Here is a 72,089-nt window from a genome sequence, read left to right on the forward strand (position 1 = left end):
AATGCCTGACCTTGTGCAAGTCAAGTATAATCTGTGTAGTTCTTAATCACCATTTCTACTATAATAGAGATGCCAATTTCGACAGCAGGGTGAAAAATAAGATAATGTCCCTGGCATGCAGCAGGTACTTAATAGTTATTACCATTTATCTTTATTGCTCTTGTCAACACGGCCATAAACAGTATTCTAAAAATAGTGCTTACAGTAGCTTGCAAAGTGGATTACTCACTAATGTGAATCTCTCAGATGATCTTGCCTGAAATTTAAGGACTTGGAAAAGTATGGAAGGTGTTGCAATAACAAGGTAATGATACGATTCCTTCCATCTATTTCTGAAGGAACTGAGTGCATCGGTGGACAGGGGAGCTATTCACAGTCTGGAACACCTGTGCTTGCGTTTAACCTTGGCACACCAAGTTGCAGGCCAAAAACCATTGTGCTCTCTCTCCTGTGGGTCTCCTTCTAGTTAAAAATAAGAGAAGAGAACCTCCCTGGCCGCAATACTATTTCTTATGCTTTCCTTGAGCTGTAAATAACAAATCAAAAAATACCAAAAAGCTTTTAATGTCTTCTCTTCTATTTTTTTTTTTTTAGTTTTGCTAAGATAAGAATAATAATTCTAAGAAGTGCTAGCTTCACATAAGATAAAAATTAATGAAAGCTTTTGCGTGACACCTGCATTCCTTTGGGGTGTAAAAGTCTGTGTGTTCTCCAATAAAGTGCATCATCCTGAAAGTGTGGGTGATGATCCAGTGTAGATTGATAAAATCATTTCTCCATCAAGCTTTTTCCTGTTGTCTGTTCGACTAATCCTGACGTATTTCCATAAAAGTTGAAGATTAAGTGTTTAAAAGAGAAATCATATTGTATCATCACATCTATGCTGTCATAAATCTCAGTGGAAGGATCATAACCAAATGTCACTTTGCCTGCCCATTAACCTTGAGAACTTCTCACAGACCATCCGTTTCTTTCAGCACAGTTTGTTAACAATAACTCTAAGCTAGTGGCAGTTAATTTCTGGGATTAGCTGTTGTTGTTGTTGTTTTTAAATGAAGAATGAGGAATGCTAATAGAGATAATTTTCAAATGGAAGATGGCGAGAGAACGAGTAAATGTGCTCCCAATAAATTACCCGCCTCGCATTTCCTGTTTAAATAAACTATGTATGTAATTTTATAAATATATCACTATGCGTAATCTATTAAAAGTCAGCCAGAACTGAATCAAAGACATGACCGAATTAACCGCTGGCTCAGGAACATAAAGTATATGATCTGTGTTAGCTCTTAGGATAATGTTTCAAAGTGTTTATTTGTGTATCATCTCTCTTTAGTAGAAAAAAAAATCCCTATTCTGTATATGTTTGGGTTGGCTTACTACTCTATGATTATGAAATGAATTTATGACTTGGAAAAAACAGTAAGTCCAAAGTCTTATTTTTATGCAATACTCATTTTATTGTATTCTTTCAGGAACTGAAATGACCAAGCCAATACTATCACATTCTAACTATTTAAGAATGTTTGGGCTGAACAATTATGGCAAGAGCTGGCTGTATGGCACAGTGGGTTATGTTGGCACTTGCCAGCATTGCGTATCAAAGTGCCAAATTCCAGTCCCAGCTTCCCATTAATTTACCTGATATAAAGTTCATGATTCAGATTGTCTTGTTTCAGGCCAAGATATTGTCATTATTTGAGGAATAGAAGAATTGGTGAACTATCTTCTTCACTCTCTCTTCATCCATTCTCCCTGTCATTTTATCTTGCATATTAAAAAAAATAAAAATGGGGGCCTGGAGCAATAGTGTAGTGGTTAAGGTCCTCACCTTGAACATGCTAAATCCCCTGTGAGCACCGGTTCTGATCCCAGTAGGTCCACTTCCCATCCAGCTCCCTGTTTGTGGCCTGGGAAAGCAGTCAAGCACGGCCCAAAGCTTTGGGACCCTGCACCGGTGTGTGAGACCTGGAAGAGGTTCCAGGTTCCTGGATTCGAATCAGTGTAGCACCGGCCGTTGTAGTCACTTGGGGAGTGAATCATCAGACGGAAGATCTTCCTGTCTCTCCTCCTCTGTACATATCTGCCTATCCAATAAAAATAAATAATTCTTTTAAATATTATCTAAAACAAAAGAAAATCATGGCAAGTAATGATAATGGGTAAAGCATATTGACAGTACATTTATGGTTATAGCCATGTATGCACACTATGGTCACTTATAGATTGAATGATAGCAGACTCTTGTACTCTTATGCATGTTACAATTTTATATTTTAGTCTTCATTTCATAAACATTTGCAAATGTTGCTTTGGTGAAAGGAATACTGGACCAAAAGATAATTTATTAGAATTGTTTTATATATACTAGGTGACATTATATACTTATGCAGATAAAAATGGATTTAGCTGAAAAATAAGGTTCACTGTTCTTGAATTCTGGTAATGATTTTAAAACTCAAAGTCTGGGGCCCGGCGCGGTGGCGCAAGTGGTTAAGGTCCTCACCTTGCACGCCCGGGATCCCATATGGGCGCCAGTTCTAATCCCGGCAGCCCTGCTTCCCTTCCAGCTCCCTGCCTGTGTGTGGCCCAGGAAAGCAGTCAAGGACGGCCCAAAGCTTTGGGACCCTGCACCCGCGTGGGAGACCCGGAAGAGGCTCCTGGCTTCGGATCGGCATAGTACCTATGGGTCGTTGCGCTCACTTGGGGAGTGAATCGTTGGATGAAAGATCTTCCTCTCTGTCTCTCCTCTCTGTATATCCGCCTTTCCAATAAAAAATAATAAAAATAAATCTTTAAAAAAAAAAACCCCAAAGTCTGAATGGGTATTATATAGTTAGAAGTTTACGAACAAGAATGAATGCATGTTTATAAGGCACAACTCCAAAAGCTCTTCCCAATTACTACAGTGCATATTTTCCAAAAAGCTTAAGTACACCATGATATATACTTTTTAGTAAATTTTACATCTAAAATGTATGCTTCAGTGTAAATTTGTATAAATCTATGCTTCATATTTTACTGGATCTTCACAAAATCACCATGACATACACTTTTTGAAAATTTTTTTATTTGTATTTTCCATGAGATGGTTTGTAGCCACAGAGATCATTGTTCTCTCTAAAATTTGATTTATGAGAAACAGAATAAAACTATTTTTACTAAAAGTGAAAAATGATCAATTTAGTGTTTTTTCACTACAAAGGATATCTGACAGAATCGAAACAGATTCAAAACAGGTGCCACACTTGCAGCCTTCACGCCTGTGCGGTTTGTGTACTTTTAGGTTCATGAGGATAAACCTATAGGATTATATTTTCACATACTTAAAACTTGTGTGATGATATTCGGCCACAAAATTAAATTAAAAAGAATCGGTTGTTTTAGGCTTGTTTTTGTTAAACAAGTACGAGAAAGGGAAGACTAACTTACTAACACACGTAAGATCCAAAGAGGTTGATTTAATCAAATCCACTTTCACTTTTAAAAGAGTCATTTATGATTAAAGGTTAGGGAAATGAGCAAAAGACCATGGATTTTTCATCACTGTCCTCGCCCAATGGTTAGGGTCATCTTTCACTAACCTGTGACGGCTAAGGAAATGATCTGTTAGCTCTCATTTGTTCTGTTCAACGTCTCTAGTGAATGTTTGAAGACATTAACAAATGAAAAATCTACATTATTAACTCTCATGAATTAGTACTGAGTAGTGTAAGTTATTCGCATTTAACTTAAATGTTTGACAAAAGTTAAAATGTACAAAGCTTCAAAGAAGATAATATTCTTTAAGTTCAATGGTTTTCTACTTTTTGATCCTATTGCAATGCACCATCAATGTCAATATATTGAATAGAGTTCAAAACTTCCATTTTGAATGTTTAATGTTAAAAATATTGCCATAACTTATTTCAAAATTATGAACAACTCTCACCATTTTCAAAGAAAACATTTTAGTTTAGATTATAACAATTAGTCTTAATACCCTACTTGAATTTCAAGAAATGTAAACAATAAATAAAAACCAAATTTCAATGTATATTTCTCAATGTTGTTTCATCAAACAATTTAACAAAAAATTATAATTAAGTCAAAGATAACATTTTAACTACTTATTATAATAGTGTCACGAACATTTTTATAACTCAAAAATGTGATTTTGGGAGGAATTTCTTGGGGGCAATGAAATTGATAGTACAAATAAAAAGATAAATAATCTAAATATCCGTCTTTTTTTCAGCTTATTCCCATTTTGTCCCACTATTCTACTTAAAGGCACAGCATTTTGTCTGAAGGAAGTCCAAAATTTCCAACTGTTTTCAAATTATTATAATTTTACTATCTAATATTTTATCCACTCGTGGAAAATACTCTATCAGCTACTCTGTATATTTGCAATCTTTTGTCCTCACAATAATTCCAGTGATGAATTACCAAGGGGAAATGCAAGGGACGAGCTGAAGTCTCTCTTGGGATCTTTAGCTGCTGCTTGGCAGTACTCAGAACGTCTGTACACAGCAAGTCGTGGCTCCTTATCCCGAAGCCTCTGCAAGCCCGGACAGCAGAATAACTCAGAGACCGTCTCCACTGGCTCCCATTCAAAATAAGTTTCAGATGACATTGTTTCAGGGTGCTTGTTTGTGTTTACATTCAATCCTATTGATGCATTTAAGCTGTTAGAACCAACATCCTTGTTGTGATCCTCAGCAAGCTTAAGGTAAACTACGGAAGAGAGCAAGTCCTGTTCAAGCACACTACAAGTTGAAGGAGGTTACATATTCAGTGATATCAATTCAGAAATAATGTAAGCTCCAGCCAGTATCAATCAAAAATAGGAAATTACTTATCACATTATTTAAATGTAAACTTAACTGAATTTCTTCTCTAAAGCCTTCATTTAATCGTTCTTCTTGGCATGGTGAAAAAAAGAAAAACTGCAATAATATATTATAATCATTCGTGGAAAAAAGTGAGGGGCCTGGCGTGGTAGCGCAGTGGTTAAGGTCCTCACCTTGCAAGCCCAGGATCCCATATGGACACCAGTTCTAATCCCGGCAGCCCCGCTTCCCTTCCAGCTCCCTGCCTGTGGCCCAGGAAAGCAGTCCAGGACGACCCAAAGCTTTGGGACCCTGCACCCGCGTGGGAGACCCGGAAGAGGCTCCTGGCTTCGGATTGGCATAGCATCGTCCATTGCGCTCACTTGGGGAGTGAATCATTGGACGGAAGATCTTCTTCTCTGTCTCTCCTCTCTGTATATCCACCTTTCTAATAAAAAAATAATAAAAATAAATCTAAAAAAAAAGTGAGGAGCTTACTTATGTTTATAATGCTTCTACCTAGTGCTTTTGAAAAGAAATAAAACACAAAGCAAAATGGTGTTAAACCCAGCCACAACCAAATGTAACTAGAAATGAATGGTGCTAAATGCACTGATTAAATGAAAGTGGAGATGTATTGAAGGGTATCTAAACAAAGATTAAGTTTTAGGTGTTTCATGCATGTGGCATTTATAAAGGAAAAATATGAGACAGAGAACAGGCAAAAACTCAGTTGGTTCAAGAAATTTAGGAAATGAGTCACATGGAAAAAATCAGAGATCCCTCGGGCTAAGCACTGAGCTATCCCGCCTTCAATCAATATTTGTCACTTATCACCTGCTGTTCGCTGCTGTGGATTGAAAATGTGGTAGGAAATAAAATGGATTTTGAATATACAGACAAAGCAACCTACAAACCAAAAATCACAGTAACATGGGTACTGTCTTCTATTTTTAGGAATAAATCAGTACATTATCTATAATCAATAAATTGTATTCAAGATAAAAATGTGTTTGGAATTATAAATAGGGTAAGGGAATGTTAAGGAGCTCAGGGTTTTTCTAATCAAAAAAGTTGGTTAAATAGGAAATGAAAAAATCAGATTGATCATATTTGGCTTTTAGGAGAATTATTCTAACAGCCATTTATAAGATGACTCAGAAGAGAAAGTGGGACTTTAACTCAGTGAGTGGAGTTTATGTGGATTTTTGAAGATTTCAACCAGAAGGAACTAATGAATTGACAAGTTTTGGGGAAAACAGTATAGATAAAATTGATATCAGTTTTGGCTATGGCATCAAAATAATCCTGTTTAGGGAAAGCTGATTATGTAACATTGTTTTGTTTCTATTGCTTCAGCTCATGGAAACAGAATTGGTCCTCCTTAGTCAGGAACAGTCATCTAGAAAATACAGAGACTATAAACTATGCAAATTTGGAACAACCAGAATTTTAAATGACAGTATGATTCAGAGGAAACTCTTGACTCATGATAGATGCTCATGGTCTTTCTATAACTCACATCTTTACAATTGACTTCATGATCTGAGAGATTACATGGGATTAAACCTCTGAATTCAAGAATTGATCACAGCACCAACACCTAAAGCATCTTCTTGGACTGAAGGTCTTTATTTCACATAATTTTGCTTACATAATGCGAACAATTTTAACCTCACTTCATACATACTGATTTAAGATTCGAGAGATATTTGCTCCCTACACTCCCTTCCACACATCCTCCCACTATCTCCTCCTTGTACATTAGTTCCACAATAACATAGCTTGTTTTATAATCACAGGTTAAACCTTTAACTAGCTAGAGAAATCAAGCTTCTTTTCTTATTGTAGCACTTTTTCCTTCTTTCTTTCTTTCTTTCTTTCTTTCTTTCTTTCTTTCTTTCTTTCTTTCTTTCTTTCTTTCTGTCATTCTTTCTTTCTTTCCTTTTGTTCTTCCTTCCTTTCTTTCTCCTCCTCCTCCTCCTTCTTCTTTCACTTCTTTGATGATACAGACCCTGGGATTTCCCTGACCCCCTCCACAAACTCCCTTTCCCACACACACTGATTCCCCATATTTTTACAATAGTATCGTTCTTCATAAACAGTCATGAGTCCATTGTACTTCCGCTTAGCAGGCTCTTTTCCTTAGGGAAAGTTTCTAATCTGTGTCGCCCACAAATCTACAGTTCGATTTTGCCTATCATGGTCGGTACTTGGTTCTTTGTATGTAGTCACTTGTGCAATTCCCTCCAGTAAGTTTCAGGTCTGAGCTCCTGTGTTAGGCTGCTACTATGGTCTCCAAGACCCCAGCTCCTAGCTTACCATTCTCCACCTCTTGTGATCCTGTACTGTGGTTGCACCGTTGTCTGTTCAACCTCTCTCTCACTTCCAGTTTGAGTAGTTCCCACGATTAGGGAGACACCAGGTGTCCCAAACAACTAGGTTATTTGGTGTTGATCTTAGTGGAACCTTCTGGTCTTTAGTTATGAAGGCAACCCAGACCTATTTTGACCTGTAGGGTGACAAAGTCAATATTATTTTCCTTGTGGGGCCAATGCAGCACACTGAATGGGAAGTGAGTCCATTCCCAGCTGAGGACATGTGTATAGCCTTTACAACACTGTACACAGTGGCACCTGGTGTGTCACTGATGGAGATCTGGATCTGCTGGCTGTTATGTCTGGGATCTATCCAGACCTATTTTCAGTGGAATCTGTTGTTTTCCATGTTGGTGCAGCATATTGAGCCAGAAATGAGTTCATTCCAGCCTCAGTGCATGCACAATCTCATATTTTAGCCCTTGCCTCCCTACACAAATTGATGCCCAATGCAGCTTTGGTTAGGGCTGTGAGATCCACCATGTTCATGCACTGACTGTTTGGGATCAACTGCTCTGTCTCTGCTCCTGATTGAATCCAATGAATCAGCAGGATGGGTAGTTCTTTGCTTGGGTTCACCTGCTGAACTCCCAGTGAACTCGCCTTTCCACCCGGTTAGCAGAGTTCCGGTAATCTGTGGAGTTCAGATCACTGCTTGCTAACTGCCGCTTCACATCTGTTCACTACAACATCACACCATTTTCTCCACTGCTTCCATGTGTGTTAGTAGTCTCTGGTTGTCTCTCTGCCATTGGTCTGTCTTCTCCTATTTTTTGGAATGTGTCATCTCTGCTGCACCTGGTTAATGAGTATCTGTTTAAACGTGTTCTTATCCTATTCTACCATCTTGATTGTCCACTATAACACTTTAAATTGTTTGTATTTACCTTTTGATAACACGTGTCTACTATATTTTAAAATTCACCATTTGTTGGTAGTCTACTAAATAGCTAAGAAGATTTGCTTTAATTGTCTGCTATGTACCACAAATCAATAGAATGATCAATCTTTTCATAAAATCGGATTGCTAGTGTTTTCCCTTGTTTAAGATCATAATAGCTAAAACTAGGACAGCGGCTGGGGTGGAATGGGGTATGGGACAGACTGGACTACTGCTACACATACTGGCAAACCAGGGTAAGGGGTGGGCCTGGGGGGGCGGTTATTGCGGGTCGCTCCAACTAGACTGCAGCTCCCACTGGTTTATGCAAGGGCCGAGTATGTGCTGGGCAGAACCAGTGTGGACTGCAACACCCATTGGTTCCAGTGGAAGTCGGGAGTGAAAACAGAATCAACCCAGCAATTGCAACCACCAGCTGATCGGGGCAATGGACTGTGAGGGCTCTGTACTTGCTAATACATACAAGAATCTGGTTTGAGAACACCTCAGACAAAGTTTCTTTGGAGATCTCCCCAATCAAAATGCTGGACTCAGAACCCTAACCAAGAAAAGAGAGAAGGCAGAACAGGTCAACCAACCATTTCAGCTATATGTTGGCAGCGAAATACGGGGCAAATAGAGACTCTATGATGGACTATGTCAATCAGTGGATTCTTCAAAGACCTAATAGTGCTTGGAGTGGCAAGATTGGCAGTGATTCATAACTGTTGAAATATCAAAACTATTTGAGCAAGAACCTCAGAGCATACCGTACATCCGGGACCTGGGGAGGGTGGGAAATTGGGTGGGCCTTCTTCCTTAATACCCCCATTTAAACATGAAGGAAACAATATGGAAACAATAAATAGTCTTACCCCCCCCCCAAAGAAAAGATCATAATAGCTGTCTGGGCCCAGCAGCATAAAATAGTCAGTTGTGTTTTCATGTTCTTATGCTTAACGGCCTAGCAAGATTAAAGTTAATTTGCAAAAAGTAAATCCTTGAGTAATGTTAATCTTTGCATACCAAACATTCAGTATTGTGTCATTTATAAATCTAATTAAAATATGTGAAATATTTATTTTCATAAATGCTGTTTTGTTTTCGAGGTGAGGGAATTATTATTATTATTTCTTAGCAGATAAAGAAATAAAATGTGGTTCCTTTTCTCCAAAAATTCTGATCATATTATTAGATACAGTCTAACAATATTATCTTCACTGCCTACTTAATAAAACATAACAATAATGAATACTGCATTACATGGTGAGAGTGATTTCCAAATGTGTCATATACTAACCCATTCAAATACTGCCAGCAGACTATAGAATTAGCAACAACTTGTTCCTTTTCTTTGTTTCAAGTAAGTGAGGCATTGAGAGAAAACATCTCACAGAGATCCTCCATTTAAAAAAACACAAACCCTGGAGTCAAATGATTATTGTCACTACAGAATATGTGTGTTCTTATTATTTCTTTTTATCGGAGGGTAGGTTTGCAAAGAGGGAAAGTTCTTCTGTTTGTTCACTCACTGTACAAATGACAACAGTGGCAAGATTGGATTGGTTCCTGATCAGGAACCAGGAGCTCATTCTGGTCTCCCACAAGGTCATGGGGTCTCAAGGCTTTCCCCAGCTGTATCTTGCCCTGATTTCATAAGCCACAAGCAAGGAGCTGGATGGCTAGTGGAGTACCCAGGACACCAGTCTGTACCATATGGTTTGCGATTAGAAAATTAGCCAATTGAACCACCCTGCCATTCCCTAGAACATGTCTTGCTACTAACACATATTCTTGCCATTTTGTATACATGTTGCCACTCATTTAACCTATTTTTAACATTTAGGTTGGTCCAAAAATGTGAAGTAAGAAAATCATACCACGTTGACCATTCTGGTAACATTTTTATCAAAACCTTTGTTATATGTTGAAGATGAAATTGTACAAGATATTGTTCCACATTTGGGGTCATACAAAGCAATGTATCTTTATTCAAACTGTTCTCCAGGAAAGTTGCATGAACCATTCTCTCCTTCACTGCATCTGAGAGGTTTTTCTCTTCATGAACAATAACATTATGTACTTTCATCTTTTAGCAATGCTTAACTCTATGCTTTCTTTCAGGCCAATAGAATCTCCCCTTTCAATTATTTTCAAAAGAAAAAGTTTATCTTCAGCCATTTATCATCTACAGGTATGGAATTATGAATAGGAACACCTTCCTGAGTTACTTGAAAGATATTTAGTGGGGATTTTCAAAGAGCAGGTTCTTTAAAAGGAAAGAAAGTTCAAAATTATCTTTTTCTATTTTTGGTAATTTTAAGTATAGGACTGAGGAAGGGGAAGAGATACCTGTTGTTTGACAGAATAGGCGGACCCAAAAGAAAACAAGCTAATGATGTAAAAATGGTAAAATTCTGTGTTATGGAGAATAACAATAATTTACAAGAAGTGATGATCGTCATGTGGGTTAAGGAGGACACTATCAAGAGCAGAGAACATAAATACAAAAGCATTTAAACAGTGAATTTTCAGAAAGAAGAAAGCCATTTTTAGTCTCATTTTCTCATTACTCTTTTCTGCAACCTTGTTCCTACCACTAATAAACATTTCAAAATGTTGGTTTATTAGACGTAATTTTACATATGCCAAAAACACATTATCTGCTATAACATAGTGTAAAGCTGACTACAGAAATGCCAGTTAGCTTCAAATACAAGTTAGCTGTTCAGGAAAGGTTCCACACTGACCGTGTATTCTACCATTTCAGCATATAGTAACGTGACTTTCCCTCTGCCTGAGAAATTCTGAGAATTAGTAGATTTCTCCCTTCTCTTGACAGTCAGTCAATTTCCACGAATCTTTCTCTAAGAGCACATGAAGTGAAAACCTTTTTGGTTTTTTTTTTTAATCTCTTTACCAAAGAGAATCAGGTTTGCTACTGATTTAATAATGCTGGATATTTCAGGAAACTAGGAATTCTGAGAAATCTTGCAGGAAAATTTATATTATAAACAAACTCTAATCTTCATACATCCACAGTATGCGCTGGCTTTTGATTAGATATGTGTAATCAGGCCCAGCCTCACGTAGAAGAAGGATTGCAAGAATAGATCCTTCATATGCTTTAAAAACACAAATAAATGGTTATGACCCAGTATTATAGCATCAAGTCTGCTGCTGATGAATAGCAGGAAAACACCGCTCAGGAGAATGCCCACACCTTGTTTTTGATGAAATAGAATGGACATTTTTTGAGGAGGTCACAAAGTGTGGGAAAGAACTGAAATGGATTGCTGTTCTACTATCTACATGATTTCAGTAAACTGGGTTGATGAAAGGGAGTCCATGAGGTTAGAGAGAATTACACAGTAAATGCCAGATTAACACTGGGACTTCACATACTGGGAATTTCCTATATTGTGAAAACTACAAACAGAAAACACTTCTGTAAGAGTATATTTGAACTATATATATGTATACATATATATGCATATGCACACACATGCATGCATATAAATATATACATATTTAGAATTACAGAATGCTTAAACTATTTGATAACAGATTGAAACTTTTGTTTGGAAGGAAGAAAGAGAGAAACAACACACACACACACACAGACTCTATCTTCCATCTAGTTTTTACTCACCAAATTCTAGTAACTCTCAGGGCTGGACCATGTGGAAGATAGAAGCGAAGCAAAGAAGTTCAACCAGGCTTACCATGCGAGTGACCTGGATAGAAATGTTTACACCATGATCAACTTCCTCCTGGGGAGCAATAGCAGAAAACTTAATTAGATGATGCAGGGGCAGAACTCATGCCCAGATCCCCAACACGGGCATGTTGGCCATTCAAGCAGTGGACTAACTGATTGCACTACACTGCCATATGCAACATTTTTAAAATGGTGAAGTATCTAAAAGAAATTAATCACTGTTTTGGATTTATTCGCTACTCTGTTCTGTTGTGGAGTAGTCTCAGTGGTGTTTTTCTGTCAATGTGAATTTTCTTGAGACATGCTAATTTTAACCTTTGTGTTCGTCAACATGAAAATGAAAAATAGAGAGTAGGATTTTTTTTTTCAAAATATTCCTTTCCTTTGGAGGCCTTCCTTATAAAACATTGTCATATATACAGTGAAACTGGCAAGCTGTCACGGGTTGAGCATTGTACATTCAGCAAGCGACATTTACATAGGCTATACCATTTTGTTTTGATTGTGATTCACATAATTGTCTGAATAATTATTATTATCTTCTTCTCCAAAAACTGAAAATGGGAATCAAATAGAAGCTCTCTGCTAATCATTTAACAAGATGTCCTTTAACAAGGATACGTGGCAATTATAAGTATGTAAAACTTACAATACCTCTTTTATTCTAGCCTGGATACTCTTTGCCTTCCTTTATTAAGTCCCCGGGCATCTACAAACAAATTCACACTTTCTTGAAGTGTTAAATATCAAATAAAATTGTGAGTTGGAGGAAAGCTTTACACATACGTCCCATGACAGGATTCTGAACCATGTTAAATAAGCAACATGTTTGCAATAAACCAAAAACTAACTTAGCCAATTTTTAAATTTTTTTTTAAAAAAACTACTTGCCCTTTCTATTCAATGCTGGAAGATGTTATTCAATATTCTTTCTGTATAGGTTAGCACAGCAGACATACTCCAAAAACACTAACGGTGTGCCTAATTCTTGGTTTTCTATTAGTGTTAAATGATGCCATTTTTGTAATGTCCCAAAGTACAAGATTCTGTCATTTTCTGTTATTATCATAGGTATTACTGTTACAATAGCATGTGGTTTCACACTTTGCATACGTAACATATACATATATGGAGACTGATATTTAGTCAGCTAACATTTCAGGATGTTATCAAACCACAAGAATCCTAGCCACATACATTATAATAAAAATCAAATTTCAATAGATTTGTCAAGCAAAGAAGATATTCTGTTTGACAGTCAATTTGGCACTGCCCCTCCATAGTCCATGTTAGATTGAAAAGAGCCTCTCTAGGTTTATTCATTTCTCATTAGCTAAGAGTTTCGACTAACATAATAGGTCTGATTCTATTACAATCCCAAAAGACTCTTCTTATTCTGTCAAGAGAATAAGAACATCACTTTCTCTCTAGCTTCTCCACACTGAGTTATCAATTACTAGTTGCTTCCTCAATGCAGACAGTGGATGAGACACGGGGGATAAAAGACATTTCCTACCCTTCTCCCACTCACAATCAATAGGAAGACCAAAGGTCATATATAATTTAATTTTGTGTAAGTTTGAAGAGGACAAGAAAATACTACATAGCTAACAATCTAACAAAGCTGAAGAAAGTGCTTAACTAGTCTAGTAACAATAATAAGCCGTGATCTGTATTGATCATTGTGAAGAGGAGCAAAACACCCTGACTTCAACACATATGATTGTAAGACTTTCTAGTTTTAAAGTTATAAACTCACCTGACACAGCTGAGAATGACAGAATAGAGAATATAAAACTTTATAATAGTCCTTTATGCTATAAATGCATAGAAATGCATGATTTATATGAGTTATTCTAACTAAAATAATGCTGATTTTCTTTCTAATTGTAAGTAAGTGATGGAAAGGCCCAGGAGGACAACTTCCTAAAATCCGTGTGTTTCAGAATATTTAACACGATGCTTTCTTGGTATCTTAAGAGTTTCAACAGCAGCTCTGGTTGCTAGTATTAATTCATTATTTATCAGTTACCTCAGACTTGCACTATGCATGGGCTTATAACAACGATTCTTCCAGCATTAATAATCTCCCAATTTTGATTATTTTGAAAGATCAAGGCAAGATGAAATTTTTGGAGACATTTGCACAGGTGATAACTGCACAGGTAGGGTAGTATGTTAGAGTCACTGGACACTGGACAGTGTGCACATGTTTCCCGCCATGGCAGGTTCCATAAGCTTATTTTCTATGTATCAGAACTCTATTATATGGGAACAAGCTGACTGGGAACTTCACAATGAAAAAAAAATCTACTCAGGTAGTACCACTATAGATTTTAAATTAATCCTGCATGGGATGTCAAGATCTGAATGATTAAGTTACTAAAGTGCAAGTAAAGGAGATAGCACCTCCATTGCAACAATTACTTTCCAATAAGGGGCAATTGAAAACTACAGATGTTCTGCAATTACTATATAACAGAATTGGACATCCAGCATGGAGATTTTTCCCAGAACTAAAAAAAAAAAAAAATAGTAAGTTCAGTTTCCTATGGTTCTATGCCCCCCTGCTTTAGTGTTTGGGGTGTATGTAAACTGCATAGCTGATGGGAGTTCAAGACTAGACAGTGGACAAGAGGGGACAGAGTAAATGGATGTTTTCCTAAAATCTCAGATGATGACAGAGCTCGCATGATCTTACTTTTGCTTTAATTTTAGAACCGTGCTGTTATAATATCTTAAAATTAGATTCAGTTAACAAAAGTGGTAAGATGTCTATGTTTATAAACGACCTTGTTAAAATACCATCTGTGGCATTTTCTGCAATTCCATGTTAAATGTGTATAGTTTACACTATCATATCTTCCATGCATAGAGCAAACCAATATCCCTGGAAATAAAGATACACAAATTAAAAAAATCAATTTCTGCTATTTTACTAGGAAAACAGAGATACATTGGAGAGATTCATTATATCATGTATTTAAAATTTCTTAACTGGATTCATTGTGGAACTTTGAGCAGGAAAACTGAACTTTAAATCACACACACACACACACACACACGTGAACATTTGCATGAAAGAAATTCATCATCACGTATGTTTTGCTAAATGGAATTAGACAATCTTGAAAATCAAGCAAAACTGAACCTGAGGCAGAAGATATTTTAAAGTTCAAGATGTGAAATTTTCCTTTTATTATAACTCTGTCTCCCCAGAACATTCAAATTACAATTCCCTGGAGTAATATTTCCGTGTCTAAATGGAGCAGTGATCCGTGAATCCATGATCCACTTGTTCCCGGTGTTAAACACTAAAGCTGACTCAAAACAGATACTATGGGAATGGGTATTAATGAAGAAAGAATTAGGAAATGCATGATTCAGATTCATCTAGCTTTGTGGAAATGTGATCTTTCCATAATGACAACCTTATTAGGAAGAATAAGGACATTTTATATCACAGCCACTTTGTTTCCATTATGTTCTGGATTTCTGTTTTTTTTTTTTTTTGATAAATCGTATAAGCTTTATTATAAGCTGAATTTACAGCAAAAGATTAATAAAATGTTATTGAAATATTCCTCCCTCATCTTTTAATTACTACTAATCAGTGTAATGTGAAAATGTCATAGTAAATGAATTTCATATAATTTTTTGGCAAAATAATACATATGTCATTTGCTCCAAGTTAGCACTTACGGGTGGTGTTGGCTGAGGGAGACCATGATCACAAGACAACCATTACATAGGTTTTGAAATTATTCAGAAATCAGACACATTGCCAGATGACTGAAGGCAGTTTCAAATGGATTTTTAAGGAATCATATATTTATTGTCACCTATGATAGCATTCTTTGAATTCCTTCTGATATTATTTTAATATTCTATACATTTCATTTTTTGAATCATTAAACATAAACTTAACATTTTAAAATAAGAAACCCAAATTTAGGAAAAGATTTAACAGTAGTTGTCTGTGATCACAGTTACACGTTTTTGAGTCCATATGGCAGCACTATTATAGATTTAAAAGACAATGATTGCTTGACAAGTTTTTCAAAATACAGTTAAAATATTAAAGAGCAAAATGTCACTTCTCAAACAATGAATCATCACTGAGATATAATTATCCTTCAGCTAATTAGTAATTTTTATTCTACAGTAAGTTTCATCAACATTTTTCTAAGGAAGAAAAAAAGCTCACAATTAAATTTTAGAAATAGCTGTCTTTAGCTCAAAATATTTTAGGATCAGTAGACTGGTCTCAGCACATATCATTAGCAAATATCTCAGTGGATACAGTTAATTATCACTAGTTATTTCAAATGATGAATACTAAATAGAATATTTGCTTTGTTACAAGGTTTAAAAACTGTGCTTATAAAATAAATCTTTAAAAAAAAAACTGTGCTTTTGATTTGTGAAAGATGTCAGTGAAAATACAATGAAGTGGCATCTTGGTGCTGTGCTGATGAAGCCAGCAACACTGTTCATGGAACTGTCTAGAGAATGCTTTGTTCCTCTCCCCTCACGACCCAGCAACTGTGGTCAGACTGCTAATGATTTTATACATCATTAGTGTAATTTTAAAATTGATGTTCTCGTATAACACAGCTATACTTTCAAATCCTGCTTTCCGTGATACACTGAAATTCAACATTTTAATGAATACTTCCTGAAGGCAGTCTTTCTTTGTCACTCACACTGCACTAAATCAAGTAATGCACTTGATGATGCCTCTTTTAATGTTGATGTTGGAAGATGATGTAGTGTAGAAATGATGGAGAAAACTACTCAAGACTTCCATAGGACAGAAAGAAACAACAACAACTTCAACAGCAAAATGAGGGTAGAATCATTATTTTCTTAAAATACAGATCTCATAGTTAAAGGGATTTGCAATGTCCCTTCAATGTAAAATCTGGTTATAAATGAAGATACGGTGAGTAAAATTTAGAAGGACGTTGCTTTCTATCAAAGGTTATTGTGGAATTATATTATAGATAAGTAAATAAAACAAAAGTGAGCCCTTGTCAGATTTCTTTCAAGGGTAAACAAAAGAATGCATTTTCACATGACAGTCTTGTACATTCAGCAAAATGCGAGATGTTCCCTTTCATTAGTGTCTTATAATTCATACACTGAAACAGAAGTAAGAAAAAAAGCACACCATGGACTCAACTGACCTAACCTGCAAATACAAGGGTAAACACTTTTAAACAATTAAAACTACAAAATCCTGGAAAACTGTTAACCATTTTACTCTTTACAAAAGTTGTTGAAAGCTACTCTTCTCCAACATTGGTTGATCAAGATCTGAAGAGCATAATAAAAAGTTATGAGAATACATTGACTTCAGTGAGAAGCCAACCAAATGCGAAATGTAATTTCATCATGTAATTTAGGGTACTATACACATTGAATTTTATTACATTAAAATTATTTCCATTCATTATACTCTAATAGGATCAAATATTTCAGAAACTTCAGAATTATGGCAATCCGTTTCCATTTTGTCTAGGATCAAATGTTTCTCTGCATAAATTTTAAATGATTATGCATGAAATGATGTAACAACCTTTATGCTCTATTACACAACACTTACAAGTGCAATATTTCATTAATTGTAAATGAAAAGGAGTGGTTCATTTTAGACTCAAAATTGGTCCAATGAAATATTAAGGCCTTATGCCCAGATGTTGTCTGATAGTGTTCAAAATATGATTGTTCACTTGGTTTTCAACAAAACTACAAGACAAGGATACTGCTTGCAGGGTGGCATTGTTCGAGAAAACAGAACGAATTTATAAGCTTAATTAAAGTATTGAGATCACAGAGCCAGAAAACATCAAGTTAATGTTTGAATGAGTGTTGCTTTGACCACAACAGTATAACAGAAAACAGTGTGTCAGTCAATGACCCAGCATTTCTCAGAATCACAGACACAAAGAGGGACAAGAACAGGAGAAACTATAGCCACACCTGTTTCCTCCTGCCCTTCAAACTCCAGCTTTCCTCTCCCTGTGGTTGAAATGAAACTGCAGTCAGAGGGGAAATGTATTTGCTGAGTCCTTAGAGTCAGCCAAGTGCTAGCATCAGATTCAAGAATGCACTCCAGCGTGGACCACACTTAGTCTTCATGTCTCAGTAGTTTTGTTATTCCATTGTGCTCTCACCTGTGGGTCTCCTGCTGTTCCTCCACACTGAGCACTCTTTAACCTCTTCATGGTCTCAGTATAGTCTCTCTTCCCTTACAGTTCAGCCAATAAAGGTTGATTTCCAGTTGTGTGGCTAAGGAAGTCCTAACAGAAGGTAAAAATCAGAATGAATACTGTAGGGGACACAGACAACATAAAGAGGGGCTTTAAAACAAGAGCATACATCATAACAGAGTATGTTGGAGGGGGAGGAAAGTATATGAGAAAAAAATAATAATTTCCCTATAGCCCTTGCAATCTGCTATATCTCTCTGAAGAAGATACTCCTGACTGAGAAGAGAATCATCATTGCCATTCAAATCCAACTTTTGTGAATATGCTGGTATTACATCAATTCTGAATCTTTAAATGCTCTGATGTACCCCACTGTGACAGCTTTGGCTTTCACAAGTGCATTTTGATTGTGAAAGGAGGTAAAAGGATCTAACTGCCATGCAATTATTTAGTATTTGTATTGTTCATAGACATGTCCTTACTTTTATAGTCTCCCTGCTGATTTTCATGATTAATGAATGTGTGTCTCTCTCTGGCAACTCTTGAATAACTTTAGACGTATTGGTTACAACCATAGGTAACTGTCCCAAGCTGTATTTTTCTGCCTGTGAGACTGGCATAGATAAAACAATGCAAAGTATGAGAATTGTCCCAATAACTATCAAGTGAAATTCATATTCTTTTTACAATTATCATTTTCAAGCGGGAATGTAGACTCAAAATATGAATATAGTAACACAAAACATGACCATTTTTCATCCTTTCTGAAATACTGAGGATGATAAACATCTGTGGATAAGAAATGCAGCAACAAATGTTTTGAAATTTTGTACTTAATAATTTTGATTTGCGGATGATTGGGTATAAATAATACTATAGAAATTATAATTGTAAATAAAGGAGGATATTTGGGCTGTTACTAAATTTCGCCAGATCAGCAGTGAAGCAACTAGGCTTGTAGTGGCTCCCATATGGAACTCAGGAATCACAGGAGGTGGCTTTACTTGGCTGCATCTCAATGTTGGTCCCACGACTGAGTTTCTTGGCCTTGGTATTGTACTACAGTTTTGCAAGACATTACCATTGCAGAAACTGTTTGAGGCACAAAGCAGCTGCTGGCCATATTTTACACTGTTTTGTCAATATCTATTCAATTCCAAATAAAAAGTGGAAAATGAAAAACACACTCAGGTTAATATCAGACAATAATTTTAGCGTCTTAATATTAGCTCCGTATTTTTTTTTTTACTTCTGTGTCTCAGCCACTTTGTTCTATTACTGCAGCCAAATTCAGTTTCAATGTTTTTTTTTTGTTGTTGTTTTTTTGAAAGTCTATTCTACCTTTGAGATGGCAAATTCAGGTATTAGATGAAAAAAATAAATATGTTTGCAAAAGTAAAAAGATTTCTTTATTTGAGCATTACAAAAAAAGAGGCAGAGACGTTGGGGGATGGTGGGCTTTCATTCATTCTTTCCTTCCCAAATACCTTCAATGATCCAAACCCAGGTCAATTTCCAAACTTTAAACCAGATCCTTGACAGCACTGGTGTGGAACTCAAATCGATGACCTGTCACCTCTGCCTCCTAAGGTGTCATTATCATGATCAGAAGTGAGGAGCCAGAAGTGGGAATACAACACTAAAACGCTAAGCAGTGATTTAAGTATCTTAAGTGGGACAGCAGTGTCAATTCTTAGATCAAGTGTGCTGCACATGCCTTCGTTTTATTTAAACTTTTTTTTTCTTGATAGAATAACAGATGTGGAAGCCTCCCTCTGTATCTTGTTGAGAATATGAAGAGTTCATTTGTCCTACACACGGATAGTGTCTAGACTACCAAATCGAGTATTGGTCACTTCACATTTTGTGTCCTAAACTCTTTGCCACAGTATTGATATAATCTAACACCCACATTGTTAATATCACATCACCTTATCAGGTAAATCTTATGCCATCACAAGGTTGATAAATATAGTAGGATAAATATATTTAATGAGAAGCATATATATATATATGTAACTTTTCTTGACCTATATTTTAATGATTGTTTTATATTGTTATTGTGATAGCCATTCACTATGCCTAGTAGATAAATTTAGCATTATAATACAAATATATGTATGTATAAGAAATCAACAGCATAAATTGAGTATTATCTGGGCTTTCAATCTTCACAAGGGTCCTGAAAAATATTGCCTGTTTATACAAAGATCTACTGTGTAAAGTGACAGAAATTGTCGACAGGGTGGTGGAGAGAAGCACAAGGAGTCGTGAGAACTATGCTCATACTCTCTCTCTCAGTTACAGTGATTTCATTTGATATGTACACCTCAAAACTTACCAATTGTAGGCCGAATGCGGTAGCTAAAGTCCTTACTTTGCAGGTGCCGGGATTCCATATGGACACTAGTTCTAGTCCCAGGAGTCCCATTTCCCATCCAGCTCCTTGCTTGTGCCTGGGGAAGGCAGTCAAGGATGGCCCAAAGCCTTAGGATCCTGCATCCGTGTGGAAGACCTGGAAGAGGCTCTGGGCTCCTGGCTCCGGTCTTTGTGGTCACTTGGGGAGTGAACCATCAGATCGAAGATTTCCGTCCTTGTCTTTCCTCCTCTCTGTATATCTGTCTTTCCCATAAAAATAAAAATTAATAATAATAAAAAAGATTTCTAATTGTGACCTTGTCATGAACCCAATAAATATGGAGAGAGCTATTCTCCCTGTTCCCAGTGGGACAGAAGAAGAGCTAATAAATAAATAAATAAATACAATTATGCAGATTAAATATGTAAAGCTTGCTTAGTGTCAAGTAAATATTAATAATTGAGCTCAACAGCATAAATATGATCTTCTTCATTTATGAGAAGAGCCACAGAAAAAAATAAATATGACTCCCTTTTTCAGCATTCTCTTTACATTGCATGGCCAGTTTCAACTGTTTAACAAAATTCCCATTGCAGTATTTAAAAATCATTCTTTTTAACTCACGTATATGCTTTCAATGATAACCTCATCAGCATACATTTTTGGCATCTGTATATTTCAGGCACTTTTATTTATATTTCAAAACAAATTTGTCTTAAATTGGTACAATTTCTCATGCTGTTCACAAATCTTTTCCAGTTTTTAACTACTTTTTCATTTCAGTTACTTGCATCAGAACTGAGCCATTTGCCATAAAAGCTAGTTTTAAAGCAAATATTGATGTGTGTATGGAAAGCAGTGCATGCAGAGAACGGAATAAAAATGCTATCATTAAGACTCACACTATGCATTCAAGTATGTTAAACTCACGTAGCAAAAGGATAATGTGTAATGGATGGTGTGTTTTGCAAGTGATATGTGTACCAGCTATTTTTTATGGAGAAATCAAAGGAGACGTGAAAGTAAGAGAATATTTTGAAACACAACATGAAAAATATAATTACCAGGTAAGAGGAAGTAATAACTTCTCAGTAAAGCATTATGAATGATAAAATTTGGGTGTGTTTGTACAAGGATGAGTACTTCTGTCTTTGGTCAGAGAAATAGTTTCAGTTCAATTCGAAGTACTTAAAAAATCAGAAAGGCAAGTAGAAATAAATTCAAAGCAGATTAAAAAAGAGAGGGTGTTCCTGAACATGCTGTACTTTGAAGAGATGATACAATAGATTTAATTAGCTAGTTCTCTGAAATATCAGGAAATATGGATGAAGATTCACAACAACCTGAAAAAACCTTTAACATCTTACCCCCCTAAGTCTGTATATTTCATGCTGTATCTTGTATCTTGTGGAACACACAGTTTATAACTCAAACTCCCCATTCAAAGAAGAAATTGCTACCTACATCAATAGGGTTTGCCGAATACATAGCCTCCAGCTGCCAGCCACATCAGGATCTTCCCTAGCTGCAAGGAGCAGCTGGACCCACATTCATTTCCTTCCTACGACAGCGGCATTCTGCAACTGAATGGAGAACGATTATGAATTTCTAGTTATTTAGTTCAAGATAGAAAATTCAGAATAGAAATTATTTCCTCTGAGACCCCAAACATAGTTAACTAGAGCTTTCTCAATACAACTCATTTCCTACTATACCCTTCCACAGATCATTCTTTGACAAGCAATACTGCATTTCCAACACATTTATATGTTCATTTCTATGAGTCTTTCCTTAACACATTTAGACTTCGCAGAATATCTGATACAACCTAGATTATATCTTATACAATCTATCAAATAATTGGATCATACCCAGTTTCTTGACCTAATCTGCTAATTCAAGAAATTTAAAATTGCTTCTATTAATAAATCACCTCATTCAATAATAACATTTTGCTTTCCTGGATTAACTACCTTGATTTCCTTACCGCCTATATTTTCCAGTGCTACTTCTTTTAATAATTGACAAATCTTGCCAATATTTTAGTATAAACTAGTTTTTCGCATCTGAAGCAGTTCTCTTCCGGTGCTTGCACAGGGAAAGTGGGAGTTGCCCTTGCTCAGCTGCCGTGGTATCTGACAGGGTTCAGAAGGCGATGTCAGGAGCCCCGAACGACGGTGGAGGCTTGGCTGTAGCCGCCTTTGTCTGTCAGACAGACGCAGCCAGAGCCTGAAGGTAGATGACAGTCCTGTCTTGCTTCCTTGCTCTTCGCCATCTTCTACCTGGCTCTCCCACTGCAACCAATTACTGGAAAATCATATGATAAGCGAGTTTTGCAAAACACAGTTCAAGGTGTACTCTCTCAGATCTAGGTCCATAAAGCAGCAAAAAATATGAGATTGGGAATGAGAAACAATGGTTAAAGAGCTTTCCCATTTATACTCCAAAAATAGTGATTTAAAGAAAAATTACATGAAATACACATACAAACACATACACACATATGGAGCAGATTGCTGTCAGGTTCCATGGGGGGGGGGAGTATTCAATGTACCTCTTAAGATGTAAAGGCTATTCTGAATATAATTGGAAATAACCAAACTGCAATTTAGAGACATTTTGCATGATAGCATTTCCCAGTTTCATTTTAAGAGAAAAGGATCAGCAAGGAGTGATCATTGATTAGAAGAACAATTCATCAACCTTGCTATATATATTTTAACCTGTATATGTAAGTAATTTTACAAGCTTTTCTTTTTGTGGGTTGTGACATCCAGTGCCAGTTAGAATGTTCATTGTTAATACTCAGTATAAAGAAATAAAGAGAGTTAAGCCACCTTCAACATCTTGCAATGACATTTTTAAACCCATAAGCATTCAATTTATTTGCAGGATCATGATACCTGATGTGAAAACAAACATTTATGGGAACTATGAGATTATAATATTGATTATGGCACATCTATAAATCCAAGGGAGGGGTATGTGACTTTATTTGTGAAGTAGCAATTGGTTTAGTGTTCTAACCCATGTGTTGAGTAAATTTTACTTCAATGATGTCTAAATGATTTAGGTAAATGGATTTCCAGCTTTAATCTGAATTATACAATTGATCCCCAATTCCTTCTGTATATAAACAAAAGTTCAAGCCTTAGATCTGACAATCCAGAAAGTGTACATTAGAAAAGAAATTGTAAAAGAAGGAGATGACAAATAAGTTATGGGAATTGTTTCAAGTAGTAACTTAGAGAAGCATATAATTAAAAATATTATATGTAGCTAGCATTTTGCTAAAGACGTTTAAGCTTATGGCTGAGTCAACGTCACCCTATCGTTGAGTGTTGGTTTGAATTCCATAAATTTAATTTTTGACCCACCTTCCTTTTAATGATCTGGAAAAGCATTGAAGATAACATAATACGGTATAATTACTTGGACCGTTGCCTTCCTTGTGGGAGACCATGATGGAACTCTCAACTCCAGACCTTAGCTGGACCCAACACCACTGTCGTAGTCATTGAGGAGTGAAATCGTTGAAATAGAAATTCTCATTTTCCTCTTCTCAAAATATCTGTAATGTTGAATACTTATCAATTTTCTCTTATCAATCTTGTTTATGATACTAAAAGTATCTTACTCTCAGTTGGCCGGTGATCCCATTTGTAAGTTTGCAAAGCAGGAAAAAATATATACAGAGAAGGCAGCGAGTCAGTAAGTCTGAAGATCAGGTGAAACTTCCACAGAGCAAGTGCTTGATCGCCACAGAGGAAGCAGGCATGATACTGCCCTCATTGTGGAGGGAACAGTCCGGGGAACTGAAATGTACCCATGCCTGGGGCTACCATCTCTTTTCAAATTTTCTGCTACAGTCCTACAGAAACCCTGGCTGACATACACTGTTATAAGTTATTAGTTGCGTTGTGGGCAGTTGAAAATGTACTCAAGTATAGGATGAACACTAATTTATTCTTTAAACATTAGTATCATATTAAAAATAATGAAGTAGCTGCATTTTGATATACATGAGTAAGCAAGAGCACTAGTTGCATTGATGTCACAATATCGTCTCTGAAAGTCAAGCCCTTAGAAGTTATGTTTGCATAGATATGGCATCTTCACAGGAAATTCTGTACCTAGAGCCTGTCAACTGCTTATGCAATGATATGATCCTGTACATTTCTTGGAGTTGAGGGGTTGTCATTTTTGCTCATGGATTTGCTCTGTTTGGTGTTCAAAAGGTGGATATCGGAGTTGAGTATGAGTAATGAACACTTCTTCACTTGTGCAGAGTGACTATGTCTCAAGCTGAGAACTAATTTATTTCCAGAAGGAGTGAGCAGGCCACCACTAGAAAAGGGGAGGAAATACAGACCAGAGAAATCAATGTCAGCTAATGTCATTGTAAATTTGATGACAGTTTGGTTGACAATATGCCCTCCGTTTTTGAATTTGTAGAGTAGAAGAACCAGCACAAACACCAGGGCTTTTTCTCGATTCTCAGGGTGCCTCTGTTGTCTCTTGCTCAGGGTTTTGGTGTGTTCAGATTTAGAAGCATCAGTGATCGAGCAAGTTGTAGCTATCATTTACACGGGTTTTGCTTGAATTGGAAGAATCAGACGATGATACGCCCTATAACCAAGAGACGTTGTTGCTTATCTTCAAATGGGTGGATATTGTTCTTTTTACAGCAAAATCAAAGTGTAAAATCATTTAAGGAAATGTAAATACAAATTTCCTTCATTGTAGATTTTATTAATGTTTGATCCATTCTTACTTTTGATATTAATTTAAAAGGAAAAATATTGTATAAAATGTCAGTAACAATACAGAGATAAGTGTAAATAAATTATTAAGAAAATATGTGAAATAGTAATTTATGACTTGATTGTACATGAAGCATGACTAATTGAATTTAGATGATCATTTAATCAAATAATCATCTAAAAATGGGCATTAATTTGTACTAAATTCCCTTAGAATGAGTACTACAGGATATTTACAATAATTTTGTGGTGATTTATTACATTTAATTGTTTCCACAAGATATGAGAAATGATTTAATTATATTTCAATTAAGCTTTTATTAGACCGATATTTTAGAATAGATCAAAAATCAATCCTCACCAGAAAAGCAAACAAAAAGATATTAAGATATCTGTCTATCCTTCATGATAGAATATTTTGACAACTTCAAAGCTCTAGTTGGTCCCCAAATAACGACTTGGAAAGTACAGTTGTTACTGAACATTCAGGCAGACTGTAGACATTATGGCACATTATAAAAAACATGGCTCCTCTCCAGTTTTATATAAAGGCATCTGATATTAACGTAGATGAAAATTAATGATTCTTCATCATGAAATTTATTTAAAAGTGAGAATGGCAATAGAAATCCTGAAATCTGAGACTTTTTTTTTTACTATGAATCCAAAAAAAAAAAAATTTTTTTTCTTTGACAAAAGGCCAAAACAGAGAAAACTCCAAGCACCACCAGCTAATACTCGTCAACAAATAAAAATATATCTTTTGCAATGGTGAGAGCATTTAAAAGATTTTTTAAATAGCTCCCTATATCTTTACAAAGAAGTTATTTTAATTAATAAATTGAGCTAAGAAAACAAGTCCAAATTCCTTTTATAAAATGTAATTTTGCTCAGTGATGAAGCATTCTAAGTAAATTTTGTATATTTAGAACCACTAATTATTCCAGTGTAGAATTAAAAAAAAAAAATGTCATGCTCCCTGCCCTAAAAAGTTATCTGGTTTTAGTATTTGTTGAATGTAACATCATGTGATGTATCAGAAATACCAAAGTGAATTCAAAGCAGTGTTTATGTCAATTGAGTATCAAGTGTAAATTTCCACAAAGAATAGCCATCAAGTATTTAATTTAAGGCAAGTGTGTCTTTAATTATATAAATAGAATGGAAGTTGTACATTTACTTATTGATAAAATTTAGTCTTTCCTCAGGTATAAGAGTAGACTAATCCAACTTTTTTTTTTTTGCCTGTTGGTAAAGAAAATTTGCTTTTGGTGATAGCAATTTTAACAGAAGTTATTTTGGCGAGTAGAAGAATAGGAATTAAATGTCTTGGAAAGGGCATGGAGAAACATGTCTAAAGAATATTTGCAAATGAATAAAAAAAGAAAAAATATGACAAAACTAAATAAAAATATTTAGCACAAATATTGCTAAAGTACATGTTAAATTGGATCCAATTGTATTAATAATAGAGATCACTCTGAAAATATATGTTAAAATTATAATTAGCAATTCTGCAGAATATATTATGAGGACATTTTTGTTATTTTTTTACTAATTGTGTTCTGTTTATACTTATATAATATATATTATGCTACATGTGTTACTTTGAAATATGAAAAAGCAGGTATAGAAACTGGATAAATTCCAAAATAGTCAAATGTCCCTCTTGCTTTTGTAATATTGAGCAACTGAAGTATTCACAGTCTTTTACACTAAAACATGATTAGATTTCCAACAGCAGCTCATGAGCTGAGAATATCGTAAGAAGGATGATTGATCTTCAGACTAGAACTGAATGACAGAAGAAATGTTCATTGAAGAAGAAATTCAAGGGTTTGATTATTCAAATACTAGTAACCAAAGAATTTTTAGCTACCAAAATATTCTAGTCTATTCTCATTACCAAAGTAGAAGTAACTCCTGTCTTGGAGTAAAGCTCTAATCTCACCTCGATACTGCTTTTTCATTAAAGTACTAACATATATGTGAGCGCTCGTGCTTAACTTCCCATGTGATTCTCTGTGGTGATCTGTGGATGTGTGTATTTATGCAGTTGTGCAATTATGTATATACACTTGTTTCCCTTCTTCCAGAACAGATAGTGACAAAGAGTTAACATGTGAAAACCAGGTGTAAATTCTTAAAATCTATGTACTTAAGCAATACAGAGATAAACAGACACAGGGGGCAATACCTTTCTCACTGGTTCTGTGCCCAGCTACCACTGACATGCCCACGTACCTAAGGCAAAACTTTGGTAGGCTCTATTAAATTGCAATTAGATTACTGGCAAAGAGGGTCATTTTGAAGAAAAGCAGTCTACCAAAAAAAAAAAAAAACTGAAGTTCCTATGGACACTAGAATTTTACAAAACAAAGCAAAAGAGAAATTAAAATATTGGTCACTTTCTATTGTGGTGAGATCCAAAGATAAGTTTTCTAGATTTGTAATTTCATTTCAATTTTAAGGACATACTATAATCAATTTTCTCACAGGAGAATACACTTTCCGCATTTAGCTTGCTTTTTAAGAGAGCCGGGAGTAAAACATCATAAATTCTATGTAGATTTAATCTAAGATTGTATGAATAAAATAACTTTCCCAGTTGATGTGAGTTTATTGCAAGAAATTCAAAATATGAGATAATATGAACCTGGTGAATATGAATTCAGTGTATTTCTTTTCCCTTTGCTCTCCTGTGTGGCGAAATGAAATCATCTGTGAACACTGTAAGCCAAACAGGAAATCTTAACTTTGTCAGAAAGCTTCACATTCAGTGGTGCCTGTGCTCTGTTCCATGTGAGATTTTGTTACCTTCATATCAGAAGCAGAACTGCAAACCTGCCTCGTATGTTTGCAATGATGCAGTAGGTTTACCTCACAAAATAAAACATCTCAGGCCCGTTTAGTATCCGATAACACGTGACTTCGATCAAGACCAACTGTGTCTTGTACTAGACTGGTATCATTGCTACAGAGGTAAATCACCTATTAACTTCTGACTCTTGCTTTTTGTCATTACCCTTTAATTACCAAGAAGCATATGCAGATTATACACACAAACCAAGGTCTCTCCTTCTCTGTAAATCTGCCTTTGCAATAAAATAAACAACAACAGGAAACATGCATAGGAGAGTTGTCACAGAATTCATGGAACGTGTATTTTAAAATTCTAAACAAGATTTTTTAAAAATTATGCAGCACTAATTTTTTAATCCCCCATTTTTTCTACAAGTTTTCTGAATGATCATTGTTTGTTTCCATTAATTATTAATAGAGTAGAAAATTACTCTTTCTCCATGAGTTATGCTATTACTACACAAGGCACACTGATCTTCAACCAACCATAAACTGCATGTGGAATGCTATTTTTGCCTAATGCAATCACATTATCTTTTTCAATTTATTTAATTTATTTATTTGAAAAGTGCAGTTACACATACAGAGAGAGAGAGAGAGAGCATCCACCCATTAATACATCCCCTTACAAATGAGCACAACAGCTGATGCTGGACCAAGATGATTCCCATAGACAGGAGTTTGTCCTGGTTTTCCATAAGGATGAGAGTGAGCCAAGCACTTCTGCTATCCTCTGCTGGTTTGTGCAGGCACTTTAGCAAGGAGCTGGAAGACAACTAAAGCAGTGGGACCTCAAGGTTGTGTCCATAGTGAGTTTGGTGTTGCTGGAAGCAGCTGAACCCGTCACATCATAGCACTACTCTCCATAATCTAGCCTCTTACTGCTGGTAAAGCATAATGAAGCTCATTACTATGAGCTGTGTTGCTGTTGAAACAATACTGTTTGGGGAAACAAACAGGGCATATCTTATCACAAATCCTAAAACTGTTTTCTTAAAAATCAATCACTTCTACAACTGAGCAAAAGGTCAGTCAACTCAGAATTGCTTTGATGACACCTTGTAGCTACTATATAATTATAGAATTTGAAGCATAGTGATAATATAGATGTTAATTTAGAACATTACTTAACTAAAAATCTTAAAAAAAATGAAGACAAGAAAGTAAGGAAAAATTAACACCATCATGCTCTGTGCCATAAAAATTCATACACAAAAACCATCTAAGCCCAAGATCAGAGATTTTGTGATATGTCATTTCATAATCATTGATAGGCCCTTATATTTTACTCTTACTCAATATCAATACATGGTATATGTGTTTGGAATTCATTTTTATTCTGTTAAAATTTCACTGTTTTTCAGTGTGCCTTGTATTAATTTACTTTAGAAGGAATATATGTTTTGTTATTTTCTAATTTATCAACAGTTTTGCAGAATATATAATGGTTTATATAAAAGCTGTATTGTATGTGTACCTTTGTATGTTTGCGCAACATATATGCAAGCATGAAATGTATATGTAAATGGATAGATAGATCATACTAATTTACATGATGAGTGAAGCCTCTTACATATTTTAGGTATTCAAATATAATCTAATTATTCAAATATAAGTCTAATAATTTCTTAAATGGATATGAATGATCTGATGGAAAATACATGAATATTAATGTTAGTATTTTTGTCACCTACAATTAAGGACAAAGAGATTCATGGGCAAGTGCCACAGTTTGTCAGGTTAAGCCTGTTCTATTGCCAGCATGCCAGTTTGAGCCCCAGCTGTTCCACACATGACCCAGCTCCATGGCGATATCTTTGGGAAAGTAGCGGAGGACAGCCCAAGCTGTTGGGCCATTGCTCCAGTTAAGAGCGGGAAAAAGTTCCTGGCCTCAGACAGGCCTAGATCCAAAGGTTGGGGCCTTTTGGGAATGCACTAACAAATGTATGATGTTTCTCTCTTTCCCTCTCTCTCTTTTTCTCTCTCTGTGTCTCCTTAACTCTCCTTTTCAAACAAACAAACAAAAACAGACAAACAAAAAAAAAGTGAATCTTTTGAAATAAGTGTTTTTCTTCTAAAGCTTTCAATATTTACCCATGATAATTTATCAAAAGAGCATGCTTGCACACAAAAACACACAAATATTCCAGCCAGTACTAAATAGAGCCATTTTAAAGGCTACTAGATATTAAACGATTTCAAGTGAAAATCATGAAGGGAAAAGTATACTGAAAATACTGATAAGCAGAGCCATAAAACAACAGATTTTGTTAGTGTTTTTAATTTCCTTCTTAAAGATATCTTGATAATTTGTGTAAAGCATTTCCATTAGAATACTGAGGTCAATAGTATCAATTCTATTTTAGAACAACTGCAGAGGGAGAAATAAACGTACATAATGAAAATGGGGTGTTCTACTCTAAAACATACACTACAAGGATAAGAATGATTCAGAGACTCTTAATCCCCTTTCCTAAATAAAGCAGCGATTAGATAACTTGGGACCAGTTGTGCCGGAGACGGAGGGGAAGTGGGGACAGGACAGTGTGCTGACTGAGCCACCACGCAGAAGCAGGGACGCAACCAGGCAGCTCACGGCGATAATTATCACCTCCCAGAGAGCAGAATTTCTGGCAATGATGTTCATCATTAGATAAAAAGGGAAGTTGGGAGGGGCTCACATGAGCTCTCTTCCAAGCTATAAAGTTCTTTTGTTTTCAGAAGTAGTAGTTATGAATTAAGGCCAACTGCTGTTCAAATAATTAGGATTTGTGGTGTTTAAGAATTGCCTCCGTTACACAAGTAAAGTGGTATTCATAGTGCGGCTGCAAGCTGTGAAATTCAGAAACATGACTTCCGAAGACAGCTGTTCCACTGCTGTTAGAATAGACAGACTTCCCTAGAGGGTGGGGGAAAAAAGGGGGGTGAGGGTTCTTCAATCAGGGTCTGGGTAGCAAATAATAAAATACAGATAGTAATAAAATAGACACAGTTATCAGATTATTTACATAACTAAGGAATCAGAGAGTGAAGTGAACAACACACAGGGCATATTGACAGGATGATGGAAATGTCAAACAGTTCACAAGTTACTTTCACGTGTCAAGGGAACGGTTTTGATTTTGAGGAACAACAAGTTTTAACATAATTCTTAAAGATATAAAAAGTACCTGAGTAAATAAAAAAGATTTTGTATATTCAGCTATTGAAAGTATTAATTGGATTTTCCTTTAAAAGTTTCAGCTTTCTCAATAAATGTGGAGAAACACATATCCCCCGAATTGAAAACTGTAATTTGGTCAGCTGCCCCTGGTAATAAATTGATGAACTATCAGAAGAAATGTAACTTAAGAATTTTTAAAATTCACTGTGAAACTGAATTTGTTTGCCTCTTTACCATTTTCAAGATACTATTTTTGGCATGTTCTTTTTTGAAAACTTCTATTAGGTGTATATTCTCTAGAGGAAAGTGGATTATGAACTCTTACACGTAATTAAAACATGAAGTGAAGGGCCCAGCCATGATGGGAACATTTTGCGTTTTGGGTTTCAGTTTCAGCTCCTCAATTTCCAACGCTGTGGCCTGCTGATGGCTGGGAAACAATGGAAGATGGTTGAAGTTCTTGAGCCACTATACTGACCTAGGAGACTCAAAGGCAGCTCCTGTTTCTTAGCTTTAATTTGGCCCAATCTTGGCTGTTGTGTCTCTGTAAGGAGTGAGCCAACAGATGAGAAATATTCTTCTGTCTTTTCCTGACTCTCTATAACTCTGCTTTTAAAATAAATAAATCTTTTAAAAATGTAACACGATAAATTTCAAATCGCATATCAAAAATAAGTCATAAGTAGAATGCTGGCGTGACTTCACAATAAAGTGTAGCTGAACTTTCATGATTTTTATGATTTACTATTGTGAGGTATTCCATGTCAACCTCTGTCAATTCCATGGAATAAACTTCTTGGAACTGGAGTTTTAAAAACACATAATGATAACAAAATATCTCACAAGAGGCCTGACAGTTTCAAAGGGGCAGAAGGGAAATATTAATAGGAAGGAAAGGGAGAAATCAATCAAGGAAATAGGAAAAGGCTATATAGAACCTCCAAGATTGAGGTTGAATTGTAAATGAGACTAGGCAAAATGTTATGCTAGGCGTTCAGTGATGCAGAGGGATTACGAGATAATGGTCTATATTAACTTCTAATTACAAAAAATTATTTGCAAGTGTTATTGCAAGGAAAGAAGAAAAATATCTATAGTGTTTCAGTATGTTCATGACTCCATGGATTTCCCTGGTTATGGGGTAGGGTGAAGCCAGGAATCTGAAACTTCATCTGGGTCTCCTTTTTCAGTGACAGGGACCAAATTACTCGAAACATTGTGGGTTCTCCCCCAACGGAATATTAGCAGGAATCTGTATCACAAGTAAAGATTCACTCTAATATGGCATACAGGATGCAGATCACCCACGGGGAGCTTAACAGAGCCATTCAATACTCTGGAAATTTCAAGTGTGGTCAGCTGTTAAGATATTGCCCTTGATTAGCAACAACCTAGTAGATGATATATAATGTAGAACTCTTAAGAACGCTAGTTTAAATGCACTAAAGTAAATAATTCTGCAAAAACTGACTTCAATGCGTGGAAGACACGGGTGGGATGTCATTTCAACAATGCAAATTCCAACTGTTTTGTTAGACTATTTTTAAGACTACCTTCATCTGAAAACAAAACGATTTAGAATACACAGTCTTGAAACTGGTATGATTGTAGGTACATTCTTTCAAATATTGATTTCTGTTACACAACATAATAATATCATCTCCTGAAGCCAGATCTAATCCATTAATATTCCTGACAGTGTATCTCTAAATGTAGTTAAGATATAACTTTGTACGATAAATCGGACCGCTAACAAAATATTTTCAGAAACAATCACCTTCAGAGAATGTCACCACTAAAAACAAGGGCGCATCGGATATGGGAAATGTTGTTTGTAAGGAAATGAGTATTTACAAAGCAATGAATCTTTCAAAGTATCTTTATAAAGATGGGTTACTTCAGTAAAACATCACTGGAAGGTGAAACAGTAAATCATCACAAAATTTCATTTTTGTAGTTGAATATATCTAGAGTTTAAACAATTATGTGTTCTAAGAGATCAATAAGGGGTAAAGCTTGTGATTAGAATTTGCTTTATCCTCTTCGTTTCTCATATTGATGAAATTTGCTTGCTTTCTTTGCTACAAAACTTGTTGTTTTTTTTTTTTTTGGATTGTGATTACTTAAATTCTAGTTTCCTTACTCTTTGTAATATCACACAAACACAGTCCCTCCCTATGCTGTTTTCTTCTGTTTCCTATGAACATTTATGTTACTTATTGATTTACCTTTTTTAATTTTTCTAAAATCTGAATAGCTAAGATATTGTTAAATTGTGTATATACATATTTATACATGTATCTATATATATATACATATATATATATATAAATGCGGTCAGAAAGACATCTTTGTGGCTGAATAAGCTGACCTTCTTGCATTCAGGCTTTATAAATTTAATTTGTGAATTCTGTGCTCAGATCCATATTGTGAAAATAAATGGTAAATCAAATCTGTGTCTGCAAAATCTATCTATAAAAAGTGTAACCTAATCCACCTGTCAGCTTCTCTTCTTTCCAAATACGTGAACAGTCATTTTTGCATTAGTGTTAGTATGCCAGATACTTGATTTTAATAATTTAATCTTTTTACTTTAATGTGCATAATAAAATGTTCTTATTAGACTGTGACTATTTGATTTGTTTTCTACTACTGGTAACGTCTGCTAATTAAGCTTAAGTGTAAGATGTCCTTCAGTGTGCTATGGATTACACTGATTTTCCACTTAAATATACTAGAACGTAAGTTGGATTTCTAATGGAAAGATGCAAGGGTAGTTTGAAAAATTCACTTTCTTTTGTTTCTCTTTTAAAAATCATCCGTGCCAAATATGCTTAACAACTATTTACCTTATAGCATATTTGCTATTCTATTGCTATTTATTCAATTAATATTTCATGAATGCAATTGATAAATTGTTCATTTACATTTTGTGTATTTGAGAGGCAGTAAAACAAAGAGAGTGGAAGGGAGATCCTCCATCGTGTTTATTCCATGCAACAGAACACCAGGCACCTGTCTCCCACCTGCATTCCTTCCTCGCAGGGTTGCATGAGGAAGAAGATGCACATGGAAGCAGTGCTGGGACTTAGACCCAGGTACCTCAGTACTCCACCAGGGATGCAGGTATCCCAAAAGGCTTCTCCTCTGGTTTGCCAAATGCCTTGTCTCCGGCTTAAATTTTTAGTGTGTTTATTGGAATTATTGTGTGTCCAGCTATCAGTGACAGGAAAGGAATCTGAAGCATATTTTACTTTTGTTTATAAACTTACTTCCAGAGGCATTGCCTTCTTTGGCAATATAGAGGACCAATTTTGATGCTCATGTGATGTTATTGCAACTAGGAATTTAACGATTTTACATGCATTATCACAAAGATTGAATATGTTGTGTCTCACCACTTTTGACATCATGCACAGTGTAGTGTTGTAAGTGGCGAATAATATCCTTTTAGTAATGAATTTTTTGAGTCATTAGAAGAAAACGGTTCCTGCTTCTGTCTTTAGAACTTCTTAAAACTCTGCTCAACTCTACAAAAGGACGGATAGCATTTTAAGTGAAGAGACCTTTTTTTTAAAAAAAAGATTTGTTTTATTATTTTTATTGGAAAGGCGGATATACAGAGAGGAGAGACAGAGAGGAAGATCTTCCGTTCGATGATTCACTCCCCAAGTGAGTACAACGGCCCAATGCTATGCCGATCCAAAGCCAGGAGTCAGGAACTTCTTTCGGGGTCTCCCACGCGGGTGCAGGGTCCCAAAGCTTTGGGCTGTCCTCGAGTGCTTTCCCAGGCCACAGGCAGGGAGCTGGATGGGAAGCGGGGCTGCCGGGATTAAAACCGGCGCTCATATGGGATCCTGGGCACGTGCAAGGCGAGGACCTTAACCACTTGAGCCACCGTGCCTGGGGCCCCCCTTCTTTTTTTTATGAAAAATCCCATAGACACTGAAACACAAGTTACCCAACCTACAGTTGGATAAAATCTCTCAAGGTTGAGGAAAATGACTCATGAGCTCATATACAAAGAAAAACAATTATCGTGAGACAAAGAGATTTTTTCCTAGCATTTTTATAGCAAACATCCCTATATATAAATTTTCAATATTTTATCTAAACTGACACTATATAAAAGCCCAACACTTTGTTTCTCATTTGGAAATATGAATATATATATATATATATATATTACTTTAAATTAAAAATTGACATAGCACTTTAGATATTTAAGTATTTTCAAGTCCTTTGTTTTATTTGTGTATGTTTTGTCTTCAAGAAGCATCTACAATTATATCCACTATTTTCATTTGTAACCTTATATTCTGATCAGCTTTTCTTTGTACTTCTGATTTGATTTTATTCATAGTGGTGCACACAATAGCAACCCTACTTTATGAAGGTATAAATGTTTAATGAAAATTGAAAAATCACAACTTCAGGTTTTATTCTCTATTTAAGACTGGATTTTTCTGTTGCTACTTAAAAGGTCAAGTTAACTTTGTAAGTCAGAATGTATTCACAGTGGTGATATATAGAACTACAATAACACAGAAAATATAATAGATAAGTAATTAAATAAGTGTGGAAGGTCAATAAAAATTTTGACAACATAAATAACATTAGCTTTAAAATTAGGTTACTCATGAGAAACTGCTGACATTTTACTAAGAACTCTTTGAAACTGTGACTCAAAGACCTAGAAATGGTTTCATTAATTGTTTTAGCTCTCAAATCCTCTATTGGAAACAGAGCAACATCATGTATTTTCACCTTAAAATTTATCCCCAATATTTTAAGCTCCAAGAATAGAAAATTTCTTTATAATCCCATTTCCACTGAAGAATATCCGTATAAGAAGATCCTGAGTTTTATTTCATTAATTATAATGGCAAAATATCAGCTGCTGATTCACGAATATTTCATTGTTTTATTAGTTAGAAGTTTCACTAATCAATTTCCTCAAGTTTCTTAGTTTATGATGCGACGTGAACCACAAATAAAGATGCTCTTATCCTCACTCTGGTCCTGGTACCCCGCTTTTTTGGTGGAGCTTTTTATCTAACATCTGACACTTTGCATTTTCTTTTTTTCCTTTCCCTTTTACTTTCTTTGAAAAAATGACTTATTTGCAAAGCATAATTAAAGAATCAATAAGATAGAGGCCACAATGGCAGGGGCTACACCAGGCTGCCACCACGAGTGAAGGACTCCATGCAGGTCTTCTGCAGAACAAGCAGGGCAGGAATCAAGTAGCTGGCCTTCCATCACTTTCCTATGTGCATGAAGAGGGAGCTATGGTTACAGGATACACGAGTTGCGGGCAGGTGTTTGACCTGCTGAGCAGTAATGTTGGTCTATGGTCAGTCACTTTCTGAGTTGATAATCTTTATATTACAATTGTCAATTATATGTACTTTTTTTACATTTCACTCATAGAGCTGCAGGTCTATTTACAATGCCTTATCTAATCTCATCAAGTGTTCTGTCAGTTACTTAACAGTAAATTTTCCATTCTTTGATATTTTCTCCTCTGTAACTAACCTGTCATTATGTCAATGTCTTCTACATATATTTAGGTTATATCAGTGTAACAAGTATGGGCGCATAACATATTATGCTATGTTGACATCCAGTTAGAAATCTGTATAGCTACTATAGTTCTTTTTTTTTTTTTTTTCCTGTCAGTTTTCACTTTGCAAGAAATCCGGGCATCCTAAGAGACTGTAGCTGATAAAGTATCATCTGGAAGCAGCTCATCCTCAACTATTTTAACAAGAAGAGCATCAAAGAAAGAAAGAACGCCTAAGTACAATTCAAATATGAGCCTTGCAAGGAGGAGGAGCGGGGAATGCTGCCAGGAAGTCCAGCTAAACAAAATTTAGGAAACAATATAAGGCTAAGAATAGAAGTAAAACACAGGGAAATGGGTGTTTGAAAGAACTAGAGAACATGAAAAGACTGTGAGAAGAAAGGCTAGTTCTAAATTTGAGAAAAGGAAATCAGTATGTTAATGAAGCAAAAAGAAGAGATTAAAGCTAAAATCATAATAAGTATTTAGATCTTGAGTTTAGAAAAAAAAAATTCTGCAGTGATAAAATATTGTTAAAAAGCCCCAAAAATTAAGAACAAACTTAAGAAAAGAGGCAAATGCTTTTATGTTGAAAAACACATAAGGTTGATGAGAGAAATTAATAGACAGAATGGCATCCGCTGTTTTTCAAGGAAAAAGTAAAGCATGTCCAGAAATGGCATGTGAAAATTTGAACTTCTGCATGTGGATAGACACAAAGTTAGGCTTTTTGTAACAGCATACATGAAACAAATCGATGGCTGAAATGTGATAAAACTTGCAAAACAACTTTCCTGAGGCTGAGAGTGGTGTTGGCCTGTAAGACTCCAAAAGCCAAAAGCACAGTCAATAGAAGAAAGAAAGGGTAAGTTTGATGTCTTTGAAATTGCAAGTTCTGCACTTCTGAAGCCGTATCACCAGTGTGAAGAAACAACCCATTAATTAGAAGCAAATGTACCTAGAAGAAAGATGTACGTGATAAAAGTAAATATTTATATATGAAAATATCCTACAACTAAACAATACATTACTGGCAAGGCTGGGTGGTCACTTTCCTCAATTTAATGGAGAGATTACATTTAGAAAAGATTACATTTTATTTGTTATATCTTGAAGGCAACACAGAAAATATGCAATTAGTTTTAGAATTATTCTGAAAGGGAAATGTATATTTAAAAGTTTATATGTGAAAACCCGAAGCTTCTTTAATTGCACAATCCTCATTGTTTCCCATTTTCACTCTCCTATACCTTCCCTTAACTTAAATAATATACTTCCACGCTTTTTTGAACCTGTTTAATAAATCATATATAAAGCATATAAACCCTCTTCATTGTAAAGGAGGTTTCCGTGGTGCATCTATTTTAGTGGTGGTTGCTATTCTTATTTTTACTTAAATATTTCGACTCAATCTGTATTACTTTATATAATATGGTCTTTGGGTTCACCTATTTTTCAATGTATTGAAAAGAAAGATGAATACATATAATCCTTTTATGTTATGAGACATACCCATTTGATAAAAATTAATTCTGTCTTAAATATTATTTCAAACATTATACGCAAGTATAGCAATTGATGTTTCTGTATAAACACCAGTGTAAAGAAGTGGAAACATAATCTCCCAGACTTGCAATTCTGAAGCACAATCTGTTTATATTATGACAGAAATGGTAAGACCATTAGCTTAATATTTATCTTAGCATCTATACAAATTGTCTTCCTTTTCTTCGAAGGTGAGAAAGCTCTGAGGCTACATGTTTTTAGGCTCAATTATACATACAACTTCCAATAAGGTTATTTTATAAACTTTTCACCTTTATAATTGCCAGTCAATTCAGTACTAAATTTTAACGGAGTCAATGTTCCTGTTAATACCATCCAATTTCAGTTTACCTGCCGACTCGCTTTATGATTCTAGTAGAAGTCAGAGATGCTTGTACTCTAGGCAGAAAAATGAATCAGTGTTTAAATTATTCATTTAGTTTTTCCCCCTTTAAGACACAAAGACTGAGAGCAAGAAAGATCTCCCAACTGCTTCTTTGTTCACCAATTGCTTAGGACGTTGGTGAGGGATTAGCCCGACTGAATCTGGGATCTGGACATTAATCCAAGTCTTCCATGTGGGTGGCAGACACTCAAGCGTTTGTGTCTCCCTCCACTGCCTCCTAGGGTGCCCATCACCAGGAAGCTGGAAGTGGAGAGAACAATTGTGACCAGAACTCTACCTCCCCATGATGCCAAATGCCTGTCTCTGTTACATCTTAAAATAGTTCTTTTTTAAAGATTTATCTTTTACTTTTTTCATGGGAAAGGTGGATATACAGACAGGAGGAGAGACAGAGAGGAAGATCTTCCATCTGATGGTTCACTCCCCAAGTGACTGCAACAGCTGGAGTTGAGCCCATCAGAAGCCAGGAGCCAGGAGCTCTTCTGGGTCTTCCATGCAGGTGCAGGGTTCCAAGGCTTTGGCCCATCCTTGACTGCCTTCTCAGGCCACAGGCAGGAAGCTGGATGGGAAGTGGGCTGCTGGGATTAGAACTGGCGCCCATATGGGATCCCAGCCAGTGCAAGGTGAGCCGTTTAACCACTATACTATCGTGCCGGGCCCTAAAATAGGTTTTTCACAAAATTGAGGCGGAGGCTTTTATACTGTCAAGAAGAAAAATGAGACAGGTTCTTCTTGTGAAAAAAAAAACATAAATCAAGTGTATGTCTACTAAATTTACCTTATAAAAGTATAAATCCAGTATGTATAACATAAGCAACATACCAATTAAATAAGAGAAATATTTAAAAAATATAAATGTTAATAAATGTGCTGAGTCAAGACAAGCAGGATGAATTTTATCAAAGTATATGAATATATATATAAAATAAAACAGTAAAAGAAACAAGTAGAGTCTATTACTTTCAAATTTAAATTACAGGGGCTGGCACTGGGATACAACAGTCTAGGTCATGGCCTTAGATGATGGCAAGCATTCATGGGATGTTGGTTCAAGATCCAGGCACTCTGCTTCTGATAGAGCAGCCCCTGAGAATGAGGTTGGAACAGCTAGGGCCATGCTATGCCAACACCAGGAAGCCAGATGCTCCGTTTGGAACCCCCATGTGAGCAAATGGCAATCACCAGCTTGGGCCTTCATCTGATATCCCTTACGCTCATTAACTGAAAGCTATGTGTGAAATGTGGGACAGCCGGACTCATTTCACTGGCTCTCATATGAGATGTGGACTCCTGCGTGGACTTAAAGTGTTGCTGATTAGAATGACTAAAGCATCCTTGCTAATTTCCCCACACCCATCTCTTTCATATGGAAAGAAGAAATAAGCTGAAAGCTATTGATATAAAATAGAAAAAAAAATGAGCTTTAATTGGATCAGAGACCTAAATCTGCATGTAGAAACTATTAAACTATCAGAGGAAAACATAGGAAGCACATTACAAGCTATAGGTATTATTAAACCCGCCTTAGATAAATTGCCAAGAGGGTGGACCATCAAAGTCAAAATAAACAAACGGGACTGCATGAAACTAAGAAGCTTCTGTACAGCAAAGGAAATGATCAAAAGCAAGGAAGAATTTGACAGAATGAGAGAAAAATCTGTACACTTTGCAATAGACAGGGGTAGTATCCGGGATTTACAAAGAGCTTCATAAACTCAGCGACAGCAAAATCACCGACGCTGTTAGAGAGGCGTGAAGGCAACGAGCAGGTATTTTTAAACGAACAAATTCAAATATCTAACAAACAATGAAAACGTGCTCCAGCTCCCCAATTATTACAAAATTGCAAACAGAAGCCACACGGAGGTTCCACACAACTCCAGTGAGAATGTCTGACATTCAGAACTCTATCAAACCTTCTGGTGTGGATGTGGGGGGAAAAGCACCCTAACCCGTTATTAGTGGGAATATAGTCTAAAACAGCCAGTGTGCGTGTCAGCATGGAGGGGGATAAGACAACTGAAAATGAATTTACCAGATGACCCAGCCACCCCGCTCTTGGAAATATATCAGAATTAAGTGAAATATGCATATGATAAAGCAATGATCAACCCTATTTTATACTCTTACAGCTCACATAATTTCAAAACTAATTAAATTCAAACATATCGCCTCAAACATCTAAGTTTTCAATTGCTATTCTTAGGAAAGACCTGTGCACATAAATTTCTAATCTCTTCCTCATACAGGCAAATCAATATTTGACAAGCGAGATTCTACCATAACAACTAAATCTCCTTGTTTATTTTTTGTTGAATCTGAAAATATTATTAAAGTTTTGGGCACTAAATTTTTGAAATGATTTCTTTAGATGACTCTTGCTGAAAGGGTTTTGGCACAGAACACTAATGTTGACTTCTAAACATAGAATTAATACACTTGCTGACTTGGAAACACAAGATATCCCCTTAAGAACACTTTAGAAAATTATTTGCTATTAATGTGATTGGAAAGAGAACAGGGTAATATTTTATATCCATGATGAGTTAGGGTTACAGTAAACAATCTTAAGGATAAACACTCCGCTCTTAGCAATGATGCAGTTTTTGAACACTCAGTAAATTGGCTTGCATAGCATCTAATATGCACATTTATCTGCAAACACCAATCTTCCCTCTGTGCAGCTGATAAAATGTAGAACAGAAATAGAAGAGCCCCGAATTTTTGTGTTTTGAAATATTTAATTGAAATAAAAGGAAGAATAGCAGATAATTCATCCCCTTCCAATTTTGTACACATTTAATTCTGACAACAGATTAAAAATTACTTATATTTACATTTAAAATTTATAAAGACATATTCCATTAATGATAAATCATCTGCCTCTATGTTGTTACCTTCAGCAAAGGTAGTTATAACCAGAAGGCTCATCATTGATAAAAGGAAGAATTGGGGCCCAGCACGGTGGCCTAGAGGCTGAAGTGCTCCCTTGAACGCACCAGGATCCAATATGGGTGCCGGTTCTAATCCAGGCAGCCCCACTTTCCATCCAACTCCCTGCCTGTGGCCTGGGAAACCCGTCGAGGACTGCCCAAAGCCTTGGGACCCTGCACCCTTGTGGGAGACCTGGAGGAGGTTCCTGGTTCCTGGCTTTGGATCAGTACAGTACAGGCTGTTGCAGTCACTTGGGGAATGAATCATCGGATGGAAGATCTTCCCCTCTGTCTCTGTATATCCGCCTTTCCAACAAAAACAAAATCTTCTTTAAAAAAGAAAGAATTATAGACGAAAATTCCTGGTTATCCAAATCTCTATCCGCATTGTGATAGGACTTCAATGACACTTTAATTCATCTGTTATTTCAACTGATTCTTGTTTAATGCCATCTATATTTGGGGAATCTTAGGAAACCTGCATGCCACATTAAAACGCTCGGTAGAGTTTGACCTACACGACTTCTTTTCAGCATGCCTCTGAAACATTTGGAAAGGCAACAGATGACGGTCCAAATGCTTGACCCCTGCCACAATCAAGTATGATTCTGGATTTCTTACCTTGGCCTAGCTAAGGCAGACACATATTAGAAAAAAAAAAATATTCTAAAACAAAATAGTAATAAAACAAGGAACAGAGAAATCATGCCAATACATTCAGAAAAGAAATCTGAAAACACATTTTTTTCTTGGAAATGTTTTTTTTCCATTTTTCTCTATGTACCAATTATGATAGACAACAAAGCAATGACAAATTAATCACAGCAAGAATTGTTACATTGAACATTTCCATATTTAGTCTTACAGATCTTCCAACAAGTCAGTTTGAGCAGAGACTGATTGCAAGAATCAACAATAAATTAAAAATCTACAGAGGGTGATAATTGCTCAAAAAAATGGTGGAATGCATATCCCAGCATATACCATGGGAAAATGCTAACAGAAAACCCAATATGACATAAAATTCCAATGTGTTAGCTTATTCAAAAAGATTATTATTTCATTATGATTTAAAACAACATTTTAAAACACATAATGCACCTTGATGAGTTTCCTGAAGTCTTATAAGGCTTATTTCAAAGTATGCTCAGTACACTTTTATCATTTCATAGCTTTAGTTGTTTTCATAGTGATTCTAGTAATTACTGGAAAAAGCAGTGGTATTATGAAGAAATAATTATGCAAAAATTTTATCACATGTTAAGTATAAAAAATGTCAGAGGTAAGTTATATCATGCATTTAAAAAACTTTTTTTTAATCTCACTAGGCTCCTCTTGAGCAGTGTTTTCCTGAATCACTGCACTGTCTCATGCAGGTTTCTGCTTAAAAAATCATTTTGATCATCAACTCCCTTTGATTTATGAGTATTCTGAGTGCATCATTTGAAACTCTTCATGCATTCTGGAAAATTATTCATTGTGAAATGCCCTAATGAGAATTAGGTGTCAGATGGACTATTTACAAAATTTCCAGTAGCATAATTTCTAATCATTTTGATAACAAAATACAAACCACATATTTCTATAATCCCCATACTGCAAATTAGTAATTTAGTCAAAAAATAATGTTCTCAAAAATAAATATATGTATATCCAAAGTTCTAAAGGAATCTTATCCAGATCAGCACAAATGTGTTAAGTGAGCCTTCAGTAGAATGCCTTCTTGTTTGTTTAACATGGACTTATCTAAATATATATATTTTTTCTTTTATTAATGCAAATGGTAAACTGATACATGCAAAGCATTCAGGATCACAGACCATCATAGAAATGCAAGTTAAAACCATAATGAGATTTTGCCTTACCCCCAGTCAGAATGTCAATCATCCAAAAAGCATAAAATAAAAATATTGCTAAGGATGTGGGAAAAAATGAGAGCAAAATCTATATAGTCTCCACCCCTATTTTCTAGGAAATTGATCAGTGCTACTAAATAATTTGTGTTAAATTTTGTTTTCCTGATATTAATTCACTGTTTGAATCATCATTGTACTTTTGAGGAAAATTGTATATGAAAGGAAATGTTGAAGAGAATAAAATTCTAAACATATTTTAAAAAATGAAGTCTGGGACGTATGATTATATTTAATATTTTGCTAATTTTTTGGGGGGCTTGACATTTGACTAGTTAAAAAGGAATATGTACATTCATAGTTAAGTGTGGAAAGAAAAACAGTGATTCTAGCAAAACCTTTAAATTGCTGTCTGCTCAATCCCTGACATCTTTGAATATGCTATCTTGCCCAATAAAATAAATAATAATTGCTGCAGATGGGATTATTAGCATCTTGCAGACAGAACAACCCATGGAGTTTGAGTAAGAAGATTTGATCTGTCATTCTTAATTTGGGTGCTGGTATAAGTTATGTACCATGCAATTTGGAGAGTCATCAAAAATTGAAAATACCAAGTGCATTAACACCTGCTATGTAAAAACAAATGTGACCATGTGAACATATCATAATTGGTAGAATTTGAGGTGATAAATTTGAATTATTTTGAGTCACTAAACTTATAATTATTTGTCACTCTCGCAGATTCAAATTAAATAATGCCATATGTATGTATATATACACATAAATATCGCAAACCTCAACATATGTAAGAGTAATTTCAATGCCTTATCATAGAAAGAAAATTATAAGTAATCAAGGAAACGAATACTTTAATTAGCCTCATTTATTATTTCACATTGTACACATATATCACATAGCAACCGATACAAGTACAAAGCTGTGAGTTGTTAATAAATAGATTAATAAGAGTAATACCACACATAGAACACCTGCATGACATCATATAGTTTTACATCTATTTTGTTGGTTTGCTATTTTTCACAATTACGTATCTGAAAGAATTGCTTATGTAGGCCTCATGCATTTTCTTCATTGAGAATGAAGTCATAATACATTTAATTCTGAAATTGTGTCTGGCTTTTTGTTGTTGTTGTGGTGGTGGTGGTGGTTAAAGTTGCTAATAGGAAATACTATAGTTCATCTTCTCAGGCCACTCCAAAGTCTTTGTACTCATCGATTGCTCCTTTATTCTCAAAACATTCTTCCTTCTTAGAGAAGTTATAATGACACAGTGTCAGCTCAGCTTCTGCTGAAAGTAAAACAAAGGGCGTCATCAAGGCAATTTAAAGGAAGGGAGTTCAAGAACAAGAGCTGCAACTGGCATTGTGGGGTAGTGGGTTAAGTTGTAGCCTGTGACATCAGCATCTCACATGTGCTATGTCATGTCCCAGCTGCTCCATTTCTGACACAGCTCCCTGCTAATACACCTGGGAAAGCAGTGGAAGACGGTGTAAGTGCTTGGGTTCCTACAACTATATGGAATACCCATAGGGAGCACTGAATCCTTCTCTTTGGCCAGACCCAGCCCAGGCATTTAAGGCCACTGTGGAGTGAACCAGCAGATGGAAGATTCTCTCTCACTCTTGCTTTCATTCTCACTCTCTAACTCCCTAATTCTGCCTTTCAAAGGAATGAATGAATGACTAAACTCTTTAAAAATTAAAAAAAAAAATTTTTTTTAAAGTGAAAAAAAGAACAACAACAACAACAACAAAAAAAAAAACAAGAATGATGGACCAGAAACCCAAAAACACAGTAGGATGTAAGGCACTGTGTGGTATTTACTGCAATCAGCAATGGTGTCCACTTTTGCCTGGGTCTTAAAGAAATTTCAAGAACACTTATAGAATTGTCTGCCAGGAAAGCTAAACAATACGCAACTATGAATTGTTGCGCTAGCTGTAACAGTGCTCGTGTTTCTTGCATGTACTTTACAAAGACTCTCAGACCCAGTGTAGCTCTGTGGCACCTGAAGAAAGTTTGTTAAAGAATGTGGTGTGTGTTATGGGTGATAGGTTCATGGTCAAGAACAGTCAGACCTGTCCGCCCAAGCTGGGAACTGAAGTCAGGATCCAACCAAAAGGATATTTGCAGCTGCTTCACTTGTTTTCTCACATTCTTCATTGGCAACTACTTTCCTGTGTCCTTTCATTTTTTTAATTCTATCAAGCCTTTGTGTAATAAAATGCTCCTACTTTATGCTGTGAAATTATTTCTTTCACTTTGAGCTCTCCAAAATTAATCACATTCCCTTTTTAAAATTTCCTATATCACATTTCCTTAATGAAACACAACATTTGACCTCAGAAAAGTGAGTCATGTATGGATAAATAGCTACATTCTATTTATTTGTAATTAAAATTTTCATCAGGTCAACATAAGGACATGGCACATTCAAGCTGGATTCTTCAAACCTACCCCTCTCAGAAACCTAATCCATTCCGTTTTAGAACCATTCTATCCACTCCATTTTAGAACCCACAATCATGGAAGTAAACCTTGCCATCTTTTTTTTAATGCCTCACATACCTGCTAGTTTTTTTCTTCAAAGTTTGAGAAAGCTTGAAAAGTTTATTGAAAACAAATTATAAATCATTTGTCTTGAACTTTATGAAGGCTTTGCATATATGATCAATTTCATCTTTATTACTGTTATCAATTTGTACTTTTCACTGGCAGCTGGGCAGTGTGCATTTGGGGGCATAAGAGTGCAGGCTTACAGGAGGGCTGGGGAATGGCACTAGCGAGGCATGTGGGGACCTGAAGGCTCAAGCTCAGGCAGGTACAGTAAGCCTAGGGAGTTCCCTACATGCTTCATCCCTTGCAGGGTCGGGGAAGGGATGGGCAGAACCCTGGGTTAACATGCTGGTATGGTATGTTGGCAGGCCTGAATTGGAGAACTTTCAATAGGATTGGATCTTGATGGAGGGGCAAGGTCCTAACCAAATGCTGACCATTGCAACCATTTGGGTTGTGAACCAATGAATGGGGGATCTCTGTCCATCTCTGTCTCTATGTCTACCATTATCTACAACTATCTTTATCTCTATTTAACTTGCTGTCTCCCTCTGCATCTTCTGTATATCATTATGTATCTCTATTGTCAGTATATTGCTCTGACTCTTGAACTAAACACACACACACACTCTTAAACAATTAATGTTCTAATCAGTCTACACTTACCAGTAATTCCAGATTTTGGCACATAAATGTAATTGAAATAAATGCTGTATTCACAATTTTTTTCTTGTTATTTATTTGCTAGGTAAACTGACAAATTTTGCCATGAAGCTCTTGTTAAAGCTATAGATATGAAATTCCCATGATATTTAATTAATTTAGAAAGCCATCTTATATGCAGGCACTTTCCAAATTTTAGAAAGGAATCTCAAGAAATGCAATAATTTTCATGGAGAAAATTGTATAAAGAAGCAGGAAAAAAAGCAGACTTTCCAGAAATGAAGTAAAAATCTGAACATAAATCTTAGTACATCAGCTATATCTTCATATACCCCATGGCAAATTATAATGCATAAAGATCAAGACAAGCCCTTTAAAGAGTTAAGATGGTAATATTTTTTCTGAATAATTTGTAACGCAGTGAAAATCTCAGTGAATTTACGATCAGTTGCTTTGATATTCTTTGAGGGAGTGACTCAATTTCTGTCCTAGTTGGATTTTTTGAAGTTCAACAAAAAATAGTTCACAAAAAGAGTGATAGAAAGTTCTCATCGCTACAGATTAAATCAGGTTAAAGAGGGACAGAAAGTTAGGATTTACATGTTATGTGTGAAGATCTATAATTACATCTATATAGCGAGTGTAATGTTAACTTATTAGTATAAGGGAATGATCTAAACAGCATTCCCATGATAAATTTATTGACATTTTATTTACATCAATTTCCACAATTCTTACAATTTATAACATGTAGGTTTGTATTTGTAAAACATATGGGCTTATATACTGTTTTATGTAGTAGGTATCCAAAATGAAGAGAATTAATCAACCTAATAATAAAAATTAAACTGGAATATATTTGAACTAAAATATTACTATGTACTTGTATAGCTTGCTATAATATCCTCAACTCCTGTCAGATACGAAAGGATTTTCAGATGTTCAACATTCAATGATTTAGGAAAGCTAATATTGGTTAAATTAGTAGAACATATATGAGGCATTTTGAAATTATTTTATCAGTTTTTCACAGTATTTGTTTTTTGAACCGTGAGCTTCATTGAGATAGATTAAATTTTAAACTAGCCAAGGATTCAGTGAGCTACATAGTATGTGAAAATTTCTTGTATACACAGGATTGATGAAACATTACATAGTGTTTTGCATTATAGTTCACTTGAAAACTACGGGCCTGGCAGCATGGCCTAGTGGCTAAAGTCCTCGCCTTGAACGCCCCGGGATCTCATATGGGCACCGGTTCTAATCCCGGCAGCTCCTCTTCCCATCCAGCTCCCTGCATGTGGCCCGGGAAAGCAGTCTAGGACGGCCCAAAGCTTTGGGACCCTGCACCCGCGTGGGAGACCCGGAAGAGACTCCTGGCTTCGGATTGGCATAGCATCGGCCATTGCACTCACTTGGGGAGTGAATCATCAGAAGGAAGATCTTCCTCGCTGTCTCTGCTCTCTGTATATCCACCTTTCCAATAAAATAAAATACATCTTTAAAAAAAAAAGAAAAAAGAAAACTTATCATGGATATTGCAGTGCATATACACACTTGTAAATAAAATGACATATAGCAAAATGTTATGCCTGAACTAGTTAATAACAGCCTATGAAATGGCTAATTAAACTAAAAATAATAATCCCCTATGTATATAAATTTGAACATTTAACCATTTCTCGCAACTATTAATGAGGCCGATGCCCACACATAAGCATATAAAATGATCATGTTATTAATGTCAGTCTGTTTCAACTCAATGTTTTTAAAATTATATATTTGATAATCACCTTACTAAAATAATCATATAACTCCAGTTGATTTGCTATTTATTATATAACCAATGGAGTTTATCACTTCGTTGCGGTTTATGAATTCAGCATCAATGGTTTACATTGCTCACACCATCTGCATATATACCCCTTCATTCAATGAGTGCTATTGATCAGATACTATGTCATGTCCTTCCTCACCCTAAAAATATTGCAACGGAGGAAGATATAAAACCCCTGAACCGAACAGCGCATATACTGCCTTCCTGTTCATCGTTGGCTTGTTCCATTTTCACTTACAGCACCTATGTTATCTCATGTTATATCAGCATTTCAAAGCTATGAAATCACCAAAATGTAGCAGTTTAAGAAAAGCCATTGTTTTCAATGTCAAAACCGAGATAAACATCTGATGTGAAACTGAAATAATTTGTAAGTTATATTAAATTTTAGAATACCAATGAAGAAAAAGGAAGATTAAAATAAGTAAAAATATATGATATCAGATTAGAGATTAATAGTACTAATGTCACTTTTTAAATTATATATTTTTTAATAAGACCCCAATAAAATAGCAAAAGGATTTTGGATATGTAAGATGATATCTTAACATTGTCTCACTTAAATTTTGGAGGATAGAGGTAGTTACAAAACACATTATAAATGAATGAGAGGAAAGCCGATCTTACAGAGCATCGCCTCCATTGTATTCAGCTGTGTGGCTCCATGTGAAATTATAACGATGCTAACGAAAGAATGCGGTGTACCAGAGTCTGAAACACTTACTGTAAGGGCGTGTTCTCCGCAAGATATGGTACATTTTCTGCAGAAGATCAATGCAACTTCAAATATGTGATACATGACCATTGATTTGTGAAAGCACCTTCTCCCAAACCAAATAGTGGATCATTTGTGGTAACATGTCTTAGACACAAGTAACATTTACACTTTTGTTCCAGGGCTATGTTACATAGTTTGGAGATATGGTCATAACTATACCTCAAAAAGCTGATGCAAATCAGCTATGTTAATGATATGAGATTTAGCAGGCTGGATGAATGAGGAACTAGGAAGTGGCAGCTTGGTAAGACACTTGAGTTCCATAGAGTGAAAAATAACTTCTGGCTATTTTCAGGGGAGACTTATGTGGGTAGAATATTTGTGATCAGTTGCATGTGTAGACATAACTTTAAAGAATAAAAGTTTCCATCTTGCAATGTTTAATGAAAGAAGGAAGCATGCTTTCCTCAGAAATCAGGCAACATGAAATATTGACAGCTCTGAGCTGATCTCGGGTTAAAATGATTTTCCCATCTATTCATGCTGGGGTGCCCCAATCAGCCTGCTGCCTGCATAGTAAGATCTGGTAGACTCTGAGGATTTGGGAAAAGGTGCTATGTGCAATTTGACACCAAACTTCAGCAGTATAGTCACGAGTGCCTGTCACTGACATACATCCGAATGTTGAAACTTCATCTTGCAATTTATATCACAGAACCCTAATCAGTAACAATAAAATATGTGTGACAAAAAATGTAGCCACTTAATGAATGATTGCTAAGTAACAATGGGTACTTTAAGTAATGAATATGTGGACCCAGTGGCTTTGTAACATGTCCATTTAGATAGGCTGAGCTACATTATAAGAATTATCTTTCTTGTTCGTTTCTAAGTATAGTCAGTGCTTTGTGTGTGTGTGTGTGTGTCTGTGTGTGGAAGGCAAACAAAAAGATGCAAAAATTTGATGGTGGGTGACAACTGATTCTGATCAGCTGACATACCTTTCTGTCATGAAATGGCATTTGAAACTGTCATTTAATTACATACTTTTTCATGAAGTCACAGCTGTCCTTACTGCTGGGGCAGAAATCAGCCATTAGTAGCTTGCTTAAAAGCTCTGTTCCAGCAGGCACCACATTCATTAAGGTCAGAGGCACCAAGCATAGACACGTATTTGTCTGTCCTCTTTCTAGTCCATCTTGTGTTCACAGCATTCCAGTGTATTCCTCATCTTTTCCATGTTCAACTGCATAACCCAAGTTTCTATAGCAAATATATCTATGCTACAAGTTACAGCTTAAAGAGATTTACAAATAAAATGTGTCCAAATATATATATATTCATGTAAATTTTACACATGTATTCATATATCTGTTCACATACTCCTGCATGTGGATATATATATATATATATATATATATATATATATATACACATACATAAAAGTAGCTTTGTAATTTTAATTCTTGACAAATATTGGACAAAATAGTAAATATTGGATGATTATTTCATTGAACAAATAAATGGAAAACAATATAAATCTGAATTATACATCAGAACATATTCTAGAAGGTGATTATCTTTTCTACTTTTGATCTAAAACATGTTCTCATAAATAAAACCATTAGAAAAGTTATAGTAATAAAAATGAGAAAATAATAATAAATATCAGTAAAAATGTATACACTTAGTCCACCTGTTCATGTTGTGCTTAATTTCATGGAAAATGTTTCTTGTTTCTTTGCTCAGTAATGAAAGCAATGCATAAAATATACAAGAGTTTTAAGGTCAATAAAGTCAGAACTTTTTATCCTGAGCCCATTATTATACTAGTCATCCTTATTTCTTATAGTGTGTCTTATTGATTTCTGCTGGGATGCTTCATATAGACTTATCATAGATATGCAGATACCCATGAAAAATATGGGAATAAACAGTATTTTGGAATAGCCAATAACCAACAACACATTAGATACTGAATGCCAACATTAGTGATGCTGGAGATCATTATATAATTAACACCTTGAGATCAGAACAACGTTTTAGGTCCAGCTTTATCCATAGAACTCAGCTTTATCTTAAACTAGGTATTAAAAACTCTTTATGATTATTTTATTAAAACGTGAATTGAATATTACACTATATAACAGAAAATATTTTCTCATACTTCTATTCTGTTTTGTTTTCATTTTTAAACTATTCATTCACACACATGTAACACAGACAATGAGAAGTTGTACTCTTCCCTAAATAAAACTCACTAGCTTGTGGAGGAGTCCCAAGAGGTAAAGGCAGTGATTACAAGTACAGCTAAGCTCCCAGGGGGAACTTCTGACTCAATTTTCCAGGAGTGGCAGAGAAAAAAAGAACAGAGCTCTGTCAAGTTCCAGAAAAGAACCATCCTAGTCAGTCCCTAGAGAAATGCTTGGAGAATGGGCATTACTTTTTGTAGCTTTTGAAGCTGGCCTCTGCTCATCTACTACTGCTGGCGCTGCCCATTTACTGTAACATGACCTACTTTGAAGAAGGGATTTCAGGGAACGTGAATGTCAGCTTGAAATCTCCCAATACAGTATTTGTGTGAACTGATCAAAAAGGAAATAAATCATTTCAGGTTTGGGAAATGTTGCTCAGTTACCAAGGACTGACAGAGTCAAAAGGACTGTGGATTTAAATAGAACTTACACCTTTATTTTGGCATCTTCTTCAGGGGAATTCATTTCCGGACTGTTCAAAATGTTTCAGACTTTATTGAAAGTCTCCTGTTATAATCAAAACATATTTTTTTCCAATGGAAGTTCCCTTTCCTTCCTGGTCGCATTTATAACCAATTTGATAAAGTGATAAATCAAATTGCTGTCAAAACAGTAGAAAAAATGTACAAATTTACTAACGCGGATAAAACATCAACAAAACTGGAAAATATACTAATTGTTCATATTATCAGTTTTTTTCTGTCATTAATATGGCACAGCTATCATCCAATATTTTTAACATAATTGCTAATTCTTCTAGGTAAGTTCAGTGTGTAGTAACTACATAGCCTAAAATTTAATATATCTTATAGGAAAAGTTTAAAAATTGCAAATTTTTAAATTTCAAATATCAAACATTACATTGTGTAATACGTTGTGCTAATCCTAGAATTTTAAATCATTCTTTAGGCTATTTAAGACTGTGGGATCACAAAAGATATTTTCTTACCAATTAATAGGTAAGTAAGAATAATTAGTTTACAATTATTTTATACAGTTTCAAGATAATTTATTATTAAAATCAAAGAAAATATAACATTGTGATTTCTTCAGTTTTATTTATATGAATATTTGCATATATTTACTTATAAAATTGTTAAAACACCCCCCAAATTTTCTTTTGAATTTTTTTATCGGAAAGGTAGATATACAGAGAGAAGGAAAAACATAGATATTGCATCAGATGATTTATTTCCCAGGTGGCCACAAAAGCCAGAGCTGAGCCAAGCCCAAGCCAGGAGCCAGGAGTTTCTTTCTGATCTCCCACATGGGTGCAGAATCCCAAGGCTTTGGGCCACCCTCACTGCTTTCCCAGGCCACGGGCAGGGAGCTGGATGGGAAGCGGAGCAGCTGGGACAATAACCTGTGCCCATGTGGGATCCTGGGTGCTTATAAGGTGAGGGTTCAGACACTGAGCCATTAGGCTCGGCTCCCCAAATATTTTTCTTTAAGAAAAGTTTGACATTGAAATGATTTCAGTTGTCATCAGATTTTATTTTTATCAGTTTCCTTTTGGGATATTTTCTGTGATTTCCAATTCATATTTTTTGATTTTACACGATCATTTTTCATACTAGTAGGAAGGCAAATAAGCGATTAAATTAGGAACAATATAAATGATCGATATGGCAGTTTTTTTCTCGTGATACTAACTTTCAACAGCCTGAATTATAATTGTTCTCAAGAACATTTATTTAATTCATAATTTATAAATAATATTAATGTGAAACATAATTTATTTTGGTTTCTAAGCAACCTTAATTCCTTCGATATCAATGAATAGTATTTAACATTTTGTATTTTACAAAAAAATGAACACATTTAAACTCTCAGTTGTGTACAGCACCTGCCTGTCTCTCAGTATCCATAAAGAGGGTGAAGCCTTCATGTAGGCTCATGGCATCTCATGCTGGAGTCCCAGGTTTCAAGTCCCAGCTCCTCTTCCGAATCCAGTTTCCCGCTAACTGAAAACTTTGTGAGGAAAGAAGAGCAGCTTACAATTTTGGACGGCTTTTCAACCATTTTTAAACTCTACAATGAATTCCAGATTCCTGGTTGCGTCCTGACTCGTTCCTTGCTGTTTTAAAGATTTCAGGAGATACTAGCCCGGCACCCTTTCTGTCTGTGTCAGTCTCTATTTTCTGTTTTTCCCTTTTACAAATGAATAAAAATATGCCACCAAATTACTTTTAAAGTATCAAATTAATCACAATGTTGTTTTTATTCCACTCATATAGAAATTCAAGTGTGCCACTCACAAGCAAAAGGCAAGTGATATTGAATGTCTCTCTTTGAGGATGAAGACACCTAAGATAGGTTACAAATGATGAAACTGTAGCTGATATTTGAATATTTCATTTCATGCAGCAAATGCTTGCCTCAGGTAAATGGATAAATGCTTTCAAAAACTGTACATACCTGCTCTATTTCCCTCATATTTTTCATTTATTAGTGGCCTCTCATCATGCATTCTAGTATCCTAAAGAAACTGTCAAAGACATGAGACCAGGAATCGCATCATATTCATCTCTGTAACAATGGTGAGTTGACGCGAGAACACATGGGTTCCATATGCTCAAGTGCACAGGTAAGAGATTAGCCTTCAGTTATTATATCAAAAGAATAAAGATTAATCGGTTTTCACAATGGCACTAGAATGCAGTTCTTGCTTTCTCTTCCAGAATTTACTACTCATTTAATTTTCAGAAGTCTTCAGGGAGACCACATTTACACTATGTCTCATGGACGTGACTTAAGTTATTATTAAGCGGCCATAGGTCACACATCTGGAAAAGATGTATAAATTGTGTTCACATTTCCTGACAAGTTTGTTAGAGTTACACACACACACACACACACACACACACACACACAGGAAGGGAAGGATAAAAAGAGAGAGAAAAAAGAAAGATATTGCTTAATACTACAGCAGAGAGGACACTGGACGTCACTCTGTTGGGTGAAAGAGAGAAGACAGAGAGAGTGTACATGCTTCTTGGCTTCACTTGTGTGAGTGCCAATCAAATGCAAACTAAAATATGAACTGAAAACTATCACCGATTGTGAAGGATACTTTTTGAAGAAAGGAAAATTTACAAAAAGACCTTTAGCACATTCTAGAAAGTTAAGAAATTGTTCATTATCCTTTTATTATGTTTTACACTGTACACACAAATTAATATTAATATAGTTAATCTCTTTAAATATGCAGAGTTTTTTTTAACCTTCCTTCTTCATGCACTGTTTCTATAGATTGATTTCTAAAATCTTAGCCTATCTTCTAAAGATCTAAAATGGATACAACATGGAAAGGATGTATATTATTCCACATTTATTTTTCAATTTTGAGAAAAGATTAAGATTATTATGTTAACATAGTTGTTACAATAGTATATTTTGATCCATTTCTATTCACAGATAATTTGTAATCTATTATCTTTTGATGAGACTCCAAAATCAAATGGTATGACAGACATCTTTATCTCCCAAAATTGAAAAAAAAATTTCAAATCACTGGTAATTAGATTTCAATAGAGAGTTTAATTCACAAACATGAACTGGAACAAAAATACTATTTTCTAATGGTTTTGTGATAAGTTATATTGCTAAGTATCTTTGTCATATCCATTTTATGTAATACATTAATAAAATTTAAAAAACAGTTATTTGTTTTGTACTATAAAACATACTGGAAATAGCTGCATTAGTACTCTGCCAATTTTGCGAAAACAATGTTTTCTAACCCAGATGATTTTTCTGCTGACAGCAGCAAATGTGATTCCAAGTTAAGCAAATTTTTCAGGCTAATATTTAGTTTCTAACAAAAATGTAACAACATGATAAATCATAAGCAAATAAGTATGTAGTATATCATTGCTCCCTGCAGAATTTTTTAAAAGGAAGTAAGTCATTTTTTCTTATCATTATCAATGTCATTATTTCTAATTCATGCAAATATGGATGGTGGAAAACACATGAAATAAGCTTCTTTTTTATATATGTACTTATTTTTATTTAAAAGGCAGATTTACAGAGAGAAGCACAGACAATGAAACAGAGAGAGATATGATAAGAGTGAAAGACAGGGAGAGAAAGAGAGATCTTCTGTCTGCTGGTTCACTCCTCAAATGGCCACAATGAATGGAGCTGAGCTGATCCAAAGGCAGGAGCCAAGAGGCACAAGCCAGCCTCCCACATGGATGCAGCAATCCAAGGAGCTAGTACATACTCTGTTGCCTTTCCAGATCATGACCATGGAATTGGATCAGAAGTTGAGCTTGGCCCAGCACTATAGCGTGGTGGTTAAGGTCCTCACCTTGAAGGCGCCAGGATCTCATATGGGCGCCGGTTTTACCACAGCAGCTCCACTTCCCATCCAGCTCCCTGGGGAAACAGTCGAGGACAGCCCGGAGCATTGGGACCCTGCACCTGTGTCGGAGCCCGGAAGGAAATTCATGGCTCCTGGCTTTGGATAGGCACAGCACTGGCCGTTGTGGTCACTTCGGGAGTGAATCATTGGATGGAAGATCTTTCTCTCTGTCTTTCCTCCTCTCTACATCTGCCTTTCCAATAAAAATAAATAAATTTTTAAAAAAGAGAGAGATAGAAGTGAAGCTGCTGGGACTCAAACTGGCTCTCATCTGGGATGCTGGCACCACAGATGAACTGCAATGCTACAGTGTCAGCCCTTTTGGGGGGAGGGGGAACAAAACAGCAACAACAACAACAACAAACTTCTTTATTAAATACTTGCATAAGGACACAGTGCTGTAGCCTAGTGACTAAATTCCTCACCTTGCATGTGCCAGGATCCCATATAGGCACTGGTTCATGTCCAGGTGGCTTTGCTTCCCATCCAGCTCCCTGCTTCTGTCCTGGGAAAGCAGTTAAAGATGGTCCAAAGCCATGGGGTCCTGCACCCTCACAGGACACCCAGAAGAAGCTCCTAGATCCTGGCTTCAGATCAGCTCAGCTGCGACTGTTGTGGCTACTTGGGAAGTGAATCAACAGACAGAAGATCTTCCTCTCTGTCTCTCCTCCCCTCTGTATATTTGCCTTTCCAGTTAAAATGACAAATTCAACTTATGAAAAATTAATTTTATGAGAAGGTAGAATAAGTGAAGTATTCATGTTTTAACAAAACCAGTCATGCATATGCATACTGAAAATTGACAGACATTTTCATTAGTTATGGAAAAAGGACTATTTGTATTTACTTGCAGAGACACACTCTTTTTTGCTTCACATTTCAAAAACCTGAAATAACAATTTTTAAGTCAGTAGACTTAGAAATCAAAGAGGAACAAGTAATAAATTGCTATACCAGTTTGCAAAGACAAGTCACCTTCTTAAATCTGTGTGAATTTATTAAACACAGAAATTGTATTTTAGTATAGCAACTTCATTTCCAGAGTTTGATTACAGTTCATCTCTATGCCAATGTTTTATATTTTTCTAACTTCATGTGTACCTGTATCATTTGTTTATATCAATGTAACAACTCTTAAAGTAAGTTAGAGCCATAGTAAACTTGTTTGGGGTTATTTACAAGTCCATTCTGCATGTTCAGATCTTCCTTTCTCATGGATTTCGTGTTTGCACTGCTGCAGAAATGTAGTATGATTCTACATTCTACAGCTCCATCTTGTGTCATGCCGTTATTAAAGTCATTTTTTTCTTTAGGCTGGAAAATTATATTTCTGCTCTTTGATAACTCTGGATGATGACAAGGTGAGCTAAATGTAAATGCCTATACAAACATTCCAAATAAGTGTTAATAATAGGCAGATGAAAAGTGACCCCAATGAGCAATGCACTTGCTGCTTTTTCAAACCAGCTCACTGGGATGTGGCCTATCACAGCGACACTGACCTACACGTAGGTGTCGGTCTTTCTTGGTCCAAGTTTAGGAATAGAAAGCACCATCAACAGAGCATTGCACTGGGCGTCTGCATTGCTGTGCCTCTGTGCACTGCACAGCTTCTTTCTGCCATTTCTCATGCTTTTTAGCAGAAATTGGTCTCTCAAATGATTTTTACAATCAGTGTGTTTGTCTTTCTGTATTGGCAATATGTTATACAATATGTGCTGATTAATTTGAAAACAATTGATACTGTTCAGAGAAATCCTTTTTTTTTTTTTTGTTTTCCTAGTGTGTTAACTGAGACAAAATAAACTGAAGAAAAAATACTGTAGCATCTAGAAAACATATCCCAAGTCCTTGAGAGAGGTCGCTATATAGAAAAGCTGAAAGCACAGATTTGTGTCAGTGGTGCATGAAGATGATTTAGAAAATGACCTCAATCCAGTATCTTAACAAGTTCACTTGTGAAGGCTACGGAAATTGCTATAGGCAATTCGTGTGATCTTTCTTTAATATGTCAGTTTATTTTACTCGCGTATAATTGTAGCTACATTCGCGAGACTGTCATTCACTGACAATCACATACCTACAGAATGAGCACATTTTTAATAGGGATAATAAAACTATTTTTTAGTTAAACATGAATGATGCTGTTACCAAAATTCAAGCAAGGTGCAATTTAAAACACATTCTAAATATCATGATGTCGCTATACACAGAAATATCATTATTTCATTTAGCTACAGAAATAAACCATTTTAATAAAATTCAGTAGCGTTTGTCAAAGAATAAATACCTTGGAAGAAATTAAATTGATTGGCTCATATCCTTAGAGGACATTTGAATAAGCTTGACAAAATTCAGTGCTCATTGTTTTCATTTCTGCCCTTCAGCTGGCACGGTGGCACAGTGGTTGATGCCTCTCTTGCTTTGCTGGCACTCTCAGCAAATCAATTTCCAGGGGTTATTTTTTTTCTCAACTCCCTGCTCATGCTTCTGGAAAAAATAGTGTATGATGGGCCAAGAGCTTGTCCCCTGTTACTGGCATGGGAACCCAGAATGGAATCTTTGGTTCTGACCTGGCCAGACCTATGTGTCATGGCCATATTGGGACGCATCAACAGATGAAAGATTTCTTTCGCTTTCTATGTTTCTCATTTTCTCTGTCACTTTGCCTTATGAATAAATAAATAAATCTATCTTTAAATTAAAGATAGTTCTGAAGATTCTGAACTTCATTAAAATTTTGATATATAAATATTTCAAGTTATTATACATTCATCCATTTATTCATTGCTCAATACATTTTAAAAATAATCATTGGACATCTATAATATACCAATATACCAAGAATATCCTAAGCTTGGAGGATGGGGTGAAAAAATAAAGTTTTCAATAGCCTGTTTTCTCTTTGTGTGTGTATATGTGTGTTTGTCTCTCTGTGTATTTGTATAGATATGCTTGTTTTCATAATTGTGTGTATTTCTATATGTGTGACATATATATATATATATATAGCTAAGTACTTCTAAAGAATTAACAAATTACTATTTGCCAAGATAAATCTTCCCCTTAATTAGTTAGAATTTATTGTGAATAACTACTTACAACTCTGGCAATTACTGCTGAGTGGAAACCCCTAAAAGTTCTTTAGAGTTTCAATGTTTCTTATTACCATCCTCAATGTTTGGAAGTTAGCTGCAACAAACGCTGATTATAACTCTAATTAGTGTTGTCTATACAAGACTTCTTTAATATTTTACATACACACAAATGGAAAGAATTATGTGTGTTATATGCCTCTTTGTGTATAAGGCTTGCTTATTAGTAGTGTTAATGCAGTGACATACTTTAGTGATCTATTTATTATTTAAAATGCCTCTCTCATCTATGTGCAAGAGCAAGTGATGCAACTCATATTAAATCTTAGTGTAAGATCATCACATTAAATAGTAACACAGAAAAAGATGTTATGCCTCATAAGAATTATTTAGTCACCAAGATTTTCCAACTAATAACACAGTGCCACTTTATGAAAAAGAAACCTTTAAACTTTTCTTTAGAAGTGTATGCATGATTACGGTGAATGTCTATCTCTAACTTTTGTTTCATAGCTGCAATGTAACCATAGCTTAAAAATATGTAATATTTGGGAATGGAGAGAAAATGGCATTAAACTGTAAAAATGTAGATAATCAGGCAAAGGCGAAGTACCCATGAAAGAAACTGCCAAAGGGAAGCAGAATAGAAAACCTCCACAAAGCAATGTCTTATTGCATTAAATGAAAGAAGGTGAACCAACCCAGGCCATTTTCACACCATTCTGAACTTTACCCATGTCTTTGGTCATCGTATTACGCACTGAGTTTATTTGCCATCGTCAGATTTCACAGGAACCTTTTCACAAAAAGAAACCCACACACAGCATTCTCTCTTCTGATATTCTGTACCCTACTATGGTAGAATAGCTAATTATGTACTAGAAACTGGCATTTAGCCATCGGAAGTCTCTTTTGTAGGATACAGCTTAAAAAAAAAGGTTATGCATTTATTTGTTTTAGAGCCGAAGAAACAGAGAGATAGACAGAGATCTCCTGTCTGCTGGTTCATTCCCAAGTGGCTGCATGAGCTCTGGGCCCAGCCATCATAATCAGGAGCTAGGAATCCTATCCTAGTTTTCCATGTAGCTACAGAGGCTCCAGTGCTTGAGTAAGCTTTATCACCTTATTAGGTACCTCGGCAGGAAGCCAGACCAGAAACACTTGAACAAGCACTTGATAGTGCAAGGCTGGTTTCACAAGCAGGGATTAGTACACTGCAAGCGAACTCCATATTTGTTCTTGATGCAACATCTTGAACATGCTATGGATGTGCCCTTCTCAATTGCTGATAAAAGGCAATAGGTCAGCCTAACCCAATTGTATGTGAAAAAAAGAATAAATTCATAGGATAATTTTTGCAAATTTTAATACCTGCATTTTTAAAATATTTCAGGTTTCCAACATAGATTTTTGAGATGTTACTAATTTCCCAGAGATATAATTTAGATTTGATTAGAACACATTTGTAGTAGCTCCAAGTTATATACCTCAATTAGTGTGATGTGCTGCAATTCATTTTCAGCACAATTTTCAAATTGTACTTTGAATTAGTATGTCTTTTTCAAAGCTTTATTCATTTTGAAGATTTTTGTTTTACAGTAGAAACAAAGAGAGAATTAGATGTTTCATCTATGAATGACCAGAAAAACTGGAGCTGGGCAAATCCTAACCCAGGAGTCAGGAATTTCATCCTGGTTTCATGCATGGGTGGCAGACACACAGACATGTAAGTCATTTTCAATGCTTTCCTCAATTCCTCAGTAGGAAGCTGCAGCAGAAGCAGGGTAGGCAGAATACGGAGCTCAGCCCATATGGGATGCTGATTTCCTTGGTGGCAGCTTTACTTTGCTATACTGCACTGATGCTACAATTGATATAATACCTGCTGTGTTAGAAATATTGGCAGAAACAAAGCAAATGAATAAATAATGTAGACTCACAATCTATTTAGACTAAAATGTAACTAAGCACCAAAAAAATGCAGATTACTGGTGAATTTTAAAGTTGTATTATGAGAAGGACAAGTGTTTGGTGCAATGTCAGGTGGCACTTGCAATGCCTGTGTTCCACACCAGAGTGCAAGAAACAAATCCTCAATTTGCTTCTCATCCCAACCTCCTGCTATTGCACATACTGGGAGAGAAATGGTGAGCCAAGAATTGAACCCCTGGTACTCACATGGGAGACACAGATTGTACCCTGACCTCCTAGATTTGACCTGTCCTAGCTCTGACTGTGGTCAACATTGAGGGAGCACATCAAGGATAAAAGATTTTTTTCTCTCTGTTTTTAAATATTTATTTTCTAAATGTTTTATGCTTAAGGCACATAGTAATTTGAGAAGAATCTGAGCTCTGTGTGAGGGAATTCAGAAAGGCCATAACCATACAGAATCTAACTGAAAACAGGCTTCCTTGTTTTAACTTGATTTGCATATTTAAAGGATTCAGATGACTTCACCTTCTTAATTAGTGTTTATAAGTAGGTTGCAGGGCGTGACATTTGACACAGCAGGTAAGACACTGCAGGGAAGGTCTCATCTCACTTGAGGCTGTTGAGATTTGAGTCCATATTCAGTTTCCAAATTCCACTACACATCAGTGCATTGCCTAGAAGACAGGAAGGGATGGCTCAAAGTCAACGGTTGAGTCCCTGCCATCCGCGTGCAAGATGCAGAATTAGAAGTCAGATTCTGGCTTCACCTTGAGCTATCCCCAACTGTTTCAGGCATTCGTCTGAACAGTGAAAATTCAGATGACAGATGTCTCTCTGGAGCTCACCCTTGTTTTTTTTTTCTCTCTCTCCATCTCTCTTTCTATCTCTTTTAAAATATATATTATTTTTAAGGTTGATAGGTGCTATATAACATTTTCAAATCCAAATCTCTCGAAGTGTTTTTTTAATGACTACAAGCAATCCTACTTTTATTTCGGTTATCATTTTATTCCATGTTCAATGTTGCAATGTTGCATTTTTATCACAGACAACTCTCTTACCCAACTCACATACATAAGCAATGCCCAAAGATTCTAAGGTGAATGAATAACACCAACCTCTATAGTCAATCAATCCTGAGAAAACACACCCACACACACACACACACACACGCGCACACCAGTATTAACCACATGCTCAACAATATTCAATGGTTGGCCCTAATCTCAAGTTGCTTATAACTGGAAATAAATAAAGCTTACATTTGGCAGCATGGAATTGCTTTCTAGTGATAAACTTATTTATATATTCAGGACATTTTGAGCTATATTTTTAGTTTAAAAATTTAGCTTGTGTATTACTTAAGAGGCTGTAAGACTTAATTACCCTTTTCAGTTTTCACTGGAAAATGTCTCCGTGTGGGATGTAAAAGAGTTCTTAAGCTAAATTGCTGCTGAATCATTTTCCCTTTTAAGCAAAGGCAGCCTTTTAGATTTGTTTTCTTATATAAAACATAGCATTTTATTCAGAGACTGAGTAAAATTATTATTCCACTTGAACATTATAAGTTCCTGCTGCTTTCTAAAAAATTAGATTGGAATAATTAACTAAAACTACATTTTGTTTTATCATAAAAGGCTCCAACTACGCTCTTGATGTTCATTTACAACATGTATTCACTGATTTCTTACCATATGTACAGACCTTGACTTTATACACTTTTAAAGTCTGATTTCATTCTCCTTAACGGTTTCTCCTTTCATGCACCAATCTATTCTCGCATTTTTCCATAGCAGTTAGAAATATTTGGGTCATGTCTTCAGTATTTTGCTATGAAATCAATGAAATTGACAAATCAATTTCATTATTCAGAAGTACCATTTTCCGCACTAAACTGGAATACAATTCAGCTACATCTCTGCTGAGAACTCACCATAAGGACTGTTACAACTCGTATTTATGCAGATACGATGGTCACATCTATTTGTGTTTTCCATAAGCGTCCGACACTTGTTCGTTCCCCAGAAGCCACCTACAGCCAGACCCGAGTCCGGCTAAAGCCAAAAGTGGCAAACTCAATCAGGGACATTCATAGGAGTGTCAGTGACTTAAAGTGACTCAGTGACTGTCATCTATTTTACTCGCTGTGCCACAAAGTCAGTTCCTGGCTTCACCTCCAATGTTTACATACATTCCAACAAACCCTTCGGGGCAATTTGAAGGCTACTTCCGACTGGCACTGGAGAAGCATGGCTTCTACCCTTGACTCAATTCCAAAATTGCTACTACATTTTCAATCACGGTGTTTCTCAAAATCCAAATGTGTTTTACTGAGCTAGAATCTGTAGGTATTTAGCGCTTCAAAGTTTCAAATATTTATCTATCTATGATCTATCTGTCTATCAATCCATCCATCCATTTAAAAGGTAAATGTGTGTATACATTGAACTGTTTAGAAATGCCTTCTGCGATAAAGAGAGTAAGTAGGACGTGCTTATAAAATCTGCGATATTCTTTTATAGCTCTAGAACATGTACTATGAAATGTAAAAGCATGCAATTGTAAACATCTTGCAAGGAGATTCTTTTCTTGGCTTTCAAGAAACAAATGGCCATGTGGTTGGTTCATGCAGAGGTTATTGCTCATAGGACTGAATGCCAGTCAGCAAGAAACAGGTCCACTCTACAACTTCTAGATTCTTTCTGAATACACATAAGAACCACATGAGCTTGGAAGAACAGCTCATGCTGTGAATCCTCAAGCAAAACCACAGTCTTGGTTAATGATTTGTCACAGTAATCCAAGACCCCAAAGCAGCATAATTCTACCCAGACTCCTGACCAACCTAATCTGTGAAATCATAAATTTGGTTTTTTAATCTGAAATTTTGTGACAATGATACCATATATCAACAAAATATTAATGAAATCTCACTTGTGTTTATACTTGATTGCTTAGCTTTTTCATTTGATACCAAAAAAGGACCTGCACATACACATGTCTGAGCAAAATCCAGAGACACACAGGTCCAGCGGCATGGCCTAGCAGCTAAAGTCCTCGCCTTGAACACACCAGTATTCCATATGGGTGCCGGTTCTAATCCTGGCAGCCCCGTTTCCCATCCAGCTCCTTATTTGTGGCCTGAGAAAGCAGTGGAGGACGGCCCAAAGCCTTGGGACCCTGCACCTGTGTGGGAGACCTGGAAGAAGTTCCTGGCTCCTCGCTCCAGATCAGCCAGCACCAGCTGTTGGGATCATTTGGGGAGTGATTCTTCCTCCTTGTCTCTCCTCCTCTCTGTATATCTGACTTTGCAATAAAAATAAAATAAGTCTTTAAAAAAGACACACAACATAAAAACACTTAAATCAGAAATATATATCTGACACTTAAATAAAATATTTCTAGTTAAAACATGCATTATTGAAATAATTGGACTGATTTTATCTTTGTGTTTCTGAGGAGCTTGGGTAAAATTCTTCTAATAGATTGACCAAAAGGCTGAAGACTTGTGGCTTTGTCAATTACTAGTTTCCAGAAAATGCCAGATTCAGAGGTCGTAGCTGTTATTACAAGCTATGAAAATATAAAAGTGTTTCAAAATTCTTTCGGTGAGATGAAAGGTTAAAAGCTGAAGTATGCATTGCCATAGCAACAGTGTTTTGTTTACAGCACTTGTCTTTTCTAAAACTCATCCATTAAATAGTAGGAAAGAGCCTCTTCAGTTTTAACGCTGTACTATACTGGCAGTTTTCATTAGTATAATAAGTTGTGTTCATTTTTCAATGGGTAGCAGAGAATGTTCCATTGCTCATTTTGTCAATTTGTTTAATGACATCTGTAGGTTTGCTACTTAAGTTAAATGCATCTGACGACAATGAATCTGCACTGGGTAAGCCAGCTGCTTCCATCTTCCATGAAAAGACATTACTATGGTTTTAAAAATTGGAAAATACACCAAACCATCTGTATTATACAAAAGAGCATGGTATAGATAACTCTAAGCTTCAAAACCGATCATGATGGCAACAACTCTTTGCAATTCTATGTGTCTACCTCCTGATACGCTCTATTTGTTAGGGGAGGATAGTCTTCACAGACATGCTGATAAACAGTAACAATGGAGTGGCTTACATTATCAAACATTTCTTTCTTTCTTTCACCTAGAGTACAAGTGAGTCTGTGGTGCACTAATTACCACCTGCCAATTTAGTGCTTAATGTTATTTTTATTCTGTGATTCCACAGTTCCAACATCAACCTCCTAGTTCTCTTGCAAGGGTAAGGGAATGCTGGAGGATTCTGTACTGAACGGTACATATTATGTCCGCTCACAATGGCTTTCTCTAGCAACAGGATAGCCGGGACAAATACAGAAACACCTGTTACACTTTCCAATTATTCAGAGCCTTCTAGCATCCATCGTTCAGATAAAACAAACATACCTCCTACGTCCTCACACCATGTGGATATTTCTTTTTCAACCACTCATGGAACTCTATTTTGCTCTACAAGCTGCTTGAGTCTTTTGGTTTTCCTTTCATCCCTTAACTCATGGCCTGAAATTTATCATTTTCTTTGTGAACTTCCACCTACTTCTTGCAGAAGCCTAGATTTACATTTTGGGGACTACAAATCCATATCATATTGAAAATTCCTTGCCATTGCCTCAGTGCTAGTTAATATGAAAAATATATTTTCTCTGCCAGTCCTGTTTCCATGCTCCCATGATTAGGCAACAAACTGCACACAGCCTGTTGCATAAATTATCACATTGCATCATTTCCACTTTAATTCTGAAATCTATCTCTTATTCTCTTCCTTCAGGTTTTTTCTCTCCCACATTCATTTGTGAATCTGACTTTTGTGTAAAACAATGCTGAGTGTGAAAGACCCATGTTATGAATCTGCGCTTCAGAGAAAATTTAAGTTACGGTTATTGCATTTATTTCTTGTGAAAACTGAAAAATGCAACAGACTACTTGCCTGTATTTAGGACTCAATAAATAGCAACTTTTATTATCATTAAAATGAAACAGTAGCATTTTGACTTGACAGTTGGGATCATGTGCAAGAGTATCAACTTGAAATATCACTTCCATATATTTTTATTTAATCATACACATTTTCAAATACTATCATTCTTTTCATGATACAATTCCAAGATATTAAAATATTCAACATGACTACTACAAATTCTATTTTGAGGATTACTTGGTTCCAAATCTTTGTCTCCTATGTGGGAAAAATAATAGAAGAGAGTTCGAGTTTCTATTTTTTGTGAATAAGCAAGTTGAAAAGTTTCTGATAAAACCTGCTTCATGTGAAATAATTATAAATAATTACTTGAAGTAACTAGCAGGTAAATTATTTTGATCCAATCTTTTTAATTGGCAGGTATCCACCAAAAGCCACAAGGTCTCAAGAAAATATTTCCTCAAAATACAGAGCTCACAGTTTTCTGAGCTCCCTGGTGTTTGCAATCTATTCCAATCTAAACGTCGTCTATTTTCACGTCAATCGTCTAATGATCTAGATTGCCCATTGCTTCCAGCATCTTTTCATGTTTGATTTGGTTAAAGGGAAATCAGCTTTACATTGTGAAAATGCATACTGTTAGTGAATTGTGAAATTGTGAGGATTGTGCTGTAATCACCGAATATTGGCTCTCTCTGAACATGTTGCTTCAACGTGGGAAGATCTGCCAAGGAAATTAAGTTTCTCTTCTCAGCAGACCATCGTTACAGCAACAATTGTAGAAATCAAGTGAAATGTGGAGCCATTTTTGATTGCCTTAAATGGTGTATTTATATATGCCAGCAAGAATCTAAGCTTCTACATAAATTGAAAAAGGGAAATGTAACAGTCTGGATGCGGACTCTCCCGGGTTGCATGTAGGTGGATCAGTTTGTACTTAACATCTGTTCCGGCTGGAAATGCAGGCAAACTATAATATGTTTACTCAATCATACTGATTTCCTGGGTGCCAAGGCAGAAAATATAAAACATATGACTTCTGTTCACACTATGAGGGAGCTATTCAGAACAAAGGTGACGATCCTAGGAGAAAATGTGGAGATTCTATCTTGGGGTGCCAGCACAGTTGGAATTCTTTGCTGCCAGCAATCAACAAACCTTAAAAACAACACTGCAGGGTTTTATCAACCAGAGTACAGGGCAACTTCTGAAAACATTTAACAGTGTACAGAAAACAAAACTGGCTTATTTCTTAAAATATCAGAGGAATATCAACATGTTTCTAGTTTTTTTTTTCATTCCCTACCCCCACAACTCAAAACAAATTTATGGTGTGTATATTATGACATTCTGATCGAAAAAGTTGTTTTCTTATAAAGATATATGTGTATATATATATATATATATATATATATATATAATTTTAAAATTTAAATAAAATATTTTAAATATTTTACAAATATTTATCTATATATATTATTTAAAAAATAGTCACAGAGACAATGTGGTAGAGGACAAAAGAAAAGGAGGAAAAGAATGCACGTGTGTGTGTGTGTGTGTGTGTCTGTGTGTGTGAAAGAGAGAGAGAGAGAGATATCTTCCATCTGCTGGTTCATTTCCAAAATGGCAATAATGATCATAATGATCTAAAATAATAAATAATAAATAAATAATGATCTAAACCCAAGGGCCAGAAGCTTCTTGCAGGTCTCACACATGGGTTGCGGGGACCAAGGGTTTGAGATTAACTCTGCTATTTTCCCAAGCCGTAAGCAATGGAGCTTGATCAAAACTGGTGCATCAACAGATGCCTACATGGAATGTTGGTGCCACAGGTAGAGGCCAAACATACAATGCCTCAGTACTGTTCACCAAAAAATTGATTTAAAATTAAATTTCAGTCTCTTTTGAAAACTTTCCTTCAGTCTTAAACATTGTGTTTCCCAGAGCTTTTATGTCACCAAAAGGAAGAATCAAAGACAAGGCAATTTTTATGTAACCCCTTTTTCATCAACATGCTGTGAAACAGAATAAATTGTAAACGAAAAGTTTAACTTAGAAGAAAAACTTACAAATTCTGTATAATTCTTTTCAGCAAAGGACTATATGAAAGTGTATACAATCTCTAAGGTTTTGATTTTGTGGTTATTCAGTCAAATTCTCACATTCACTAAGATGCTGTTGGTTTTGATTGAAGACAGGAAGTTACAATTCAGTAGAATTAAGTGTTTTACTATTCCACAAAATATACCAGCAGGGGCAATTAACTCTTTTGAGGGAATACAGAAAATGTCTCAGAGTTGGCATTTGAATTGGATATTAAAAGATGAATGGACATTTGCTAGCTGGAAAGGGAAAGAACATAACGAGCTCAGGGAGATGTTTTGAAAATACCAAGGAAGCAGCAAATGACATGGGAATTACAACAAGCATTTTCACTTGCAATTAAATGTATATTGAGTGGCAGGGTAAAGTTGAAAAGACATATGGCTGGAAGATTAGATTAGATATTATCGTCAAAGGCTGCTGAACTCAAACGAAGGAAATGACATTTTCTCAGAATGGCATGCGGTTGGCAAAGTGAGTATGTAAAACACTTAAAGTTGCTCATTCTTCTTGTTCAGAGAAAAATGAACATTAAGAGGTAGGCGTGGGCAGTCAATTTGCAGTTCAGGTGCTACTGGAGGTGCCTGCATGGCACAGAGGAATCCTGTGGCTGAAATCCCTCAGTGTTCTTCCTATTCCAGTGCTCTGCTAACGAACATTTGTAAGACGAGTGTGATGGCTCAGGCGTTTCAGTCTTTGCCACTTACCTGTGAAATCTGCATTGAGCTCCTAGAGACCCTAATTGTGCTGATGCAGTACTTAATGACGATAGTATTTCAGAAAGAAATAGGGAGATGGGATATCTATCTACCTATCTATCTATCTATCATTGCCTTTAAAACAAATTAATAATCAGAAAGATTAGGCTGCATTATATATCACACAGAAAAACTGCAGATTACAATTATTTTGGGAGTTATATATTTATTTGGAAAGCCAAGATATGAGAGAGAGATAGAGAGAGAGAGAGAGAGAGAGAGAGAGAGAACTTTTTAGCAGCTTATTCACTCTCCAAATGCTCTCCATGGCCAGTGCTGGGATGACCTGAAGCCAAAAACTGGGTACAGATTCTGAGTCTCCCACATACTGTTAGATGCCCAAACTTTCCTAAGGACATTAGCTGGAAACTTGAAAAAAAAAATTGTCTTTATGGGATGCCTGTGCAGGATATAGTAGCTTATCCTACAGAGATATTTATGTATTTGGTAGAAAGCTCAAGCAAGATCATATTAAAGGGGCTGGCAGAGTGGTGTGCATGCTAATCCTCTGACAATGGTGCCCACCCTCAATGTGGGAAATGGTTTCATTCCTAGCTGCTCCACTTTCAGTCTAGTTCCCTGAAAATATCCTAGGAAAACAGCGGAAAACGACTGAAGGCCTTGGGCCCCTGCAGCCACCTTGGAGACCGGAAGAAACCCTTGGCTCCTTGTTTCAGATTGGCCAAGTTCAGCTGATTCAGCCATTTGAGGAGGAAACCAGTAGTTGGAAGACCTCTCTCTGTCTCCCTCTCTGGAACTCTGTCTTACAAGTGAAATAACTTCCCAAAAAGGAGATATTTAAAAACATGAGTTTGTAAGCAACCTGCATTTGCGTATTGAAATATCTGAACTTGCAAAATTGGCAAGCAGTGAAACAAATTATAGATTGATGGAAAACAAAGAACTCGTAAATTATGTTGAAGCACCTTTTCTGTTACTGTGTGGTGGGTGTGTTGCTCATATCTATGCTGCTATGAGTTTGGGAATTAATCACTGTAATGCTTAAAATAGCGAAGTTCTTCGGACAGCTATGAGATTTTCATTGGCAACTGCTCTATGAATACCATTGCTATTGTCAATAATTTAAAACATTAAATTATTTTAGAATAATTTAAACATTAGCCAAAAGATTTAGCCAGTTTCAATCTTACATCAATTATTCGTTTAGATTGTGCTCAAAGAACTCCAGAAACATAGAGTGTAACTATTCTAATGTTAATCCAAAATACCACAGATGTTACACATTACCTTCAAGATTTCCCTGGAAATGTCTACATCCTATGTGGAACACCTACATTCAGGTTCCACCTGTGTTCCCTATGCCAGCAAATACACACACCCTAGCATCAGCAGGTAAAGAATCAAGCAGCAATACACAAGCCATCCATATGGGAAACTTGGATGGATTTCCCAGTTTGCAGGCATTTGGGCAGTGAAACATCCAAAAATGTGTGTGTGTGTGTATGTGTGTGTGTGTGTTCCAAATAAAATAAGCAAATATACATTGTAAAGAAAATATCTTCAATTAAATGCAATAAAATTTGTCACTTGGTGTTGGACTTTATTACCAATAGCTCCCATCAACATCTTGTTACTAACTGTGGCACTTGCAAAACAATTTGCAGCAAAAAAGTAGCCACAGAAAAGACACTTTAATAAGAAAAACCAAAGGTGCCTGGAGATTTCCACCCATGTCTACTATAAATACTTAAGTCAATTAAAAACTGAAGTAATTATTTAAAAAGGGGCACATATGCATGGAATATAAATTATTTCTCATTATTAGAGCCTAATTGCTAATAATAATCATCATCATCACCTAATTATCTAATTATTATCAGACTAACTACAAATATTTCAACAGGAAAACTCAGTAGGAATCTTAAATATAAAAATTATTTTTATTTTGGGGCAGGACCATGGCTTAACAGGCTAATCCTCCACCCATATGCTGGCAACCCATATGGGCACTGGTTTGCATCCTGGCTACTCCATTTCCCAATACAGCTTCATGTCTATGGTCTGTGAAAGCAGCGGAGAATGGCCCAAGGCCTTGAGACTCTGTTCACACATCAAAGACCCAGGAGAGACTCCTGGCCTTGGCCATTGCAACTGTTCGGGCAGTGAACCAGTACATATAATATTTTTCCCTCCCTAGTCTTCCTTATCTGTGGAAATCTGCCTTTAGTTTAAAAACATGAACAGACATTAGATTTAACATTCATGCAAAATTTAAATGTTAAAATTCTTTAATCACATTAGTACAGCAGATATTTCGAGACATGTTCTTTCTTCTAGTTTGGTAGTGAGGTTGGAAAAATTGACAAACTTTTTGTCTTAATCAGTCCCATGGCAGGAAGCAGGCTACGGTCCCTATCACATATTGTCTTGTTCAGCGAAGTAACTCTTAAGGAAATGTGTCTACTAAATGCCAGCCGAATCACTGTCAACTCTGGAACTGTCAGGTACTAGCAGTTTCCCAGGTTGTTAGTCAAGTTTCCCTTTATGTTCTAGGAGTTTGAGATGAAGTAAATCTTTCTCAGAGTAAGCCAAATTTAAAACTGTTGCCCAACCCCAAGTAGTCATTGCATGAAATAATCATGCTTTGGCAGAAAAGAGCAAAATTGGAAGTGAAGAAACGCTGTTTCTGATTAGCCTTGTCCAGATTTCAGCCTTTCACACTGTCAAAACCTTTTCCAAGGAGCTCTAATGATCTCACCTATACATTGTGGTTGGTGAAATGCACACTCCTTTTCCCCAGCATGGCTATTCCAAGAATAACATGGAGCACCTTTGGTAAAAAGGCAAATTGAAATTTAGAGTCGCATGTTTGTAATAGAAGAGGATCCTCATTTTGGTTTTTACATGGATGAATAAATAAAGAAGAAACTGCTGGATATAATTTTGTTGGGAAGCCATAACCCATTTCTTTAAGGTATTTGAGCAAGCAATTTTGTCAAAGATACTTCTTGTATCTATGTATATATGTGTATATATATATGTATATGTATGTACATACACACATATACACTCCTATCTTCTGCCCATACAGGATGTAAAACTGCAGAGTGTCATAATGGCTTTAGCTCAATAAATGGTTAAATCAGTTGGGAACTGACTGAGACAATGATCAATATATCTTCTTACAAATCTGTAGGGTCAAAATTGTTTAGTGTGCTTATGAATAATATCCATTTAATATTCCCAACTATGTATATATATATAATATGTGTGTGTGTGTGTCTGTATTTGTGATTCATGATGTAATTGAAAAGCAATACAGTAGACATCATGAAAAATCAACAAACCAATTAAAATTGGTTGACATTCTAGCTATCCTAC

The sequence above is a fragment of the Ochotona curzoniae genome, unplaced genomic scaffold, assembly GCF_017591425.1.
Source record: "Ochotona curzoniae isolate NIBS_2020 unplaced genomic scaffold, NIBS_Ocur_1.0 scaffold_4505, whole genome shotgun sequence".
Lineage (NCBI taxonomy): Eukaryota > Metazoa > Chordata > Mammalia > Lagomorpha > Ochotonidae > Ochotona > Ochotona curzoniae.